Source organism: Cervus canadensis, chromosome 14 (genome assembly GCF_019320065.1).
Source record: "Cervus canadensis isolate Bull #8, Minnesota chromosome 14, ASM1932006v1, whole genome shotgun sequence".
NCBI classification, from domain to species: Eukaryota; Metazoa; Chordata; class Mammalia; order Artiodactyla; family Cervidae; genus Cervus; species Cervus canadensis.
Window position 1 is genome coordinate 50,418,950 of NC_057399.1, and position 72,089 is coordinate 50,491,038.

Consider the following 72,089-nt stretch of genomic DNA (forward strand, 5'->3'; position numbering starts at 1 on the left):
ATCTGGCATTTGCCTGACTGAGTTTTCTGAGAATTGGTTCCAAAGACAGCCTTCTCTTTAAAGACCAACAGATTGTTTTATATAGACACAGAGAATGCCAAAATGATAGGGCAACCAAGTGTTTGATAAAATGTAAGATACCATATATGTCTACACAATTTTGGGGAGGATTTTTGTTCATGTAAAGAGAGAGAGACACAGGTGAGAATTATCCCACATGGCTGCTCTGATGTGGGTTTTACTTACAGAAATGTTCTAAAGGTGAGACATGGCAGGGGAGTGAAGGTATAAAACCTAAATGCAAATGTGTGACCTCCTGCATAGCCAGCCAGAAGGAAACGCTCAGGGTGTTAGGACTGTGAATATTCACTTCTCTGACAGCAGACATGCACGAACATCCTATCCCAAAGGAAGCAAGGGTGGGCCCGAGGGCCTCGGGGAGACCAAGGAGCCGGTAAACCACAGCAAAGGGAAGTGAACCACAAAGTGGGACAGCAATCCCACAGGACCTGGGGGGCTGGCCACCCTTTCAACTACATCTTCACCAAAAGTTTTAATTGAGTCTTTTGAGGATTTTCTTTTTTCCTTGTGGGGATACATCCTTGATTCTATCATAGCAGTTAAGGAGGAAAATTGAGTTCATTTTAGAATCAAAAGCTGGAACACATCAGTTCCACAAAGCGAAAGTTGTCTTTACATTTTAAATCATCATGTAAGAGGTTCTGTCATGTCTGTTGGATTATGCCTATCCTGAACCAGCTCTCTTTCTTCCAGTTTTCCCTCTACCATAAATGTCATCTTTCCTAGCATCCAAACCTTAACCTGCCTTCCCTTTCTCCTTCATTTTCCTAAACCAAGCCCAAAGGTAAAACACTTGCCTTATAGACCACATCAGTAGCAGATCAGTTACCTGAAGAACTAGAAACAGTCAGAAAAGGATTACAACAGCATCAGTTAAAAGTCACTTGACCTTCACTATTTCCCTCTTCGCTGCCTTAAATGCCTGTGAAAAAGAAAAAAAGGGAAAAAAAGATTAAATAAATAGAACATGCTCTTCTTTACTTTCACATGGGCTTAGGCTTCTGGGTCTAAGATGAAGGGAGGGAAACAAATGAGACAACTTTTAGACTTAAAACTAGCTGGGTTTTGTCATAAAAAGGCCTAAAATGCAATGGAATCTTCTTAAAAGGTTAATAGAGGACAAAAATGGAATAAATAGGCACTGCATATTTAAGATAGTGACTGGAAAACAGTAAGGCCTTTTGGTTTATATGCCACTGAATTCAGACTGATCAACAGATTATATTATTATAATTTATGCAACCAACATGAAGCCTAGGCTAGTGCAGAAAACATGCTTTGGAATCACGTAAGTCTGGCTTCAAATTCCGTGTCACTTAATACCTGAGTGAACTGGATCACTTCACATCTCCTGACTGTTTTTTTACATCTATAAAATGAAATCCCATTTTCTAGTGCACAGTCATCATGAGAATTACTCGATGCAATGAGACACTGCATCGAAAGTAACTAGCACAGTGCTAGGCACAACAGGCGCTCAGTGAATCACTCTATTATCATCATATTTGATTACCTAAAAGGTGCACAAATCCAAATGCTGTGAATTTTCTTTAGGTGCCAGCCATCTCTTTATGAATCCATCCCTAACTACCACAGTGGATAATTTTACTCAGGGATTTGAAAGTGATTGATTGTCAGGAAAAGGAAAGGTGGACATTCAGTTCTGCTCCCACAGGGCAATTTTATATAGACATAAAGAGAAACAGATTTTGGTTCAGTATCTGAAATAGCTTTCCAACAATTTTAAGTCAATCAATAACAGATGAGACATAGTGAATTCATCTCCACTCTAAGGGACACTGCTGATATTGACACGGGATAGCACATTGAACCTTTGGTGCCTGAAAACAGGGTCAATACTGGTTCTTACACTTACCAGTGGCAAGACCTTGGCCAAGTTGCATAACCTGAGTCTGCCTGCTTAATGTGAAAACAACTGTTAACAGTACCTACCAGGTCAGTGTTGTTCTGAGGATTAAATGTTAAAAGAACCTTCCCCAGTCCACTACCAAAAAACAAAACAAAATACTGCCCTGACCTCTGGGGACCAAGTTAAGGGCAGAGGCCTATTGGGCTCATAAAGTCTCAGGAAAAAGTTCAGTTCAGTTGCTCAGTCCTGTCCGACTCTTTCCGAGACCATGGACTGCAGCACACCAGGCCTGCCTGTCCATCACCAACTCCTGGAATTTACTCAAACTCATGTCCATTGAGTTGGTGATGCCATCCAACCATCTCATTCTCTGTCGCCCTCTTCTCCTGCCTTCAATCTTTGCTTTTAAAGACAAAAAAAGAAAAAGAAAACCCTTCTCACACTTGGAACACACTCTCATGAAAACCTCCAATAGCAGACCACATTACCATACTATTCCACATCCAGTGACTGGAGAGCAGGGTCATTTTACAGAAGGAATGAGACAATAATATGCAAGTTAGACGATGTTTCCTTTCCAGAACTGTGTGCCTTTTGTTCTTCTGGGCTTTAGGTATCTTTTTATATAGTATAATCCATTAGGTATTATCAAAAGTTCCAGATATGTTCAGATGTTCTATACCAATTATTTGGAACAATAGTGTTCTCTGTAACATCTATTATCAATATGACAAAGTGACTACCAATATTACCAAGATCCTACATATTTTTCAGCTTTATTGAATGATAACATATAGAGTAGTGTGTAAGTTTAAGGTGTACAATATATTAAGTTTTTTATTATTTTGATTGCAAATTAATTAATCCCCACTGCCTTAGCTAACATCTGTACTACATCATCCAATTAGGATAGACTGTCCTAGCAACTTTATATAGGTATACAATAAGGTATTAATAACTATAATCACAATGCTGTACATTAGATTCCATACCTATTCATTTTATAACTGGAAATTATACACATCAACCAACATTTCCTGATCCTTTCCCCCAGCCCTAGCCCCTGGTAGCCACCATTCTAGCCTCTGTTTCTATAAGTTTGGCTTTTTCAGATCCTACATATAAGTTATATCACACAATATTTCTTTCTCTGTCTTATTTCACTTAGCATAATTCCCACAAGGACCATCCATGTTATCACAAATGGCATAATATCCTTCTTTCTCATGGCTGAATAGTAATCCATTGTACACCAAATCAAATCAATTTGATAGACTAAGTATACAAGTTTACCTTTCAAAAATTTTCATAAGAATTAACCCTTCATTCATCTGACAAATCACTACTGCTCTCTGGCTATGCTCTAGGTGCTACTGTGGTGAAGAGGTTAAGCAAGGTTCCTGATCTCAGGGAGATTACGTTCTGGTCAAGGTGGGGAGGGCAAGAGAAAAAATACAATAAACAGCAAATAAATATACAACATAACTGTAGCCAATGGTCTATACTACAAAAGTAATTAGAATAACTATGGTTGAGAGTGACTGGTAGGAGGGGTTTGGGGAACTGTTTCTCCTATAGCACACAAGAAATCCTTTTTAGTTCAGTTCACTCAGTCGTGTCCGACTCTGTGCGACTCCATGGACTGCAGCACGCCAGGCTTCCCTGTCCAAAACCAATACCTGGAATTTACTCAAACTCATGTCCATCGAGTCTGTGATGCCATCCAACCATCTCATCCTCTGTCAGCTCCTTCTCCTCCCACCCTTCAATCTTTTTGGAGGAGGTATATGTGGTTTAGTGGTACAGAATCTGCCTGCCAAAGGAGATGCAGGTTCCATCCCTGGGTTGGGAAGATCCCCTGGAGAAGGAAATGGCAACCCACTCCAGTATTCCTGCCTGGGAAATCCCATGGACAGAGGAGCCTGGGGGCTACAGACCATGGGGTTGCAAAGAGTTGGACACAACTTAGAGGCTAAACAACAACAAAAAATATGTGATCTGAGACCTGAATGATCTAAAGATACAGACTTCCAAAAATCTTAGAATATTCCCCATAGAGGAAGTAGTTCAAACGTCTAGAGTGGTCTGAGCTTGGTCTGTTCAAGGAACAGAAACCCCATTCTTAAGAGCGAAGTGACATCCATGAACCAGAAATTTTGAAGAATGTCTAGTTTAGAGAAAACAGAAAGGATTGGATTACCAAAGAGACAATTACAAATTTCCTAAAATACATCAGGTAATTCCCAGGTGATACTATCTGCAGTGAGGAAATAGGAAATACTAGACAAAAGTAACAGGCAAGATACAACACAATGTAGAGTGAATACCAGCTGAGGAAGTGCAAACTCATTTCATTCAAACGACTCACCTCTGAAGTTCCCCCGAAGAAACTGTACACTGTACTCACTCAAGTCCTTTCCATATTTCTCTCTTACAGAAAGGAGTTCTATAAGAGATTCTTCTAGACATTCCTTCCAGGTGCACAATTTCCAATATTCCAATGGTAATGTTATAAAATTTCAGCAACTCAATTAACTTAGGTAAGCTCTTTCCTGTCATAAGTTGAGGAACAATCAAATTTCATAAGGAAATAACTGGACTTTAAAATACAAAATATGTTTTACTAATATTTATGAACCTACTAAATATTCTGAAGGAGAAATTTCACAGAGGTTTCAATTCTAAATATTGTTTTTTTCTTTCATTTTTATTAATATATAATTGACATACAGCACTAAATTACTTTAAGGTATATGTAAGAGACACAGGTTTGATCCCTGGGTTGGGAAGATCCCCCGGAGGAGGAAATGGCAACCCACTCCAGTTATCTTTGCCCAAAGAATCCCATGGACAGAGGAGCCTAGCAGGCTATAGTTCATGGGGCATGACTTCAGTGACTCAGCACACAGAACACAATGAATATACAAAATATGTATATAGAATGAAAATGAAAGAAGTAGAAAAAAATTTTCCCTTGTGATGAGAACTCTTAGGATTTACTCTCAACAGTTTTCATATGTAATGTAGAGCAGTGTTAACTATATTTATCATGTCCCTAGTACTTATTTATCTTTATACCTGGAAGTTTGTAGCTTTTAACTGCCTTCATCCAATTCACCATTCCCCGCAACCCCCACACTGGTAACCACAAATCTGATTTTTCTATGAGTTTTGAAGTATAATTGACCAACACACTGTAGCTCCTGTAATACAACATAGTGATTCCATAATTTGAAATACCCATTTCAAAATGATCACCATGATAAGGTTAGTTACAATGTAACCATATAAAGATTTTGATTGTTATGGACTATATTCCCCACACTACACATTTTATACCTGTGATTTGTTTGTGTTGGAAGTTTGTACCCCTTAATCTATCTCACCTGTTTCTTTCCTTGCTGACCCCTCCTCACCTCTGGCAACCACCTGTTGGTTCTCTTTATCTACAACTATTTGTTCATTTGTTTTGTTTTTGAGATTCCACATATAAGTAAAATTATACAGTATCTAAATTTCTACCTCTTCACTTAGCATAATAGCCCCTAGGTCCATTCACGTTTTCACAAATGGCAAGATTTCATCCTTTTTAATGGTTAATATTCCTTTATATATATGCCACTTTTCATCTATTGATGGGCATTTAGGTTACTTCCGTATCTTGGCTATTGTCAATAATACTGGAATGAACATATGTAAGTATCTTTTCTAACTAGGGTTCTTCTTTTATTTGAATAAATCCTCAGGAGTGGAAGTTCTAAATCATATGATAGCTTTACTTTTAAATTTTTAAGAAAATTCCATAATTTTTTTCATGGTGGAAAAGAGTGGTATTGGTTGTAGCTTTTTAATTTTATTGACTTGGGCCCTCTTTTTTTGTTCTTTTCTTCCTATTTTAAGCTTCCTTCTACTTTATTCAACATATAATAATCTTATTTACTTACCTTAATGCTATACAGATTACATTAAGAAACCATGTATCTTTTCATTTGAATAAAAACTGATTTTAAGCATGGTTACAGTTCTTGCTACTAACTACTGCTACAGCAATATTTCATAGTTTACTAACTGTAATTTTTTATATTTTTTAAATTGGAGGACAACTGCTTTACAATGTTGTGTTAGCTTCTGCTATACACAGTGTGAATCAGCTCTAAGTATACACACATGCCCTCCATCTTGAGCCTCTGCCCACCTCTCCCGGGCATCGCAGCATGGAGCCGAGCTCCCTGGGTCAAACAGCGGCTTCCCACTGGCTCTCTGTATTACACACGCCAGTGTATATACGTCAGTGCTGCTCCCTCACTTTGCTCCATCCTCTGCTTTCCTTGCTGTGTCCACAAGTCTGCTCTCTATGTCTGCGTCTCTACCCTGTAGGTACTTTAGCACCATTTTTCTAGATTTCATATATATGCATTATTATTCATTTTAAAACTTGGTTTACCAATCTTTCATGCAGTGGTTTGCAGAAAACAGATCAGCTTCTGGGCTTAGTCATATTGCCAAATACCGATATGAATGTAGGCAATTCATAACCTCTCTTTACCATCAGATTCCTCATCAGAAAACTGGAAAAAATAATGTGTTCTGTGGTGTTTAGTCACTAAGTCATGTCTAACTCTTGTGACCCCAAGAGTCAGTAGCCCACCAAGCTCCTCTGTTCATGGGATTTTCCAGGCAAGAACACTGGAGTGGGTTGCCATTTCCTTCTCCAATGTGCTCTAGTTTATGCCCAAAAGTTATTCCGTACAGTCCTAAAAATGTTAAATTATAAAGTTTTTACAAATAATATGTATTATTGATAGTCATCCATCCATTCATCGGAAAGTTTAAAATTCTTACTACACACAAAACTCTGAGGCAGATATTGCAGCGTTTCCAGGATGGCAAACATAGTCTCTGTGCTCTGTACCATATAGAAAGGTAAGTAAGTAGTCAACGTTTCTGACCACCAAATAAGGATGTGTGGGAACCATTTCTGCTTTCCTAGATAAGAATGATGGCTGTTGTTAAATATGTTTAAGATATTTTGATTTTCTAAGATTCTACTTTTAGAATATCCCAACCCTTTGAGAGAATCTTCTAAGTGAGAAGTTATAAAGAGCATATAGGACATGAGCCAATCTGGGAGAGTTAACCACAGAAGACTTGTTCATTCCTGTAATTCATGTTGATTAGGTTATCCTGGTTCTAAAAAAGTTTAGAGCTAAAAATATTTTTCAGAGAGAGGCAAATTTACAGGTTCTTCTATGAGTTTTGTAATGGCATCGGGTGATAGAAATCATGAATTGGTGTGTGGGAGTAGGAAAAAGAAAAAGGTATGGCTGCCAGGGTGTTTTCAAGGAACAAATTTCTGTGAGTCATAGTGACTGATTACTATGTGTAATGAAAGATAGGGAACGTCAATAATGATGGAGTTTCCAAGCCTTCCTAAGTGGGGAAATGTTGGTGTTATTGATGAAGGAAAGGAATTTGGCATGCTGAGCCCAGTGTGGATGGAAGAAGGATGAGCTTAGTTTGGCAAGTGTTCATTTGAAGGAAGAAAATTGAACAGCTGAGTGTGAATGTTCGGCCGGAATTTCAAACAACACAGCTGGAACTCAGGTGAGAGAACAAGGTGGAAGGAATAGATTTGGGTATCATTTGTACAGACATTATCCAGGAAGCTGACAGAACTTTTGTAACAGGAGAAAGAGCCCAGCAATCAGGCTGAACTTTCAGAAATGCTCAGAGTTAAGGACACACAGAGAAGCAAAGCCACGGGTAGAGACAAAGATCAAGCAAGAAGGTAGAGTGACTTACCTTGGAAATGAATAGAAGGTATTTCAAGGTTTCGACATAGGTGATGAACATATCCTTGAGTTTCTTATTCAAGAACTGTGTCAGTAAAGACAAGACAGTATAATTTTGGAGTTTGCTCTAGACACCAAGATTTTCTTTCAAGGTGAAGGAGAAATACACAAGTTGTGCTGAAATGCCCTCTATGAAGACGGAGAGTTTGAAGGTGCCAGAGAGAGGGGGGAATAAATACAGTAACAGTATCGCTCAGATGGGGATCTGGCTTGAGAGCAAAATAAGGACACAGATTCTGCGGACTAGAGAGAAGAGGGATAAACATGAAGGTTGAAATTGATAAAAATGAAGGGAACTTCTGACATTGCTCATTAAAATGGAGTAAGGAGTCATTTATCAAGTCAAAATGCAGATTTCAAGAGAATTAAAGATTCTGGAGTAGACTGCTGTGTAGACATGTGGTAGGCCATCATCCACAAATAAGGGTCTTCAGCTAAGCCGTAAGGGCTGATTTTGGTATCAAATATTTGTTGAGTTCCTTCTACGTGGAAGGCAAATGTACTTGAAACCAGAATACAGGGTTTACACCTTTCAAATGTAATGCCCTGTGACTCAGGCTCAGGGATGCAGAGTCAAGAGAGAGGATTATTTAGAGTGGAATTGAGGACAGCATTGAAGAAAGTGCCAGGCAGGCGTCCAGAGGATTGTGCCTCTCATACAGCAATGTTTCAGATTCTAATTCTTTTTCTTAAACTGACAAAACTCACCCCCCTCAACGTTCCTCAAAAACTGCATTCAGATCTTAAATAACACTGTTGCTTTTAAAAGGGGCTGCTAAGAAGTGAGGCAATGAAGCGCTGAAGCTCCACATTTATCAATTTTAAATATTTTAGTTTGTATCATGTGTGTATACTCATAAGATTTGTTTCGATTATAACAGAGTACTAACCTGAACTAACTTAAACTAAGAAGGGATTTAATGGACCAAATAAGTACTTATAGGAAGATGTGGTAGGCCTCTGGGATAAATGAAGCCGGGGATACCCCCAGGGCGTTCTCTCCACACTGTTCCGCCATGTGGTAGCTACACCTCCTCCCCGTGCAGTGACACGCTCCTCAGCGGCCCCAGTCAGGTGCGAAGTCTCATAGGATGACTCGCCGTCTGATTCCAAGGTCAGGATTCTTAAAGGAGTGCTCTGATTGTGATGAGTCCTGGACACAGGGACTGTGGGCATGAGCACAGGGACTATGTACTCAAAACCACAAAAACAGAAATATAAATCAATGGAACAGGATGGAGAGTCTGGAGATAACGCCACATACCTATGGTCAATGGATCTACCAACAAAGCAGGCAAAGACTATACAATGAAGGAAAGATAGTCGCTTCAGTAAATGGTGCTGGGAAAAACTGGATAGCCACACGTAAATGAATGAAACTAGAACACTCCCTAACACCATACACAAAAATAAACTAAAAATGGATTAACGTAAGACATGAGTCTATAAAACCCTTAGAGGAAAACATAGGCAGAACACTCCTTGACATAAATCACAGCAATATCTTTTTCAAGCTATCTCCCACAGTAATGGAGATAAAAACAAAAATAAACAAATGGGACCTAATTAAACTCAAAAGCTTTTGCACAGCAAAAGAAACCATAGACAAAATGAAAAGACAACCTACAGCATGGAGAAAATATTTGCAAATGGTGCAAGTGACAAGGGATTAATCTCCAAAATCTACAAATGGCTCATGCAGCTCAAGATCCAAAAAACAAACAATCCAATCAAAAACTGGGTAGAAAACCTAAATAGAAATTTCTCCAAAGAAGGCATACAGATGGCCAAGAGGCATATGAAAAGATGCTCAACATCACTAATTATTAGAGAATGCAAATCAAAACTACAGTGAGGTATCACCACACACCGGTGAGAATGGCCATTACCAAACCTCTATAAACATACAAACAAATGCTGGACAGACTGTGAAGAAAACTGAATCCTCCTACACTGTTGGTTTGAATGTAAACTGGCACAGTCACTATGGAGAACAGTATGGAGGTTCCTTAAAAAATTAAAACTAGAGCTACCATATGATCCAACAATCCAGGATACATTCACCCGCAATGTCCACTGCAGCACTGTTTACAACAGCCAAGATAATCTAAATGGCCATTGAGGGAAGAATAGGTAAAGATGTGGTATTAATACATGTATACAATGGAATGTTACTGAGACATTAAAAAATGAAATAATGGATTTGAAGCAACATGGATGGACCTAGAGCCTGCCATATTGAGTGAAGTAAGTCAGAGAAGGATAAACATATGGTATCACCTATATGCAGAGTCTGAAAAAATGATATGATTAAACTAATTTAAAAAACAGAAACACACTCACAGACTTAGAAAACAAACTGATGGTTATCAAAGAGGAAAGGTGGGGAAGGGGATAAATTGGGAGTTTAGGGCTGACATATACACACTACTATATTTAAAATAGGTAACCCGCAAGGACTTACTACACAGCACAGGGAACTCTGCTAAATATTCCAGAATAACCTAAATGGGAAAAGAAATTGAAAAAGAATAGGTATATGTGTACGTATAACTGAATCACTTTACTATACACCTGAGACTAACACAACGTTAACCAACCATACTCCAATAGAAACACAAATTTTAAAAAATAGATAAACAAGGATCTATTGTATATAGCATATGGAACTATATTCAACATCTTATAATAACCTATAATGGAAAAAAATCTTCAAAATTATATATCAGGGTGAACAGCTGAAACATTGCAAATCAACTATACTAAAATTCAATAAAAATAAAAATATTCATAAATAGTAGAATGGATAATTACAGTCTGTTTACACAATGGAATACTACACAGCAAGGCAAATGGGGTTATAACAGCATGGATGAAGCCCACAAAGACAGTAAGAAAAAGCAAATAATATATGCTAAATTTTTCCATTTATCAGGAAGTCTATGATGTTGAAAGAGGAGCTTCTCATTGTCTAAGAAGGCACATACCAGAAAACTGCTAATACTTTGTTTCTTGATGCAGGTGGTGTCACATGGATGTGCTGACCCTGTGATAATTCAGTAAGCGGTATACTTCTCGTTTGTGTGCTTTCTGTAGTATGTTATACATAAATACAAAGTTTTTCCTACAAAAATGACTGTTAACAAGGGGATGGAAAAAAAAAAAAAAAGAACTCCACTTGAGTTTAGTTTAAAGGTAGGTTACCACTACTGAAAATCACTGACAGAATATCCTACCTCCTACTTTACAAACTAGCAAACAAATATTCACATGTATTCAATTCCTGATTCTGGGCTTCACAGATAATTTGTAACAGAGTCAGAACCGAAAGCTGTTCTTGAATGCAAACCAAAATCCAGAGCCTTCCACCAATCTGCCACGATATACATGTAATATACATAAATATATGCAGATCCCCTAGCTCTGGGACCAAAGACTGCATTCACTCAGTCATTCTTTCAACCTCTATTGGAAGGCAGCCCTTGGACTAGGCTTAGGGAGCTCTGTCTCCTCCCTGCAGCACAGCGAGTAATACGACAGAAATATAAACGGGGTGAGGGACACATGTAGGGAGCTATTAACTACCCCCTGGGTGGCTCAGGGTGTCTTCACAGAGGGATCTATTAACATATGTGTATTAGATCTTCCACGAAGCAGGTACTTAGTGGTTAGGTGAAATCATGCAATACTGCTGGATTAGGCAGTATGACCAAACCGCACATAAACTTAGGTTAGTCACACGATCTCTGTGCTTCAGTTCCCTCAGCTGTAAAATTTGGACAAATTATGGAAGTTAATATATATAAAAGCTTAGGAAGGTGCTGGGCGCACAGAGTGGGTACCAAGGATGAAGGGGGCTGAGAAGTCTGCCCCCGTGGTGAGGGGTGTTTTATTAGTGACGTTGTTTAGAACTGCCAAAATAGGTTGGTCAGAAAAAAGCAGAATCAGTTTTTTCCTTTTAATATGTTTTTTAATTCTCTGTAGGCAATGCAACTCCTTATCAGCAAGATCTGAAGCAGGTATTCCCACCGCCGCACAATTCAACCCTCTACACTACCAGATGCACAGTAAGTACTCTATAAAGGCTAGCTAGTATCACTGTTATTATTTAGGTAAGGAAAGCCACACGTAGGAAGTTCTCTAGAAGCGAGGTGTGGGTAGGGCTGGGGGATGAGGGGTAGGCTTTCCTCAGAGAGGAAACAGTGCATATGAAGGCAAGGAGGTAAAAAGATTATGTTCATTCAAACCATTAGTTAATACCTGTGCCAGGAAGCGAACTGGGCTTTCCTGAGGATAGCAGTTCCATCATTAGAAAGAAAAGTGAAGCACTGTGACTCTTCTTTGACAGCCATCATTGAAGGCCACTCACAATTTCACATGAGATCCTTCTACCTTCAGTTCAACATTTTTCCCACTCACAGCATTGTATGTGGTTGCCTTTCTGCTGGAGAGTTAAGGATGACTTGAAGATATCCGCCCTTGAGAGTGCAATTCTGCCAACAAGCTATTTCTATGCAGTACTTAGTGTGCTGATATGAGTACCTACTCTGATGATAAGAATAATCAACTGCTTTGTCTTTTAAAGGGTTCTTAATGCCAGCACTCCATAGTTCTTTCCAGTGAGTGCAATTAATAAAGGCAAGGACAAAGCCCAGCTAAGTAATTCATAAAAACACATCTACGGAAAGAAAACTTGAGCTTGGTTTTTCCATCAGTCAGTGACTGGGCTGCAACCAAGGTAAGGGACTGCCTTACAGTGAGGACTGTCACACCATTGCAGGGCCCACGGCAGATATGAGTCATCTTACTGAAGACCCACAGAGGACTGTGCCAAGTCAACTCAGGCTGCTATACAAAAATACCAAACACTGGGTGGCTTAAAGGGCACTGCTTTCTTGCTGTGTCCTCACATGGCAGAGAAAAGGAGAGTGAGCTCTAATCCCATCACAGAGCTTCCCCTCATGAACTCCCCTCATGAACTAAAGCTAATTATTTCCCAAAGGCCCCCACCTCCAAATACCATTGCATCAGAGATTGAGGCCTCAATATATGAATTCTGAGGACACATAGATTCCATCCATAGCAAGGATGAATGGTGGGATCATAACGATGCAGAATATCAGCATAGCATATAGGTGACTTCCCAAAAAATACCCAGAAAACATAAAACTTTATTTCGGTCAGTATTAAAAATAAGCAATAAATTTACTTTACCTTAGAAAATATCACCTATAACTATACTCCTATATGACTCCTCCTGAGGGTCCCCCCAAACTAAAAAGTGAAAAAAAAAAAAATAAGACACCAAATACAGTAAGATTATCTAGAATGAAATAATAGGCCAAATACAATTATTTAGAACCAAAATCCAGAATCATTCCCATTAGAGACCATAGATTAGACAGAAGAATTTTTAATCCATGAAAAAAAATTAGTCTGAGGTAAATACCATATGATATCCCTTATATGTGGAATCTAAAATATCACACAAATGAATTTACCTAAAAACAGACTAAGAGCAGACCTGTGGTTGCCAAGGGTGAAGGAGGCTGGGAGATGGGTGAATTAGGAGTTTGGGATTAGCAAATGGGAACTGTTATATATAGAACAGATAAACGAAAAGGTACCACTATAGCATGGGGAACTATATTCAGTATCCTATGAGAAATCATAATGAAAAAGATTATGTAAGATATGTAAGAGAATGTGTGTGTGTGTGTATATATAATATGTATATGTATAACTGAGTTACTTTGCTGTACAGAAATTTACATGTAAATCGACTATACTTCAATAAAATTTTTTTTAAAAAATTAGTCTTTGAATCTGCAAACCTCTGAAAACTATGTATTAATAAAATAATTTGGACCAAATAAGAATGATTTTTAAAAAACAAACAAAAAACCCTATTATAAAACACCCTCATGGACAAGACACAGAGGATTGCCTAGACCAAATGACATATCCTAGCATAAAGTTTAGGCCCTGGAACCCTCCACCTCCATTTGCATCCTGGCTTGACCACTCATTAGTTATTTGACCTTACACATGTTAGTTGACCTCCATGAGCTTCCCTGTCCTCACATATAAAATGGCCTTAATGGTACTACACACCTTTAGAGTTGTTGCTAAAATTGAACAGAAAGCATTTCCAGCAGTGCCTGAAAAAGAGTAACTAATTATTAGAGAAAGGGAAAACAAAACCATAGTAAAATACAACATCACACAGGTCAGAAGGGCCATCATTTAAAAAAAAACAAACCTATGAACAATTCAGTTCTAAGAGGAGAGTTGATAGCAATACAGTCCTACCGCAAGAAACAAGAAAAATCTCAAATAAACAACCTACCCTTACACTTAAGACAATTAGGGAAAACAACAACAACAACAAAAAAGTATGTAGAAGGAAAGAAACAATAAAGATCATGGCAGAAATAAAGAGAAATGAAGAAAACAATAGCAAAGATTAATGAAAATAAGGGCTGGTTTTGAGAAGATAAACAAAATTGACAAACCTTTAGCCAGACTTATCAATAGGCAAGTTTGGCCGTGGAGTAAATGAAGCAGGGCAAAGGATAACAGTTTTGCCAAGAGAATGCACTGGTCACAGCAAATACCCTCTTCCAACAACACAAGAGACAACTCTACACATGGACATCACCAGATGGTGATACTGAAATCAGATTGATTATATTCTTTGCAATCAAAGATGGAGAAGTTCTATATAGTCAGCAAAAACAAGACCAGGAGCTGACTGTGGCTCAGATCATGAACTCATTATTGCCAAATTCAGACTTAAATTTAAGAAAGTAGGGAAAATCACAGGGCCATTCAGGTATGACCTAGATCAAATCCCTTACTATTATACAGTGGAAGTGAAAAATAGATTCAAGGGATTAGATCTGATGGGGAGTGCCAGAACTATGGACAGAGGTTCATAACATATACAGGAGGAAGTAATCAAAACCATCCCCAAGAAAAAGAAAGGCAAAATGGTTGTCTGATGAGGCCTTACAAACAGCTGAGAAAAGAAGTGAAAGGCAGAGAAAAGGAAAGATAAACCCATCTGAAGGCACAGTTCCAAAGAACAGCAAGGAGAGATAAGAAAGCCTTCTTAAGTGAACAATTCAAAGAAATAGAGGAAAACAATAGAATGGGAAAGACGAGAGATCTCTTCAAGAAAATTAGAGATACCAAGGGAACATTTCATGCAAAGATGGGCACAATAAAGAACAGAAATGGTATGGCCCTAACCAGAAGCTGAAGCTATTAAGAAGAGGTGGCAAGAATACACAGAAGAACTATACAAAATAGATCTTCATGACCCAAGTAACCATGATGGTGTAATCACTCATCTAGAGCCAGACATCCTGGAATGTGAAGTCAAGTGGGCCTTATGAAATATCACTACGAACAAAGCTAGTGGAGGTAATGGAATTCCAGCTGAGATATTTCAAATCCTAAAAGATGATGCTGTTAAAGTGCTGCATGCAATATGTCAGCAATTTGGAAAACTCAGCAGTGGCCACAGGACTGGAAAAGGTCAGTTTTTATTCCAAACCCAAAGAAGGGCAATGCCAAAGAATGTGCAAACTACCAGGCAATAGCACTCATTTTATATGCTAGGAAGGTAATGCTCAAAATCCTTCAAGCTAGGCTTCGACAGTACATGAACCATAAACTTCCAGACATTCAAGCTGGATTTAGAAAAGGCAGAGGAACTAGACATCAAATTGCCAACATCTATTCGATCACAGAAAAAGAAAGGGTATTCCAGAAAAATATCTACTTCTGCTTCAATGACTATGCTAAAGCCTTTGGCTGTGTGGATCACCACAAACTGGAAAATTCTTAAAGAGATGGGAATACCAGATCACCTTACCTGCCTCCTGAGAAACCTGTATGCAGGCCAAAAAGCAACAGTTAACCAGACATGAACAACAGACTGTTTTCAAATTGGGAAAGGAGTACTTCAAGGCTGTATATTGTCACCCTGCTTATTTAACCTAAATGCAGAGCACATCATGAGAAATCCTGGGCTGGATTATTTTTTCCAGATGGAATCAAGATTGCCATGAGAAACATCAATATTTTCAGATATGCAGATGACACCACCTTAATGGCAGAAAACGAAGAGGAAAGAAAGAGCCTCTTGATGAAGGTGAAAGGAGAGAGTGAAAAAGTTGGCTTAAAACTCAACATTCAAATAACTAAGATCATAGCATCTGGTCCCATCACTTCATGGCAAATAGATGGGGAAACAATGAAAACAGTGACAGACTTTAAATTCCTGGGCTCCAAAATCATTGCAGATGGTGACTGAAGCCATGAAATTAAAAGATGCTTGCTCCTTGGAATAAAAGCTATGACCAACCCAGACAGCATATTAAAAAGCAAAGATATCATTTTGCTGACAAAGGTCCGTATGGTCAAAGCAATGGTTTTTCCAGTAGTCATGTACTGATGTGAGAGCTGGACCATAAAGAAGGCTGAGTGCCAAAGAATTGATGCTTTCCAACTGTGGAGCTGCAGAAGACTCTTGAGAGTCCCTTGGACAAAAAGGGAATCAAACCAGCCCATCCTAAAGGAAATCAGTCCTGAATATTCATTGGAAGGACTGATGCCGAAGCTGATGCTCCAATACTTTGGCCACCTGATGAGAAGAGCCGACTCACTGGAAAAGATCATGATGTTGGGAAAGACTGAAAGCAGGAGGAGAAGGGGATGACAAGAGGATGAGACAACAGAGATTGGCATTCATTGATGCCATCCACTGAATTTGTGGATGGCATCACATATTTAATGGACATGAGTTTGCTCAAACTGAGGGAGATAGTGAAGGACAGGGAAGAGGGGCATGCTGCAGTTCACGGGGCTGCAAAGAGACAGACACGACTGAACCACTGAACAACAAAAAATTCTCATCAAGAAAAAAAGGAAGAGGACTCAAATCAATAAAATTTGAAATGAAAAAAGGAGTAGTTACAGAAGACACCAAAGAAACACAAAGCATCATAAGAGACAAGCAACTATCTGCCAATTACATGGACAACCTGCTTGAAACGGACAAATTCTTAGAAAAGTACAACTTTCCAAGACTGAACCAGTAAGAAACAGAAAATATGAGCAGACCAATCACAAACACTGAAATTGAAACTGTGATTAAAATTTTCCAACAAACCAAAGTCCTGGACCAGATGGCTTCACAGGCAAATTTTACCAAACATTTACACAAGAGTTAACAACCACCCTTTGCCAAAACTACAGAGGAAGAAACACTTCCAAACTCATTCTATGAGGCCACAGTCTTCCTGACACCAAAACCAGACAAAGATAACACAAAAAAGAAAATTATAGGCCAATATCACTGATTAACATGGATATAAAAATCCTTAACAAAATAGTAGCAAACAGAATCTAACAACACATTAAACAGACCATACACCATGATCAAGTCAGGTTTATCCCAGAGATGCAAGGATTCTTCAATACAGGCAAATCAATGTGATACTCCATATTAACAAACTGAATGATAAAAACCATATGATAATCTCAACAGAAGCAAAGAAAGGATCTGACAAAATTCAACACAAATTTCTAATCAAAAAAAGAAAAATTCTCTAGAAAGAGGGCATAGAGGGAACATTCCTCAAAATAATAAAGGCCATATACAACAAAACCACGGCAAACATTATTCTCAATGGTGAAAAACTTAAAGCATTTCCTCTAAGATCAGGAACAAAACAAGGGTGCCCACTATTACCACTATTACACAAAATAGTTTTGGAAGTCCTAGCCATGACTATCACAGAAGAAAAAGAAATAAAAGGAATCCAAATTGGAAAAGAAGAAGTAAGACTGTCACTGTTTACAGATGACATGATACTATACATATAAAATCCTAAGCACATTACCAGAAAACTACCAGAGTTCAGTGATAAATTTGAGTAAACTTTCAGGATACAAAATTAATCCACAGATATCAAAAGAATAAAACACCTGGGAATATGCCTACCTAAGGAGACAAAAGATTTGTACTCCAAAACCTACAAGATGCTGATGAAAGAAATCTAAGACAACACAAACAGAAGGAAAAATATACCATGTTCTTGGATTGGAAAAATCAATATTGCAAAAATGACTATACTACCCAAGGCAATTTACAGATTCAATGTAATCCCCATCAAGTTACCAATGGCATTCTTCACAGAACTAGGACAAAAAATTTTACAATTTGGATGGAAACACTAAAGATCCAGAATAGCCAAAGCAATCTTGAGAAAGAAAAATGGAACTGGAGTTATCAGGCTCCCTGATTATACCACAAAGCTGGAGTCATCAAGACAGTATACTATTGACACAAAGACTGAAATACAGATCAATGGAACATGTTAAAAAGTCCAGAGATTAACCCACCCACCTATGGTCACCTAATCTATGACAAAGGAAGCAAGAATATACAAAGGAGAAAAAGGCTCTTCAATGGTGGTGCTAGGAAAACTGGACAGCTAGATGTAAAAGAATGAAATGAGAATACTCTCTAACATCATACACAAAAATAAACTCAAAATCAATTAAAGACCTAAATGTAAGGCCTGATACTATAGATCTCTTAGAGGAAAACACAGGCAGAGCACTGACATAAACCACAGCAACACTGTTCATGCCCCACCTCCTAGAGTAATGAAAATAAAAACAAAAATTGAAAATGGGACATAATTAAACTTAATTTTGCACAGCAAAGGAAACCACAAACAAAAAGACAACCCTCAAAATGGGCGGGGAAAAATTGAAAACAAAGCAACCAACAAGGGATTAATGTCCAAATGTGCAAACAGCTCAAGCAGCTCAATATTAAAAAAAAAAAAAAAAGAACCCCATCAAAAAACAGAGTATCTAAATAGACATTGCTACAAAGAAGACATACAGACGGCTAAAAACCAAATGAAAAGATGCTCAACATCACTAATTATTAGTGAAATGCAAATCAAAACTACAACATGGCATCACTTCATACCATAAGAATGGTGCTCACCAAAAAATTTACAAACAATAAATGCTGAAGAGGATATGGAGGAAAGGGAACCCTCCTACACTCTCGGGGGGAATGTCAGTTGGATATGGCCACTATGAAGAACATCACAGAGGTTCCTTAAAGAGTAAAAATAGAGCTACCATATAATCCAGCACTCCCAGTCCTAAGTATATACTGAGAGAAAACCATAATTCAAAAAGAAACATGCATTACAATGTTCATTGCAGTACTATTTACAGTAGCCACAATATGGAAGCAATCTTAATGCCCATAAACAGAGGAGTGGATATGGACTTCCCTGGTGGTTCAGTGGCTAAGGCGCTTTGCTCCCAATGCAGGGGGCCTGGTCAGGGAACAAGATCCTACATGTTGCAACTGAGAGTTCGCATGCCACAGCTGAAGATTCCACACACCATAACTAAACTACCCAGCATGCGATAAAGACTGAAGACCCCACAGGCCACAACTAAGACCTGGAACAACCAAATAATAAGGAAACATTTAAGAAACAAGGAAGGAAGGAATGGATAAAGATGTGGTGTGTACACATATACACACACGCACACACAATGGAGTATTACTCATCCCCACAAGAGGCTGAGCCAGACCTGCCTCTGAGTGTTTGAGTGTTTCCTGGGGAGACATGGGTCAGCAGTGCTCTGCCGTGGGGACAGGGGCTCTGGCTGCAGCAGACGTAGGAGGAACAGAGTGTGGCTTCAGTACTCTTGGAGGAGGTCGCCATTAGCTCCACTATGAAGCAAATGAGCAGAGGACCCCCAAGCCAGCGAACAATTACACCAAAAAAGTTCTCTTGCTGTTGTGGGAACTTTCCAGGGCCCACAACAAACTTCCCAGCCTGGGTATCTGGCAAAAGGACTGAGAACCTCCAGGGAAACAGACTCTCGGAGGGCACAACAAAACCTTGTGTGCACCTGGACCCAAGAGAAAGGAACAGTGACCCCCCGTGAGACTGAGCCAGACTTGCCTGTGAGTGTCTGGGAGTCTCCAGCGGAGCTGTGGGCCGACAGTGGCCTGCTGCAGGGTCGGGGGCACTGACTACAACAGTCCTGGGAGCCATGGCGTGCTGGCATTAAGTACTTTTGAAGGAAGTCACCTATATAACCATTACCCCACCATAGTCTGGCCTCTGACCAAACTACAGGGAGGGAACACAGCCCCACCCATCAGCAGAAAATTGGATTAAAGAATTACTGAGCATGGCTCTGCCCATCAGAGCAGAGCAAGACCCAGTTTTACCCACAGCCAGTCCCTTCTTTCAGGAAGCTTCCACAAGCCTTTTATCCTCATCCATCAGAGGGGAATAGAGAATGAAAACCACAATTAAAGAAAACAAACCAAACTGATCACATGGATCACAACCTTGTCTAACCCAATGAAACTGTGAGCCAGGTCGTGTAGGGCCACTCAAGACAGACGGGTTATGGAGAAGCATTCTGACAAAATGTGGTGCACTGGAGAAGGGAATGGCAAACTTCAGCATTCTTACCATAAGAACCCCATAAACAGTATGAAAAGGCAAAAAGATATGACAGTGAAAGATATACTTCCCAGGTTAGTAGGTGCCCAAAATGTTACTGGAGAAGAGTGGAGAAATAACTCCAGAAGGAATGAGGAGGCTGAGCCAAAGTGGAAACGACCTCTGTTTGGAAGTGTCTGGTGTTGGAAGGAAAAGTCCAATGCTGTAAAGAACAATATTGCATAGGAACCTGGAATGTTAGGTCCACAAATCAAAGTAAATTCAAAGTGGTCAAACATGAGATGGGCAAAGTGAATATTGACATTTTAGGAATCAATGAATGAAAATGGAACAGAATGGGAGATGACCATTATATCTACTACTGTGGGCAAGAATCCCATAGAAGAAATGGAGTAACCCTCACAATCAACAAAAGGGTCCAAAATGCATTACTTGGGTGCAATCTCAAAAATGACAGAATGATCTCTGTTCATTTCCAAGGCAAGCCATTCAATATCAATGTAATCCTAGTCTATATCCCAACCACTAATGCTGATGAAGCTGAAGTTGAACAGTTCTATGAAGACTGTAAGACCTTCTAGAAATAAATACCCAAAAAAGATACCCTTTTCATCATAGGGGACTGGGTTGCAAAAGCAGGAAACAAGAGATACCTGAAGTAACAGGCAAGTTTGGCATCAGAGTACAAAATCAAGCAGGGCAAAGGCTAACAGTTTTGCCAAAAGAACGCACTGGTCATAGCAAACACCCTCTTCCACCAACACAAGAGACAACTCTACACATGGTCATCACCAGATGGTCAATACTGAAATGAGCTTGATTATATTCTTTGCAGTCGAAGAGGGAGAAGCTCTGTACAGTCAGGAAATACAAGACCAGTAGCTGACTGGGGCTCAGATCATGAACTCCTTATTGCCAAATTGAGACTTAAACTGAAGAAAGTAGGGAAAAAAACTAGACCGTTCAGGCACTCTTATGACTATATAGTGGAAGTGACAGATTCAAGGGATTAGATCTGATAGACACAATGCCTGAAGAACTACAGACAGAGATTCACGACACTGTACAAGAGTTCAGTTCAGTCTCGAGTGTCTCAACTTTGCGCAGCACGCCAGGCTTCCCTGTCCATCACTAACTCCCAAAGCTGGCTCAAACTCATGTCCATCAAGTCAGTGATGCAATCCAACCATCTAATCCTCTGTTGTCCCCTTCTCCTCCTTCTTTCAATCTTTCCCAGCATCAGAGTCAGTTCTTTGCATCAGGTGGCCAAAATATTGGAGTTTCAGCTTCAGCATCAGTCCTTCTAATGAATATTTAGGACTGATTTCCTTTAGGATGGACTGGTTGGATCTCCTTGCAGTCCAAGGGACTCTCAAGAGTCTTCTCCAATACCACAGTTCAAAAGCATCAATTCTTCAGTGCACAGCTTTCTTTATATTCCAACTCACACATCCATACATAACTACTGGAAAAACCATAGCTTTGACAAGGCAGACCTTTGTTGGCAAAGTAATGTCTCTGCTTTTTAAAATGCTGTCTAGGTTGGTCATAGCTTTTCTTCCAAGGAGCAAGGGTCTTTTAATTTCCTGGCTGCAGTCACCATCTGCAGTGACTTTGGAGCCCAAGAAAATAGAGTCTCTTACTATTTTCCTTGTTTCCCCATCTATCTGCCATGAAGTGACAGGACCAGATGCCATGATCTTAGTTTTCTGAATGTTGAGTTTTAAGCCAGCCTTTTCACTCTCGTCTTTCACTTTCATCAACAGGCTCTTTAGTTCTTTTTTTCTGCCATTAAGGTGGTGTCATCTGCATATCTGAGGTTGGTATTTCTCCCAGCAATCTTGATTCCAGCTTGCTCTTCATCCAGCCTGGCATTTTGCATGATATACTCTGCATGTAAGTTAAATAATCAGGGTGACAAAATACAACCTTGATGTACTCCCTTCCCGGTTTGGAACCAGTCTGTTGTTTCATGTCCAATTCTAACTGTTGCTTCTCGACCTGCATACAGATTTCTCAGGAGATAGGTAAGGTGGTCTGGTGTTCCCATCTCTTTAAGAATTCTCCACAGTTTGTTGTGAACCACACAGTCAAAGGCTTTGGTGTAGGCAATCAAGCAGAAGTAGATGTTTTTCTGGAACTCTTGCTTTTACGATGTAAGATGTACAGGAGATAGTGATCAAAACCATACTCAAGAAAAAAAAAATGCAAAAAGGCAAAATGGTTGTCTGAGGAGGCCTTACAAACAGCTGAGAAACGAAGAGAAGTAAAAGGCAAAGGAGAAAAGGAAAGATATACCCATCTGAATGCACAGTTCCAAACAATAGCAAAGAGAGAGAAGAATGCTTTCCTAAGTGAACAGTGCTAGAAATAGGAAAACAATAGGTTGGCAAAGATTAGAGATCTCTTCAAGAAAATTAGAGATACCAAGGGAACATTTCATGCAAAGATGGGCACAATAAAGGACAGAAATTATATGGCCCTAACCAGAAGCTGAAGCTATTAAGAAGAGGTGGCAAGAATACACAGAAGAACTACACAAAATAGATCTTCATGACCTAGGTAACCATGATGGTGTAATCACTCATCTAGAGCCAGACATCTTAGAGTGTGAAGTCAAGTGGGCCTTAGGAAACATCACTACGAACAAAGCTAGTGGAAGTGATGGAATTCCAGATGAGATATTTCAAATCCTAAAAGATGATGCTGTTAAAGTGCTGCACTCAATATGTCAGCAAAGTTGGAAAAGTCAGCAGTGACTGGAAAAGGTCAGTTTTCATTCCAATCCCAAAGAAAGGCAATGCCAAAGAATGTTCAACCTACCACACAATAGCACTCATCTCACATGCTAGTAATGCTCAAAATTCTCTAAGCCAGGCTTCAACAGTACTTGAACAGTGAAATTCCAGAAGTTCAAGCTGGTTTTAGAAAAGGCAGAGGAACTAGACATCAAATTGCCAACATCCTTTGGATCACCAAAAAAGCAAGAGAATTCCAGTAAAACATCTACCTCTGCTTCAATGACTATGCTAAAGCCTTTCTATGGATCACAAAAAACTGTGGAACATTCTTAAAGAGATGGGAATACCAAACCTCTTTATCTGCCTCCTAAGAAACCTGAATGGACTTCAAAAGGTAACAGTTGGAATCAGACATGGAACAATGGACTGGTTCAAAATTAGGAAAGGAGTGTGTCAAGCTGTATATCATCACCCTGCTTATTTAACTTATATGCAGAGTACATCATGAGAAATGCTGGGCTGGCTGAAGCTCAAACTGGAATTGAGATCTCTGGGGGAAATATCAATAACCTCAGATACGCAGATGACACCACCTTAATAGCAGAAAACAAAGAGTAACTAAAGAGCCTCTTGATAAAGGTGAAAGAAGAGAGTGAAAAAGTTGGCTTAAAACTCAACATTCAAATAACTATGATCATGGCACCCAGTGTTATCACTCCATGGCAAATAGAAGGGGAAACAATGGAAACAGTGACAGACTTTATTTTGTTAGGCTCCAAAACCACTTCAGACAGTGACTACAGCCATGAAATTAAAAGATGTTTGCTCCTTGGAAAAAAAGCTATGACAAACCTAGACAGCATACTAAAAAGCAGAGACATCACTTTTTCGACCAAAGTCTGTGTAGTCAAAGCCATGGTTTTTCCAGTAGTCATGTATAGATGTAAGAGTTGAACCATAAAGAAGGCTGAACACAAAAAATTGATGGTTTTGAACTGTGGTGTTGGAGCAGACTCTTCAGAGTCCCTTGGACAGCAAGGAGATCCAACCAGTCCATCCTAAAGGAAATTAACCCTAAATGTTCACTGGATGGACTGATGCTGAAGCTCCAAAACTTTGTCCATCTGATGTGAAGAGCCAACTCATTAGAAAAGACCCTGATGTTGGGAAAGACTGAGGGCAGGAGAAGTGGTGACAGACAATGAGATGGTTGAGTGGCATCACTGACTCAATGGACATGAGTTTGAGGAAACTTGGGGAGATAGCAAAGGACAGGGAAGCCTGGCGTACTGCAGTTCATGGGGTCTCAAAGAGTCATACACAACTGAGTGACTGAACAGCAACAACAATATGTGGAATCTAAAAAAATGCGTACCAATGGACTTATGTACAAAACAGAAATAGACTTACAGATGTAGAAAATAAATTTAGAGTTATCAGGTGGTATGGGCGGATAAATTAAGAGAGATGGGATTGACACAAACACACGACTATATACAAAATAGACAGAAATAAGGACCTATCATGTAGCACAGGCAACTTCAATCAATATTCTGTAATGACCTATATGGCAAAAAAGTGAATATATGCACCAAAGAATTGATGCTTTCTAATTGTGGTGTTGCAGAAGACCCTTAGGAGTCCCTTGGATTGCAAAGAGATCAAATCAGTCAATCCTAAAGGAAATCAAACCTGAATATTCATTGCAAGGACTGATGCTGAAGCTCCAATACTTTTGCCACTTGACACCAAGAGCCAACTCACTGGAAGAGACCCTGATTCTGGGAAAGGTTGAAGGCAAAAGGAGAAGGGGGCGGTAGAGGATAAGATGGTTAGATAGCATCACTGACTCAACGAACATGAATTTGAGCAAACTCCAGGAGATAGTGAAGGACAGGGGAGCCTGGTGTGTTGCAGGCCATATAGTCACAAACAGCTGGACATGACTTAGTGACTGAACAATAACAAATGGCTGAATCACTTTGCTGTACATCTGAAACTAACACAACATTGTAAATAGCTATACAGCAATAAAATTTTTTTAAAAAAGAACATACAGTGGGAAAAGATCAGTCTCTACAACAAGTAATGTTGGGAAATTTGGACAGCCACATGTAAATCAATGAAGTTAGAACACACCCTTCTCAGTAACCTAAAAAAAAAACACAAAAATTGCAAAATGGCTAAAAGACTTAAACACAGACCTGACACCATAAAACTCCCAGAAGAGAACGTAGGTAAAACAGTCTCTGACATACATCATAGCAATGTTTTCTTAGGTCAGTCTCCCAAGGCAACACTTTACCCTAGCCAAAAAGTCTAGAAGCCATCCCATGGCAACAGAAACAAAGAAATGGGACCTACTCAGACTTAGAACTGTTTGCATCACAAAGGAAATATAAACAAAATGAAAAGACAACCTACAAAATAGGAGAAAATATTTGCAAATGATGTGACTGAAAGGGCTTAATTTGCAAAATATGCAAACAACTCATGCAACTCAAAAGCAGAAATCAAAAAACTCTCTCCAAAAATGGGCTGAAAATCTAAATAGACATTTCTGCAAAGAAGGCATACAGATGGCCAATAGACACATGAAAAGATGTTCAACAACACTGATTATTAGAGAAATGCAAATCAAAACTACAATAAGGTATCACCTCACACCAGTCAGAAAGGAAATCATTTAAAAATCTACAAATAATAAAAGTTGGAGTGCATGTGGAGAAAAGGGAACCCTCTTACACTGTTGGTGGGACTGTAAGTTGCTGCAGCCACTATGCAGAACAGTATGAAGTTCCTCAGAAAATTAAAACAGCATTCCATATGATCCAGCAATCCCACTCATGGGCATATATTCATATGAAAGCGTAATTCAAAAAGATACAGTTACCCTAACGTTCACAGCAGCACTATTTACAACAGCGAAGTCATGGAAACAATATAAATCCCATCAACTGATGAATGGATAAAGAAAGTGTGGTACATACATACAATGGAATACTACTCGGCCATCAAAAAGGATGAAACAACATGCATTGCAGCAGCATGGATGGACCTAGAGATTATCATACTAAGTGAAGTAAATCAAAAGAGAAAGATACTGTATGACATCACTTATATGTGGATTCTATAATATGACATTAAATGACATTCTATATGTCATTTTATATGACATTCTATAAAAATGAATCTGCCTGTGAAACAGAATCACAGACATAGAGAACAGACTTGTGGTTGCCAAGGAGGAGAAGGATGGGGGAGGGACGTGTTGGGAATTTGGAGTCAGCAGATGCGAAGTATTATACAGAGAATGGATAAACAACAAGGTCCTACTGTGTGTGTGTATATCATAAATATGCACATATAAATGAATCATTTTGTTGTATGTAAGAAATTAATACAATATTGTAAATCAACTATACCTTAAGAAATTTAAAACGAGGGGCTTCCCTGGTGGTCCAATCATTCAGAATCTGCCTTGCAATGCAGGGGACACCAGTTGGATCCCAGGTCTGAGAAGATCCCACATGCTTTGGAGCAACTGAGCCTGTGTGCCACAGCTACTGGGCATGCGCTCTAGAGCCCACAAGCTGCAACTAGTGAAGCCCATGTGCCTAGAGCCTGTGCTCTGCCACAAGAGAAAATACCACAATGAGAAGCCCGCTCAACACAATGAAGAGTAGCCCTGCTCACTGTGACTAGAGAAAGCCCTTGTGCAGCAACAAAGACCCACAGCAGTCAAATGATAGTAAAATAAATCATTAAAAAATTTTTTTAAAGTAGTAAGCACTCTATTTCTTCATTAAAAGTAGCTATTTAAAAAAAAAAAAAAAAAACGTATCCATTGCTTCAGCACAGGCACATGACCAATGTCCTCATGAAGGCAAGACACTGGTGAAACCAGAAAAGCAAAGTGTTGTTTGTGCTGTCAAGATCTGCCAACAAGGAAGGGTCTCATGAATCCCTGTGGTCCCAGTGAGAACGTAACAACTCGTGCTGCAGCAGAATCGACAGGCTCCCGGAAATCCGAGGAAATGGAAAGCCCTCACACACAGGGATGCAAGAAATTCCAAATTCAACTCATTATCTTCTCACCCCTCTCCCACCCCGTTTTCCACACCCTTGTCCTACTCCTGTTTTCTGTACTATACACCCAGCAGACAACTTCCCTGTCACCCTCATCCCTAGGCCCTCCAATCACGAGGACCTTTAAGACATCATTTTCATTCACTCCCAGCACACTGCTGCTCTCCTATACGCTCTCTCTTGGCTTAGTGGTTGTAACAGCCTTCTTACAAGTCTCTCTTCTTAGAAGTCTTCCACACTTTCTCCAGGCCAATCATTTTCTTCAAAATCTCCAGAGGAAACTTTCCAGCTTGCAAAACCAACCACGACACTTCTCCAAGGAAATCTCCAGCGTCTCTCAAGGCGCACCCCTCCTCCTCTCTCTGCTCTCAATTCCTTCCACCCCCACAGTCCTATTTTACACACACCATATGGAATCAAGACAGGTTCCTCAAGCTCCCACACTCTCTCCCACCTCTGTGCCTTGGGCACAGGCTCTTGCTTCTGTGTGGGATTCTTCATTGGTTTCTACCTAGAAAACTCCAGCTCATCCTACAAGGCCCCATTTCAAATGCTGCCACCTCTCTGGAGCCTTCAACACCTTCTGCAGGCCGACCCAGACGCTCTATCTCCTGCACATGTATGGTCTCAGATGCAGCTCCATAATCCATGTGCTCACCATTTTGTAGTGGTTTGTTCGCAGGAATATCCTCCAGCACTGAGCCTGAATATGTATGCCACGGTAACACTAATGAGAACAATGTAATAACAACAATAAGAAATCCTTTGCTTCTAAAAAATGCTATTAATGTTGAGTCTTTGGTAGATTCTAGGTACTTTGCTAAGCCATGACTAGCTTGAACGACATAAAATTGCTAGTTTTTAATTGGTCAAGATGGTCACACATTGATGATTTCATGTACTTCAACCCAAACATGGATCTTTTACATTTAATCTTCACAACAACCCTAAGAAGTAGATATGATATTTATTAAGAGATAAATATAATTCTATTTCCATTCTATGGATAAGAAAACTGAGGCACAGAGGTTTCAAGTAACTTTGTTCTAGGTTCCAGGACAACAAAGTGACAGAGTTAGGAAAGTGAAGAATAAAGTCAAAGTATGTCCAACTCTTCTGTGACCCCATGGACTACAGCCCACCAGGCTTCTCTTTCCATGGAATTCTCCAGGCAAGAATACTCAGCAGGTTGCCATTCCCTTCTCCAAGGGATTGTCCCTACCAGGGACTGAACCTAGGTCTCCTGCATTGCAGGCAGATTCTTTACCATCTGAGCCCCCAGGGAAACCCAATGAGAGTCAGGACTCTAATCCAAAACCACTGCCTCTCAATGCTCTTAGCCAGGGCTATATCCCAACTCCCAAATTGTTTAATTGTTTAATCACCTAATGAGGCAATGACATGAGGATCCTGGAGTTAGGATGATAGTCGCCTAACGCTGAGATACAAGTCTGCATTCGGTAAGCCCAGAAGGAACAAATTCTGATGTGCGTGTGGGAGTTAAAGCAGGTTTCTCAGCTGCCAGTAAAGGCTGTTAAATACTGAAATGAGTTAATAAAGAATGTTATAGAATCTCTTTCAAGGGAAGGATTTCTTCCCCCAATGGGGGATAGATTCTCATCTGTCTGAGATGGTTTAAATATAATCCTCTGTGAAGGTCAATAAATTGGGCTCACCAAGTCCTTTCCAGAGTCCATATGATACTCAGATACATGAGCTTAATGTGGCTCAGAGTGTAGCCTAAAATTGGGAGGGGGCTGATCCTCCAGCCGGACATAATCTCTTCCTCCTTTAAATGCTCTCAGCCTTCTGACTTGACCTTCTCTATGACATATGTAGTGATTTTTGTATGTTGTTGTGCTTTCTGAAAGAGAAATGCAGTTAAAGGATGAAATGTGTGTGGTTCATTTTCATATCTCCCACAGCGCCTAACAGAGTGTTCAGTGCTACATTTTAAAATGTTTCATTTTCTCTTCTTTCCTCTTCTGAAAGAATCATACAGTCCCAAACTGAAAATAAGCCCCTGATTTTCATCCAAAATTCATTATCAAAACTCAGCAACTCACACCATGGGGCAAAGTTTTCTAAAATATGCTTTTGGTCCAGACATTAACAGACACTTTTTTTTTTTTTTCCTTGCATCATTTTGAAATATGGTCCTTCAGATGTTAATTCCTTCCAGGTAAAATGTCTAATAAGAAAGCAATCTGGCTAAATTACTAAAAAAAGATAACACACTCACATATCTAAGTGTTCCACAATCCCCAGTGAGAGTCACCACCAACTCAAAATAATTACAATGGAAAAAAATTTTCCATAATTGTCACTCCACAGAAGTATAATTTTTTCATGATAATAAGTACAATAAAGAATTGCTCCGGCTGTACACCTGAAACTAACCCCAACACTGTAAATCAACTACACCCCAATAAAATTTTTTAAAAATTGCTCTAGACCCTTATTCTCAATAAAAATAACAATACCTGTACTGAATATTAAGATAAAAAACCTTTCAAATGATCTAGCTCATCTGATCCATGTAACAGTCCTTACCATTTATATCACCACTTTTGAAGATATTTAGAGGAAACTTGGATCAGAGAGATGAAGAAAATTGCTATGACTCACAAAGCCAGGAATAGCAGAGTCTAGACTGGAACCCAGGCATTGTCCTGATTCCAAATCTCATGATCTTTCTACCAAATCTTTCTGTCCACATGGCCAATCTTGGGAAAAAAAAAAAAGAGAGAAAAAAAATTTCTACTTCATCAGTATTAAAAAAAAATCAAGATCCAGAGATAAATGATTAACTTACTAGAGGGGGCATATTTTCTTAATTTTAGTAATTGAGCTTGAACATTAATTTCTCACATCTTTAAAAAATACCACCAGCTAACATTTTGAGTATTTACATCTTGCCACTGCACTCAGTAGGAAATGGCAACCCACTCCAGTAGTGTTGCCTGGAAAAATCCCATGGACGGAGAAGCCTGGTAGGCTACAGTCCATGGGGTCTCGAAGGACACGACTGAGCGACTTCATCTTCCCTTTTCCCTTTCACGCATTGGAGAAGGAAATGGCAACCCACTCCAGTGTTCTTGCCTGGAGAATCCCAGGGACTGGGGAGCCTGGTGGGCTGCCGTCTATGGGGTCGCACAGAGTCGGACACGACTGAAGTGACTTAGCAGCAGCAGCAGCAGCAATGCACGCAGGGCTTTATATGGATCAGCTCACCTCATACTTACAAGTTTAGAAGGTTACTTCTCTTTCCATTTTATAAAAGTGGAAACTGCAATTTACAAAGATTAAACTGTGAGGCCTTAGCTGTCTCAAGGTCACATGATTAAGAAAGTTAAGTGTCAGAACTGCGATCTGAACCTGTATCAGCAAAACCTAGAGCCTGGACTCTTAACCACCATGGTAATCAGCTATGCCAGGGGATCTCAAGGCTTGGTCCTGGCCAGGTACCATCAGCTTACCTGGAAGCTTGTTAGCCATGTGAATTCTCTGTCCACAACCAGATCTACTCTGGGAGAGGGGCCCAGAAAGCTATGTTTTAAAAAGCCCTCTACGTGCTTCTAAGTTACACCAAAATCTGAGAACTTCTGTGCTAGACTCAAATAAGTGTAAATAGTAACCATATATAGATAGACAGACAGGGATTCCGCATATGCTCTGTGCTATCAGGGAATGAAAAAAGGAAGTGAGAGGAGTTGGAGATAACTAATAAGGTTTTCAAAAATGAAAACCTTCAGGGGCTAGAAAAGCCAAAAAGGGAAGAAATAAGCTTAACTAGTGCACGCAGAAGCTGAAAACAGCAATGATGAGCAATTAGTCAGGCAATATATTACACTGTAATCAAGGATCAGAAAATTCCGGAAGGACTAAATGACACAGAGTTTATTACTAGAATGGTAAATGATCATTAATAAAATGTAGCTATTAAAAGAACTAAAGAGATGAGTAATCATAGAAAGGAAATGTCAGCTGTAGAAGGAAAAACTTGTGGTCTTAATCACTTGAAGGAATTACAGATCTGGACACAGAATCAAAAGAAAAGAATGAAAATTAGCAGTGTTATGAGAATACGGCACAAACCTGATTGCTTTCTTCATATACAAAAAAAAAAAAAAAAAAAAAAGCTAGTTACAAAGACACCATGCACTGGTGAATAAAAAGTCTGACTGGCTAACATCTCAACCACTAAAAATAAATTTACATAATTGTAGTTGCATATTGTTTAGCATCAATTCCCATCTCTGATGTAGAAATAAGAAATTATCTTGTTGGAACTGCTAATATATAGCGATTACCTGACTTGAATTTATCTAGCTCCACTGGTTATTCTTCAGATTTATCTGGCTGATGACCTCTGCTGACCTGTAAACTTCCTAAAGGACTAACTCTGCACAAGAGTTTCCAAAGAGAGAACCAGGAGCAGCTTCCAGGGCATGTCATTCCAATATCATTCATTGTATCTCTACAGAGAACTGCTTTTTCAAAGCATAATGTGGCCAGGACTGAAAAGTGATATCAAGAAGAAAAAAAAATCTGCAACAAAGTATAAAAAAGAAAAAGGATTCCAACAGAGACACCAAAAGTCATTACCCTACAAAACTGTGGGTTAGTCCTTTCATTTAAGGACTACTGGTTTGAGATCTTTAAAAAAAAAAAAAATTGTCAGTTAAGTAGAAGCAAAGAGAATATGGCAATTAAAGATGCCAAAGGAAATACTAACCAGTAAAATCATCTAACTGGAATTATGAGAAGATATCATAATCTCCATGGAGGAAAAAGTATGTTCTTCTCCAACTTGGTGTTTTGCAGGATTTTTCATTTTCTTATAGCAATGAAAATTAGTTAAATTAGTTAAAATGTATTGGGACTTCCCTGGTGGTCCAGTGGTTAAGACTTCATCTTTCAATGCATGGGCTGTGTGTTGGATCCCTGGTCATGCAACTAAGATCCCACATGCCTCCTGGCCAAAAAAAACAGAAGTAATATTGTAACAATTTTAAAGACTTTAAAAACAGTCCACATCAAAAAAATCTTTTTAAAAATGTATCAACCACTTGCTATGTGCCAGGAATGTGATTTTTATACCAATTCTGTGATGTATGTGCTATTTTTGCCCTCTCTCAATTTCATATTTTATAAAGAAATTTTATGGCAGAAAACTAAAGTTATTCTCCAAAGAGAGTCTCTAATAATTCTGCCCCTCCATATATGCACATGGTGTTTCCCCCATAAACAGGAGGTACTTACATTCCTTACCTTTGAATCTGCTGAATCTAAGACTAATTTGGCCAATAAAATGCAGAGAAAGAAATATTATGAATATTCAAAGCAAGGTATTAAGAACGCTCGGTAGTTTCCACATCTTGAAATCTAGCCACCGTGTTGTAAGAAAGCCCAAACAGCTCTTGTGAAATAAAATCCAAACCTCTGGCTGACAGTCTTCATTTGAGCTCCCGGTCAATAGCCAGTACCAACTTGCCAGTTACCTGAGTGCACCATCTTGAAAGTATATCCTCCAACCCCAGTTAAAACACCCAGCTGGTGACACATGGAACAGAGCTAAGCTCTACCAAATCCTATCCAAACTGCAAAATCATTGTTGTTTTAAGTCACCAAGCTTTGAGGAAGTGCATTACACAGCAACAGACAACTGAAACACTAAACTACCAACTTACATTGTGAGACAGTCCAACATCAGGTAGGCCATGCCTTTCTCTTTCATATAAATTAACAAGCTGCATCTGAGAATGTGCAAAGAAACGATTTCCAATCAGAGGCAAGGGTACCCAGGGGAAAAACGCTTATGTGGACAGTTTATGCAACAAATAGTCACTGAGAACCTGGGAGGTGCCAGGAACTGAGCCTAGATGCTTCAGATAGAAAGCTGAGTAGTCAGAGACCTGAACTCAAGAAATGCTCCATGCAAGGCCACTAAGCCAAAATTTCAATAGCACAGGAAACTGGGGGTCTGAGTTAAAAAGTTAATACTGCTGGGCTTCCCTGGTGATCCAGTGGTTAAGAATCCACCTTGCAATGCAAGGGACACCGGCTCGTTCCCAGGTTTGGGAGGATCCCACATTCCTTGCCACAACTAGGCCCCTGCGCCGCAACTACTGCATCGTGCTCTAGAGCTTGCCAGCGGCAACTACTGAGTCCACGTACTGCAACTACTGACGCCTGAGCACCTTAGGGCCTGTGCTCTGCAAGGAGGGAAGCCGCTGCAACCAGAGGCCCGAGTTCAGCAACTAGAGAGTAGCCCGCCCTCCACCCCCACCTACTCTCTAAAACTAGAGAAATCCAGCGCACAACAATGAAGACCAAGCACAGCCAAAAATAGAAACAATAAGTAAATAAGTAAAAGCTTGTTTTTAAAGTTAATACTCTTGGCACTGCAGCCAGATGGCCCACCAGTTCAGTCTCTGGTTTAAACAGTGTTTAGACGGAAGAGACCCAGAGCCGCCCTGGCTCCTGGCCTCCGACTCCACTCCAACCCCCTTTCCAAATGCAACCTTTGGAACCTTAGCTGAGTTTCGTATCCTCAATCAACCATGGCCTTCCCAGATTCTCCCAGAATTATTCCACCGAGGTGGAGGCCTCAGGCAACTGCCTGGTCCACATGTATCTGCAGGCCCCCTTCCACTTACCTCTCGCTGGGCTTCTATTTTGGCTACGACCATGTGACTCGGGAAGACATGGGCCACTTCATCGAACTGGCCGAGGAGAAAAGCGAGAATGCCAAGCCTGTGTAACACACAAACGACTGCAGCGGAGCCCTCTTCCAGAACTTGCCGTGGGGAAGCCATTCCAAGTGGTAAAAACCTTCGACGCTATGAAACCCACCGGCGCTATGGAGAAGAAGCTGAAGAAGGCCCTTTTGGATTAGAATGCCCCAGAATCAAGCGGCAGACCCCTAGCTCTCAAACTTCCGGGATGAAGGACTTCCGGGTTGAAAGGCGAAACTCACCAAGATGGCAACCACGTGACTAATCTCCGTCAGCTGGCAGCCCACGGGCTGGGTGAGTATCTGCTCAATAGGCTCAGCCTCAAGCACGTACAGAAGCCTCCCCGGCCCAGCAGGCCTTGAGGGGCCCCTCTTACATCCCCTTGGTGTCAGGGCTTCTGTCAGAAGCCTCCCTTTGCAGACACTAGGCAGCTTTTTAACCACCCTGGGGCCTTCTCCCGAGTGAAGAAGTGTTAGTAGCTCAGTCATATCTGACTGCAACCCCATGGACTATAGCTCGCCAGGCTCCTCCGTCCACGGGATTCTCCAGGCAAGAATACTGGAGTGAGTTGCCATTTTCTTCTCCAGGGGATCTTCTCGACCCATGGATTGAACCCCGGTCTCCCATATTCCGGGCAGATTTTTTACTGTCTGAGACATCAAGGAAGCCTTGGAACCTTCTCCCAAGCTGTGAACCAAAGGTAGACGATAAAGATTTTTCAGGAAGAAAGAAAAAAAAAAAAAGTTAATGCGATTGATTTTTCACATCCACCCTAAGGCAAGGAATTACTGGACAAGATTTGAAATAAACTGTAGTGGGGGTAGTAAAATAATGCAAGTAAGCTTGAAGGGTAGATCACCACCACCACAAAAGAAGTGTGTGTGTGTGTGTGTGTGTGTGTGTGTGTGTGTGTACGTGTGTAAGAAAGGAAGGCATAATATGTTAAATGGGTATTAGGGAAAGGAAAATTTAAACCATTCAAATTTGTCTTTGTACATGCAACCATGCACGCACATGCTAGCACATAGACACACACATACACACACAATACTCTAATGGCAAGGTCCATGGAAATATTCTTACCAAATAGCATGTCAAAGAATTATTTTAAAATATTTACTGAGACTTTTAGTTCCAATATTGGAGTAGCCTCATTTCCACCTCTTAGAGAGGCAGAGTTCCTCCCTCTTCAAACTAAGATTTCAAAGCCTCAAACCAGAAATCACCAACAAGCATGGACCAAAAAAAAATTGAAAAAACTGAATAAAAGCCTATTCCCAAGTCAAAATACTTGAAAAGAGGTGGCCTATCAACAGAAAGCCTTTTTGGTAATGCTGCCTTACTCCAGGCAAATTCCTGAAGAAAAACTGCATTTCTCTCACCCCATGGTTTAGTGGGGACTGAGTAGAAAACTGATCTGCCACCCTTCACCATTCTGGTAACCCTCAGATTCTTCCATCAGGATAGCATCCAGCAGCAAGCAGATCATCCCACCCCCATCAGGCAGCAATGAAACTCAATGAACAGTGAGGCACATCTAGTCGGCACATGGCTTTCCCCATCACTCATGTCACTAGAGCCCAGCAGATGGCTGAACCTCCATACCTACCTGGCAACAATGAGGTATGAGATGCAGTCAGTTGGCACTCAACCCCCTTCCTCTCCCTCATTATCAAGGATGCCTTGTTTAATTGCCTCCCTCCCCTGTAACAACAAAGCAGGTGAATCAGCCCTCTGCACCCCCATCCCTGATGTCAGCAAGACCTGGTCCTACACCACTTGGAGGCAAGGAGGTGGTACCAACTGATGTCCCACTCTCACTGGGAAGGTATCAGTAGGACCAAGTGGGGAGCATCCACTTGCAAGGAAACAGTGTAAGCCAGTCCTCTACTTCCTATATCAGCAGAGACCCTTTAGAAAACCTGACACATACACCCATCCAGTCCTTCCTTAAGCTACACGTTAACAGGGAGACTACCTCATAAAAGATGAAAAAGGATTCAATTCTCAAGAAAATGATATCCAAACTGTCCAGAATACAATCAAAAATCACTCATCATACCAAGAACCAGGAAAACCACAAGGTAAATGAGTAAAGATAAACCCCAAGAAAAAGAAATGCAAAAAGGCAAAATGATTGCCTGAGGAGGCCTTACAAACAGTTGTGAAAAGAATAGAAACTAAAGGCAAAGGAGAAAAGGAACTATATTCCCATCTGAATGCAGAGCTCCAAAGAATAAGCAAGCAGAGATAAGAAAGCCTTCCTCAGTGATCAATGCAAAGAAATAGAGGAAAACAAAAGAATGGGAAAGACTAGAGATCTCTTCAGAAAATTAGAGATACCAAGGGAACATTTCATGCAAAGATGAGCACAATAAAGGACAGAAATGGTATAGACCTAACAGAAGCAGAAGATATGAAGAAGAGGTGTCAAGAATATACAGAAGAACTATACAAAAAAGATCTTCATGACCCAGATAACCATGATGGTGTGATCACTCACCTGTCCAGCCAGTCATCCTGGAATGTGAAGTCAAGTGGGCCTGAGAAAGCATCCCTATGAACAAAGCTAGTGGAGGTGATGGAATTCCACTTGAGCTATTTCAAATCATAAAAGATGATGCTGTGAAAGTGCTGCACTCAGTATGTCAGCAAATTTGGAAAAGTCAGCAGTGGTCACAGGACTGGAAAAGGTCAGTTTTCATTCCAATCCCAAAGAAAGGCAATGCCAAAGAATGCTCAAACTACCGCATAATTGCACTCATCTCACATGCTAGTAAAGTAATGCTCAAAATTCTCCAAGCCAGGCTTCAGCAGTATGTGAACAGTGAACTTCCAGATGTTCAAGCTGGTTTTAGAAAAGGCAGAGGAACCAGAGATCAAATTGCCAACATCCACTTGATCATCGAGAAAGCAGGAGAGTTCCAGAAAAACATCTATATCTGCTTTATTGACTATTCCCAAGCCTTTGACTGTGTGGATCGCCACAAACTCTGGAAAATTCTTAAAGAGATGGGAATACCAGACCATGTGATCTGCCTCCTGAGAAATCTGTATGCAAGTCAGGAAGCAACAGTGAGAACTGGACGTGGAACAACAGACTGGTTCCAAATAGGGAAAGGAGTACATCAAGACTGTATATTGTTTAACCTATATCCTGAGTACATCAGGAGAAACGGACTGGAGGAAGCACAAGCTGGAATCAAGATTGCCAGGAGAAGTATCCATAACCTCAGATATGCAGGTGACATCACCCTTATGGCAGAAAGTGAAGAAGAACTAAAGAGCCTCTTGATGAAAGTGAAAGAGGAGAGTGAAAAAGTTGTCATAAAACTCAACATTCAGAAAACTAAGATCATGGCATCTGGTCCCATCACTTCCTGGCAAATAGATGAGGAAACAAGGGAAACAGGGACAGTGATTTTTGGGTTCCAAAATCACTGCAGATGATGACTGCAGCCATGAAATTAAAAGATGCTTGCTCCTTGGAAGAAAAGTTATGACCAAGGTAGACAGCATGTTAAAAAGCAGAGACATTACTTTGCCAACAAACATCTGTCTAGTCAAAGCTATGGTTTTTCCAGTAGTCATGTATGGATGTGAGAGTTGAACTATAAAGAAAGCTGAGGGCCGAAGAATTGATGCTTTTGAACTGTAGTGTTGGGGAAGACTCTTGAGAGTCCTTTGGACTGCAAGGATATCAAACCAGTCCATCCTAAAGGAAATCAGTCCTGAATATTCATTGGAAGGACTGATGCTGAAGCTGAAACTCCAGTACTTTGGCCACCTGATGTGAAGAACTGACTCATTTGAAAAGATCCCGATGCTGGGAAAGATTGAAGGCAGGAGGAGAAGGGGACGACAGAGAATGAGATGGTTGGATGGCATCACCAACTCAATGGACATGAGTTTGAGTAAATTCCGGGTGTTGGTTTTGGACAAGAGAGGCCTGGCGTGCTGCAGTCTATGGGGTTGCAAAGAGTCGGACACAACTGAGCAACCGAACTGAACTGAAAACTCTAGTCACCAACACTGGAAATTAATCAAATACTGGAATTATCTACAAGGATTTTAAAGCAACCATTTATAAAAATGCTTCCATAGAAATTACAAATTCTCTTTGGACAAATAAATAATTATTATCAACCACATCATCTCTTAATTTACTAAGTTAATGTAACTGGCACCTTCCCTTCTGGGAGATACACAAGTTGTTTGCTCCTTAACCATAATACTGTGTCCAATTGAAGTATTTATAGTTCTGGTCCTCATTTTCTAAAGAACCTACGACATTATTATGCAATTGAATCTTCTAAAGTACCCATAGCCAACATGATGCTGTTGTAGGAGGTCATCAAGGGGATGTGACCACCAGTTGAACCGCAAATTAGACGTGGGAAATTGGAGGTTCCTTACACCCTCCCATCCTCGGAATGTACACTCTGCCCACCATTCCCACACTAGGAGTTTCAAGGACACAGAGAGAGTGAGGTGTTCTTAAGACCATCTGGACTGAATAGTAACTGAAGTAGTTAAAGCCGCCATGTAAACTTTTAAGATTCTGGCAGGTGGATAAGATTACCCTGTCTTGTGGCTGCCCAAGGCAAGCCTTGTGTGTAAGTTGCTTTGCTTATTAAACCTCCACCTACCATTCTGTAGTGATCTGCCTTTCTCTTCTATCTCCTTGCCTTCTGTGTATAGGGGCCAGTTTTAGATTTGACCTGGGAAATTCCTCAGTTTTTGAAGCAGTAAATGCACAACATATGCCCAATAATGAATTCCATTGTCACATTAGCTGCTCACCAATTTCCTATAAATTTCATGCCCTGTATTTATTTGCTTAACATCGCTCTCGAAACTTAAAAACCTCTAATTAAAATGCTCTGTGCTGTGCCTAGTTGCTCAGACATATCCAACTCTTTGCAACCCCATGGACTGTAGCCTGCCAGGCTCCTCTGTCCATGGGGATTCTCCAGGCAAGGATACTGGAGTAGGTTGTCATGCCCTCCTCCAGGGGATCTTCCCCACTCAGGGATCAAACCCAGGTCTCCCGCATTGCAGGTGAATTCTTTACCATCTGAGCCACCAGGGAACTCAAAGAATACTGGAGTGGGTAGCCTATCCCTTCTCCAGGGGATCGTCCCAACCCAGGAATCGAACCGGGGTCTCCTGCATTGCAGGCAGATTCTTTACCAGCTGAGCTACTAGGGAAGCCCAGCAGCTCTAGAACATAGTAAATAAAAGAAATCCTGAGTATTTTGGCTTGGTACTGGCTTTTGTTTACCTCTGACACATAAAATTGTACTTCCTTTTTTCTGAATAAAAGTATTTGTCAAATGCTTACAATGGGATAAGACTTCAGAGGGAGAAATGCTTCTGATGATCTTACTTAAGATTTTGGTTTCCATGGTATAAACCAAGAGGTGCCACCAAAGTATACCTTTGGCTAATTGCTGCCATAAAACCTGAAATTACATAGTCAGAGTCTTTCTGCATTAAACGCCTTTCCATCATCAGGTATGTCTTCTCTCAATGTGAAACTGCTCAATGAGGAAATGCAGCTCTGTGATGAACACCCTGTTAGGACTCAGAAAACATCAGGTCCATCTGACACTACTGGTCACTGCCCAGTGTGACTCTGGGCAAGTCTTTTAACCCCTCCAACCCTGTATTATTAGTATTTGTAAAATGTGGATAACCTATCTGTTCCACTTGGCAGTTAACAAGAAAAATAAAACAGTGCATATGATGGTACTTAATATAATGAGTTACACAAATACAAGTGATTACTATCAGCAGATAATTTTTTGCAGAATTTTATAAAAGTTAACACATCAGAACAAAATGTTTGGTACTAAAACATACAAAGAGGATTTTAGGGGCTGTAAGAGGGCTCGTACCCACTCCAGTGTTCTTGCCTGGAGAATCCCAGGGATGGGGGAACCTGGCGGGCTGCCATCTATGGGGTCACAGAGTCGGACACAACTGAAGCGACTTAGCAGCAGCAGCAAGAGGGCTCGTACGTATATCAAAAGGAGTTAGAGGGCATGAGAGGGAAAGCGGGATGTTGACAGAGACACATTTTGCTCCATCTCAAGTTGCTCCTGCAGGTGTTTCATTGGAACAAATGGTCCTTGCGACACATCCATGGAGTATATGCTCAGATGCATGATACACGGATTCAAGGATGTGGGCAACCTCAAAATGGCTCAAAACTCTACAGTTAACACTATTCCTGGAGTGTCTTAAACACTTTTTCTTCCACCATTCATTTTGATTAAAAAGTTTTTCTCTCCCGATACCTGAAAAGCTGCAGAGGAAAAAGTAGAATCAGGAAAAAGTACTGGAATGAATGTCCAAAGGCTGGATATGATTCCATTACTAATTTACTGTGTGACTGACCTTGAGTATGTCTCAACCTTTTCAGAACACTGAACTAAATATTATATATGTTATACTTATTTATTCTCTGGGGTTGGGAGGCTTTTTTTTTCTTCACTCTTTTTTTTGGCATCTGTTTTTACACATCCCCTCCCCACAAAGGAGATGGCAACCCACTCCAGTACTCTTGCCTGGAAAATTCCATGGCCAGAGGAGTCTTGTAGGCTACAGTCCATGGGGTCGCAAAAAGTCAGACATGACTGAGCAACTTCACTTTCTTTCTTTCTTTCTTTCTTTCCCCCACAAAAGTTACTGGTCTTGGGAACTATTTCTTGACAGGGTTTAATTTTCTTGCAGCCAAACTATATGTAATATCACTCAAGAGTAGTGACTCGCACTACAGTTTCACAAGTATGTATATGTGTGGATTCTCATAATTTTGTACTCTGTAGGGAAGGAAGAAAAACACATCTCAAGTTGAGAAAAAAATGATCCTCAAGAATATTTCTTTATAAATGTTTTTAGAGACCTTTGTTAAGATTAGAGTTGGAGATAGTGCTACAGTGGTAAACGGGGCCAGAGGACAATGGAAAAAGGGCAGGCTCAGTGGCCAGAAAGACCCAGGTGGAATCCTTGGTTCTGCTACCCACCAGCTAATGACTTTTATACAGCTGTAAACTGGGTAACCTCTAGACTGCAGATCAGATTTTCAATAGTGATTAAAAATAATGCAAATAAAGTTGTTGCACATATAGGGAAGAAAGACAATGATACCTCTATTATGACAACAGCTGTGGGGAGCAGAGAGAGAGTACCGAAGGAGGAGGTAATCCTTGGTTCCTATAGCAGCAAAGTCAACCTCAGTGTTGTAGAGCCTTCCAAGAGGGACCTGGAAGCCTGCCACGCATTTTGAGAACTTCAATCCATGTCCTCTGGTTTCTTTTCAACAGACCACAGTATACCCTCTAAGATGCCAAACTGTCCTCTGTGAGTTTCCCTGTGAGCAGTAAAAGGCCCATCTTCTAACTTTTGTGATCATAGCTATAAGAATTATCATAATAATTATACTTAGCACTTATTCAATTATTGGGTCCTCTCTATATAGGCCAAGCATTGTACTAAGTCCTTTACATATATTATCTTATTTCATCTTTTCTTCAATTTTGTGAGATAGATATTATTACTCTATTAAAAGATAAAAATCTCAAGTCTGAAAGAGGTTAATAACCAAAATAGCCAGACTCAAACTCACTTGCTTATTCACTTCTCTACTCTGCCTTATGTAATGCACTAAAATACTCAGCCTTGTTTAATACTTAACCCAGACTCCCCAGCTGCTAAAATTTATGATAATTATATAATTAGAATTTCAAATTTAGGGCAGTGACTGAGAATTATTATACTTCATTATGTGACCTTACAAAAGTATTTACTATAAGTTTGTCTGCACTATCTTTTGCAGAAGTCTACAGTCTTCTTTAACAGAGTCACACATACTTAAACAGAAAAGGAGTATGAATGAGACTATATCCTCAACAAAGAAGATTCTCAAATTAATAACTGCAAATATTGTCAATGGAAATACATATGTGCAAACATTAAGTGCCAGGCACAATTATAAATATCTTACACATATCATTTGATTTAATCCTTACAATAATTTTATGAAGTAGATACTATTAAAATTCCCATTCTCCAGATGAGGAAACAAAGACAGAAGAAGTATAAATAAGTAATTTTAAAAGAGTTGTTTAACATCCAGGACAGGAAAAAGTCTTTAATTAGAACACAGAAAAAAATGCAAATCCAAGAATCACTCTTCATTTTTAACTGAGAACAACAAGAACATAGGAGTTGTGCATTGACCAAGGGACATTAACTATCAATTTACAAATAAATTGAGTTTGTGTATCGCAGATTTGTGGACACCACTGAGCCAAAGTCATCAAACCCTTTCATTTTGCTAAGATTGATTTCTCAGAAATTTTGACTGCACACCTATTATTAATATTTGGTATTAGACATCTACCACACTTTTCTGTACTTCTGGAATTGTTTTATAAGACCCATCACTTAGGTTTTGTAACCTTACTTCCTCAGTACTTGTTCTCATTTTTCTTATAAAAGTTAACAATGGGTTGTGATGCCTTCATTTACGGAATTAGTGATACACACTAAGGCATCTAGCTAATGCACAGTTAACTTCCCTCTTCTGTTTGTGTCCTGAGGCGCCCAGTTGTGTCCAACACCTTGCGACACATTGGACTGTAGCCCACCAGGCTCCTGTGTCCATGGAATTCTTCGGGCAAGAATACTGGAGTGAGTTACCATTTCCTCCTCCAGGGGATCTTTCTGACCCAGGGATCAAACCTGCGTGTCCCGTGTCTCTGGCACTGCAGGCAGATTACTTCTCTTCAAATAAATCAGTACCTGCTTGTGCTACTTTTAATGAGATGAAATGAACAGAAACCTGCCCCATCCTTTATTATAGGGAGTCAGTAATTTCAAATATCCCCAGAGTGACCTTGAATCTGTGAGATCCATTGCCAACCTCTGGTAATTTTTAACTGGAACACTTTATTCCAATAATGTGAGACATAGCCCGAGGGATGCGTAAGTTCACCATTTGAAAATGAAATTAAAAAGATTTTTAAAAATTAGCTGATTGCCCTTCTCTTTTTTCCTAGAATTTGTGCTGGCTTTAGTATACATATTCCAGAAATATAAATACTAAATACCTATTAAAAGCCAGGCCTTGTGCAAGGTACTGGAGATACAAAGATAATTAAGACATATCCTCAAGGAACTGAACCAGACAGGGCACCAGAGCCACTCAGCTAACCATCATTTTGAAATTCTGGATTCTGTGTCATAACTTATCACTCACATTCAGCCCTAGCCTTTCTCCTACTTGGCATGAATTTTTCTTTTTCTGGGCCCTGACCTCTCCTCTCCTATTCTCTTCTCCCATGGCTGCACAGGGAACAAAGGTCCCTTGGAATGGATGGAAAACTCAGCTGCAACCAAAGATGTAAAGATCAAAGTTGGCAGCGACACTGAAGTTCAGGATTAAGACGCTTCCTCTTTAAGATCAAAATTCCAGATGATCCAAATATAGGCAAATGAGCCCCAGCAGAACACTCAGTTTTCTGCGCTGATTCCAGGAAAGAAGCAGACATCACCACAGAAGCAACTCAGTTTCACTCTTTCCAACCCTGTGGGCTTGATGCTAATTGCCACCCCAACAGTGAGATCGCATTTCAAAATATGGTCAAACACAAAACAGCCAAGTCAATCAAGCATTAAGTATTCAAGCACAATTACCCCCACACATGCCCAAGCACCAGCGCTGAAGCTGCTTCGTTTGGGAGCAGCTCGGTAATCATCTCTCCGGGCAGCTGAGAGTCTAACCTCTCACCTCAGGGCCTTCTGCTGGGGATGCTGGGCTGGCTCCCAGGGTGTGAGCGATCACAGCGCCAGCAGCCGCTCCCCGCCCCCTCCCCGGCCTCATTTAAATGAGTGCTCCCGCTGGGGGAGGGGAGGGGCAGAAGGTCCGCACGAGTCCCCATTGTTGGGGAGCGACGTGTGGAAGCAGATGGTGAGGCTGGTCACTCAGTCTGTCTGCAGACGCCTTCTGCCCAGCTCCCGGGGGGCTGCGGAGCTTTCCTTCCAGACTCCACTCCGGCCGTGTTTTCGCAGTGTGAGCAAGGGCGCTCTTTCTTTATCGCCCCTCACATTTCAAGGAGGCCGAGTTGCCGCCTCCTTCCCCCGTTTCTTCCCTCTGCTTCCTCTTGCTTTTTCTGGACTCGCTAGTTCCGAGCCTCCGAGGGCCCACTCGATGCAGAGAAAAGCGAGCGGTTCCCTTTGTCTCTAATTGATGCCGCGCTCTCATCCGGCGGGCTTCCGAGTGGCATGCTCACTCGGTTATTTAACAAATTACTCCACAGTCCTTGTTAGGACTATTGACATTTACAGCTAACCAACCCCTACGGTTAGGGGCGACGTGGTAACTGACTTGCACGGTCTTCTTTCCTTTTATTTCAGTCCTGCGATGGGGTGAGTCAAACTTTGGTTTGACCTGATGCTCTCCTTTCATAGTAATGTCAGCGGCTAAAAAAGTAAATAAATAAAGCCTGGGTTACAGATGCAACTCTTATTTGCATCTGTAAAGGCCAAACAGGGCCCTCTGTATATACAACTCTTGTCTCTAAAGTATTAGCTGTTGAACATAAACCTTGGCCTCAAAACCTACTCCAATTCAAGATACCACACAGCGAATGCCAAGGCAGCTCTCCCTAGCAGTTCTCAGTTCAGATTTCCTGCAGCTCAGGGTGTTAAATATGTTTTAGTTTTTAAACCATACTGGCAGCCTGGTGCTTTGCTAATGTTGTCTCTGGGAGCTGGACAAAGTCAACATAAGCCTAGAAGACTGCTGTCTGGGGTTGAATGGCAAAAATAAAGTCAGAAATACCATCTATTCCCCCTCATCTGCTTGGGATTAATCTTTTCCTCGCCAGTACTATTCTCTAGGCTTAAATGCTTCAATGTTTCATTTTGCACTCACCAACAGAACTTCCCTTTCATATGTCTCCCCTTCTCCCTAAAATTGTGAAAGCTGTGAAGACCAGGCTTGTAGTAGTCATATTCATCAGTTCAGGATTCAATATTAATTCCCTGGTACAACCAAGCAGTGCAGTAAATGTTGAATGAATAAATGAAATTAACAAATGATAGAAATTAGCAAAAGGGAATATACTGAAATAGGAAAGAAGAGTTTGTCTAAGTGTCACATATTTCCTCCATATCCCAACTACTTCAGGTACTCTTGTAGCAAAAACTACATTTTACCTCTAAGTAAAATAGCAGTGAGGAATTAGAACACCTGAAATCACTGGAATATTCATGGCCCAAACTAAGAACTCATGTGTCCAAGGAGACCAGATACTTGCTAATGTCCCAAGGAGACTGGCCCCGCAACTAGCAATCTGTACAAGCAGTGTTGCAAGAAGCACCAGGGATATACCTGGGGGAGATGGAATGGGAGCTTAGTGTGGCTTCGAGACCCCACCTAGTCTGCCATGTGAGCCCTCTGCAGACAGGGGCTGCAGTGCAGAAGTTGTGGATTCACTACGTGAAATGCTGCTGCCTTAGTGCCCAGAATGCAAAATGTGTCCATCCCCCCACTGAATAGCAACTGTCATAGCCCGCAAAGATTTATGGTTTCAGAGCATCTGTAGATGGCATCCTTGGCACTGACCTCAAACTTTTCCCATGGGTACCTGGAGCAGCACAGACACCATCCAGTGGCTTCCCAGACATCAGCGTAGATGATGGTCAGGAAAGGAAAGGGGGAAATGGGTGTGTCCCACTATGGGAGAGAATACTGTTGCAAACACCCCCCAAGGAAAGTAAAAACTTGATTGAAAACTTGAAGCCTATAAACCCTAACTTTAGCAGACAGAGGTAAAAGCTAGGACACTGATTATGCACACTTAAACACACAATTTTTCCTTTTCATTGCATGTAGACATAAGCACCAAGAAAATCCATCTTGCACACATAACAATGAATCCTCCAATCTGAAATCCTAAAACACTCTGCTTAGGTAGGGATGAGTATCTCTTTAGTTTGTTTTATCACTTTTCTAAGAAAAGCTCCTCTAATCCATTCAGTCTGCTATTTTGTACCTTAAAAAAAGGTTATTGTTTGCACAAGAATAAAAAAGACTGTAAAATAGGATTGGCAAGTGCATTATGGGCACACTGCCATCATCGCTTCCCATATCCATTACAGACATTGCTAATCAATCAAGGCATGGATTGTAGCCTTAGAATCCTGATAAAGCACAATAAAGCAGCAGCCTCTCTATCAAGCAATCTGTGCTGGTATGTGAGGTTGCTCCTATTTGTCACATTCACTTTAAAGATAATAATCATATACTTCAAAGATTAAAGAGGCTTCCCTGGTGGCTCAGTGGTAAAGAATCCACCTGCAATGCATGAGCCACAGGAAAGTGGGTTATATCTCTGGGTCAGGAAGATCCCCTGGAGGAGGGCATGGCAATCTACTCCAGTATTCTTGCCTGGAGAATCCCATGGATAGGGGAGCCTGGGGACTACTGTCCATAGGGTTGCAAAGAGTCAGAGATAACTGAAGCAACTTAGCACACCAACGATTAAAACACAGAAAATGAGCTTCATTGCTCAACAGGTACTGAGAATAACCTGTGACGCAGCCTTTACTGTTAAAAGGGCATTGTCTACCATTGCTGGTTCCCACAGTCCATACAATACAGCCTGGGGGATGGGGATAGGAGTCAACGTTCAAGGAAGAGCTTGCTCAGGTGGCAACTTGGTAAACTTGCACTAGCCTTAGTACATGTCCCCGTGGCACTGTTGAATATTCAGTTGCATTGAGGAAACCAAGGAAGCCTAGAACAATTTCCAAGGAGATCATTTCTCAGGACTAGCAGACCACAGGATAGGAACAGGAGGTCCATTCTCTCCCTGGCCATCTCTTTCTAGAAGTGACAAGGCAAAACATTGGGTCTCATTTCCTTTCTCCTGGGACATGACCTTTCCAACATGTGAAGGCCCTCAGTCCATACACTCATACATTAAAAAGGCCATCACAGAAACAGACAACGCAACACAAAGAGTGCCCCACGTCAGGATCATCTTCCCAGTCTTCTCTTCACATTGCCTAGAAGAAAAAAAGCTGAAGAGCAAATTGCTTGTTTTGCGGGGTTTGTTTCAGTTATAAATTGAGTGTTATGTATTTTGCATACACACATTACCTCATTTGACCCACACACCACGCTATGAATGCTCCCCATTCTGAAATGAGTACATGCAATCCAATGGGACTAAAGTGCCCACAGTCACAGAACCTGAAGTGGCCAGATCAGTACTGGGGGCAGGTCCATCACAACAAAGCCAAAGTTCTCTCCCCACAAACTGGAAGTCCACCTCGGGGGAAAATCCTCTGAGCACCCAGAAGACTTTGAGGACCAAGTATGTCCTTTCCTTTTCTCTCTGTGGCCTGAAGTTTTGAGGGTCGTCTTTATCCCTGGCCCATGGTGACTGCTCTGCGTGCCATGTTGGGGTCTGGTAACAGAACCAGAGAGATGACCCACCCCTACAGTTTCCCTCTCTGCAACACCAAAGAATCCAAGGGACTCTTATCTGAGGTTTTATTCCCTGATCCAGGTAGTATCTAAACAGGCTTTTAATAAGCCTCTTGTGGAGTCTGTCTCTGGTTGTTTTCAACCAGCAGTAGATATGATTTCATGAAACATATGTTATTGATAGGCTGTTCGTTGGTGGGAGTAGGAGACAGTGAAAAGAAAATTAGATTATTGTCTGAGATTTCAGCTCCTCAATTGCAACAGGAAACAGGTGTCAACCAATGAGATCCTGGAAGCTCCCATGCTGTGGCAGACATCATGAAACTACAGATTGCTGAATTGTGGAGAAATGTGGCAGGATGGTGGGGTGCAATGGGAGAACTCAGGACAGTGACTGGACCCACGAGTAAGAAAGTTTTTCAATATTTTAGAAACTGGTAGGGCCATGAAGGTGGTACGGCAGCGGGATATCAGCCCTGGAGATGTTCCCAATAACGTGACTGGACTGAACATTTTAACACCCAACAAGAGTATATTGACCAGATGAGGGAGGAGGTTAGTCACAGAGTCAAAAGCCAGTATCCATGCCCATTCTGATGCTGATTTAATTTCTCTAATCTAAAGAGATTTTGGTCCATTCAGCAAGACTAATCAACGGTGGAAACTGACCCAGCTTGCTCTCTACACCTGCATCTATTAAACATTCAAGCTACATAGCATTCTATTTCCACATCTGTTTTAAAATTTGTTTTGTTTGAACTTCTCTGCTGCTTTTGCTCTGTGAAACAGCTAAGATGAAAATATCTTTATACAGTCAAGTGCATGTTGAGCTAACGTGAAGGAAGTGTGAATACCATCACTGCTTTCAGCACCCTCCCCCTATCAAGTTTAAGTCCAATAATTGACACAGATATTGGGCGAGGGGATATTCCCAGGAAAAGTTGATTTTGTCATGCCTCATATGTTTAATCTGGTGAGTCTTGAAAGAACTGTTAAGAGTGACACCAGCCAAGTCTTACATTAAATTTGAGTTATAAGGAAAAATAAAAGAAGACAAGTGGAATTATTTCTTATGCTGAAAATGTTAACAGGTTCAAGGAGGGTTTGATGAGGCCAAGGATGTCAAATTTGAGCAGATTAGTGTCTTCTCGAGTCCTTTGACATTTACGTGATAGGGAGATACTGTCTTTCAGAAAGATGGTGCTATCAAGGGGGATTACTGGGCTGGCTGAAGAATGAGATGCCAAATCTGAACCTCCAGGCCACCAGGGCGCACATTAAAGGAGGAAATTGGACCCATCTGATGACATCCTATGGGCCCATGGAAGCTGTAGTCAAACTAGCTAACAGAACCGAGCCTGCACCCCAGTGTCTTAAACGTCCGACCTTTAAGTGTTCCAGACATGAAGGGTTTGAAACCAGAGATTCAGAGGCTTGCGCTGTCACTGAAAGGGCTCATACCAAGCGGGACCCCTGTGGAGCTCCAGGACACAGAAGTGCTTCTGTGTCCCCCCACTTGTTGATTACAGGAAATAGGCTTCATTTAGCCCCAAGACCTTCCCTGTGTTCCAAGAGCAAGTTCAAACAGTTGCTAATTAGGGAAAGGGAGGGGAGGTGGAGGAACTGTCCAAAGAAACAATAGTGTAGCCTTGGGGACAGTTCCCCCTCAGGGGATATAACAATAACTGTGAGCTGTTCTGCAGATATTGAAGCTCCCCGACCAGGTGCTGCCCACAGAGAGATCCCGGACAGGTTGAAACCAGAAGGCTGATGATGCTGACTCCCACTTACCTCACCACCAACTAATCAAAAGAATGTCCATGAGCTGACCACATCTTCTCTGAACCATTACTATAACACTTCTCACTACTCCCTCCAAGATGGGACATTTGTTTTCTGGTCATTAGCCTGCTGGGTCCCCTTTGTCTGGCAAAGCAACACAGCTATTCTTTACTGTGTGTGTATGTGTTATTCGTTCAGTAGTGTCCAACTCTTTGGACCCCTATGGACTATAGTCCGCTAGGCTCCTCTGTCCATAGGATTCTCCAGGCAAGAATACTGGAGTGGGTAGCCATTCCCTTCTCCAGGGGATCTTCCCAACCCAGGGATCGAACCCGGGTCTCCTGCATTGCAGGCAGATTCTTTACCATCTGAGCCACCAAGGAAGCCCTGGTAGCTATTCTTTTCGACTTCACCCAAAACTCTGTCCCTGAGATTTCATTTGGTGTCAGGGTATAGAGGCCAGATTTGGCTTCAGGGCTAGGGCAGCAAAGAATACAGAAGCCAGCAATGAAGACCTCCACCTGTTGCAGGAAAAGAAGAAGCTGCTGCAAGCACCAAGAAGCTGCTGCAAGCACCAAGAACCTAGAGGAAGCTCCGTAGAAGAAGACACCACTGTCTAGGCTGGTGACAAGGAATCAAGGACTCAGAAACAGCCACACTGATCATCCCCACTGCCTAGAGCACAAAGCAGGTAATTCACGGGTGCTTGCCAGAAGATTCTGCAAGCCTTGAGTCTGCTAGCTGTTCACACATCTGCCTAAACTGCCTCTGAAGTGTAATGGCCTTTTGTTTTTCTATCCATTTTCTAAATCTCATGTGAGTGGCTCTTATTGGCAGACTCTAGCTAGGAATCACTTAGGGAAGGGGCTCCTGGGAAATATGACTCCCAGCTTCTCCTCTGTAAGACCTTAGATGTGGAAGGATGTTGATTTCAAGCTGACAACAGAAATAACTCAGCACAACACAGTAGGTCATGTTTGCTGAATAAATTAGTACAAGAACTTGAAACTTCCACCCTGAATACCCTAAGTGGTCACATCTTCACACAGCCTTTTAAAAACTAGTCAGACATACAGATGGCCAAAAAAAAAAAAAAAATGTTGAACACAACTAATTATTAGAGAAATACAAATCAAAACTACAATAAGGTTATCATCTCACACCAGTCAGAATGGCCATGATCAATAAATCTACAAACAATAAATGCTGGAGAGGGTGTGGAGAAAAGGGAACCCTCCTACACTGTTGGTGGGAATGTAAACTGATGCAGCCATTATAGAGAACAGTGTGGAGATTCCTTAAAAAACTAGGAATAAATCTACCATATGATCCAGCAACCCCACCACTAGGCATATACCCTAAGAAAACCACAATTCCAAAAGACACATGCACTCCAGTGTTCATAGTAACTCTGTTTACAATAGCCAGGACATGAGAGCAACCTAGATGCCCACTGACAGATGACTAGATAAAGAAGTTGTGGTACGTATATACATATTACTCGGCCATTGAAAAGAACAAGTTGGAGTCAGTTCTAGTGAGGTGGATGAACGTAGAGCCTGTTACACAAAGTGTAATCAGTCGGAAAGAGAAAAACAAATATAGTATATTAACACACACACATATATACATGGAATCTATAAAAATGGTACTGATGAACCTATTTGCAGGGAAGGAATGGAGATGCAGATGTAGCGCATGGACTTGTGGATACAGTGGGGGACACAGTGAGTAGGATGAATGGAGAAAGTTGCATCAACATATATACATTATCATATGCAAAATGGACAGCTGGTGAGAAGCTGCTGCATGACACAGGGAGCCCAGTCTGGAGTTCTGCGATGACCCAGAGGGATGGTTTGGGGGGAAGGGAGGGAGGCTCAAGAGGGAGTAGATATGTATATAATTATGGCTGATTTGTGTTGTTGTATGGAAGAAACCAACAAAACATTGTAAAAATTAAAAAACAAACAAGAACTAGTCAGAAACAGTCTAAGGTTCTGGTAACTGAGAGAAACTTATTGCAGACTTTCTAAGAGAAAGACTTCAGCTGACCCTTAAAACTCAATGGTTCCCAAATTATGAAAAGAAGAATCTGGAAGAAATGATGCTCTTTTTAAAAAATTACCAGCGTGAACTCCACCAGGTGAAATACCAATAATTTTACTAGGAGAAAAATTCTATATGTAGAACTGGGAAACCACATGTCCACAAAGAAAGAAGCTGTCAAACCAAGCATTATCAACTGTTTCAGAATTTTTCCATTAATATTCATTTGCTGCTTGTTCATTTCTTTGGTTGTCTGCTATTGCTTGCTACCAGACAAGTGGTAGCAGGCATCAGAGTTTAAGAATAAATTTTGGGATAAATTTGAGAAAATTATCTTCTTTAAAATGACAGGGTATCTTCCCCCTGCAAATTTTGAAAGGATTCCCACTATCCTGGACTAACCCCAGGCCACTCCAGTTCAGCGTTCCCCTGGGCCACTTGTTACAATGCAATGGATTTGGGTCAACCACCTGAAAGAGTATTAAAGTGCTGGCCTAAAAATATCTTACAGGCAAAGCAATGGTAGTAACTTGCCATGCAATTACCCCAATAGACTGTTCCTAAAGAAGTAACATTTAAAGGTAGCAATCTTTACGGATTTTTCCAAGCCTAATAAGATTCCATGAACTGCACATCTCTACAAGTCCCATGCCAGAAAGCTCTTGTAAGTGGCTCAAAATCATGGAAATCTTCTGAACTAGCAGACAAATGTCACCAACCCTACGTAAGAAACCCACAATGAGGGAAGTTAAAAAAGGGTTTCTACCAGAAAAGCAGAATAAGCATAGACACTGAGAGCTCAGAGAGGGAGAGAGAGACAGAGAATGTGAACTCAGGCATGCAGTTCAAGGGCACGGCCTGGAGTTTAGACTTTGATCTATCATTAGCTTCCTTGACTTAACTATTGGTTTTAAGGGAGAAATGAAGTGGAGCCCTCTCCTGTGTGCTACGCAAGTCACTTCAGTTGTGTCCAACTCTGTGAGACTCTGTGGACTGTAGCCCACCAGGCTCCTCTGTCCATGGGATTCTCCAGGCAAGAATACCGGAGTGAGTTGCCATGTCCTCCTCCAGGGGATCTTCTTGACCCAGGGATCAAACCCACATTTGCTCCATCTCCTGCACTGGTAGATGAGTTCTTTACCACTAGCAAGCCCTCTCCTAAGAATCTAGAAACACATGCAGGGGGTAAGGAAGTCCTCTGAAAAATATGGGAATGGGACCTTGACTCTTCCCAATGTTGAATATATTTATTTGGAAACTTTTGTGATGAACTGTCCTGCTATAAGCAAAATCAGATGATAGAAAAGGACATCACATACCCTCAGAAAGGAAATTCTCCAGGGAACAGATTCTGGACTATGTGACTCAGACTCAACAGCCAAGGTCCAGTTCAGTGGAGTTATAGGCAAAGTATATACAGTGGATTCGGAAACCTGGGCTACCAGGCCCCTGCTGGCTGGGTTCCACGGAAAATGTTTCCATAGTCTTACAATGAAACCCAAGTTCCATACCATGGAACCACAAGAGATAAGTGATTAGACTTCCACCTGCCACTCCAGGCTCCTTTCCTACTCTCTAAGCTCCAGCCACTCTGGATTTCTCAGTGTAGCCTCAGAGACCTGCCACCTGCTCTTTTCTCAGTGCTTCACTTGCCCACGTCTTTTGAACAGACTGACTTCTCCGAATACTCCATGTAAAAGAATTTCCATCACCCCAACCCAGACACTCTCTTGCCTGCCTCTTGCCTTTATTTTCTTCAGAGCACTTACCAACATCTGAAATTAAAGTATGTACAAACCATCTGCCTCTACCACTAGAACATAAACTCCATGAAAATGAGGATCTTTCTCAGAGATGACATGAATGAAAGTATGTACCAACTAAAGAGAAAACTCCTGAAGTCATACATGCCTCCTTGACTACTTGTTCATTTATTGTTTCACTTATTTGAAACAAATCTGCCCTGTGTCAGGCACCACTCTAGGTGCTGGGGATAAAGCAATGAATAAAATCCCTGTTCCCCTGGAGCTGACATTCAGTATGCAGAGATAGCAAGTACATAAATATAACAATGTCAGGTATACCATGAAGAAAAATAAAGCTGGGCATGGAAAAAAAGAGGTTTCAGTTGGTATTTCATACGCGGTGTTCAGGAAAGACTTTTCTAGGGAAGTGACACTTAATCAGCGACCTAAAACAAACGAGGAAGAGAATGTGTGATGCCAGACAAGAGTCAATATTCTCCATGCAGAATGAATAGGAAGTGCTCAGGCCCTGTGGTGGGAGCACAGTCAAGGAGCAGCGAGGCTGGACTGTGTGTGGGTGAGGCAGGGCACTGAGGGTGTCAGAGCAGGCAGGTAGCTAGGTACCAAGCAGAGAAATGCAAGGAGGGGCCAGATGGCAGGAAATCACGCATCTTGTAAACAGAGCGGGTCCATAGGCAGATGAAGAAAAGCAGGAACCTCCAGACTGACAGGAAACCACACATACTGGGTGATAAGGTTGTGGGTAGCAGACAAAGAAAGGTGAGAACCTCTTGCTTCTGAATGTAACCTGTTGCTCATTACACTCTCATTACAAGAAAAATAGCCTTGTGGATAAGAAGTACCCATGATGAACTGATGCCATGACGTTTCTGATCTAAGTTAAGTAAGGACAAAAATCCCTCCTCTCCTTGGGAAATTGGAACTGGGGTGAAAAATCACAGAACGTGATGCCCAAATGCCTCTTTCCCCAATGAATATTCCACTCCTTCATTATGAGGGGAAAGCCCCCTCATAAGTGGGCTTTCAGGTAGCTCAGCTGGTAAAGAATCCACCTGTAATGCAGGAGACCCTGGTTTAATTTCTGGGTTGGGAAGACCCCCTGGAGAAGCTATAGCGTACCCACTCCAGTATTTTTTATCTTCCCTGGGACTCAGACAGTAAAGAACCCACCTGCAATGCAGGAGGCCTGGGTTTGACCCCTGGGTTGGAAGGAGGGCATGGCAATCCACTCCAGTCTTCTTGCCTGGAGAATCCCCATGGACAGAGGAGTCTGGCGGGCTACAGTCCATGGGGTGCAGAGAGTTGGACACGACTAAATTGCTAATATTTTTACTTTTCTTCATAACCGGCTTGCTAAATGGACGCAGGGCAGCTTCTCACCTGCCTGCCCACTCTCCCTCTGAGAGTGAGCTTGTGGTTTAGTTGCTAAATCATGTCTAACTCTTGCAACCATTTCCTTCTCCAGGGGATATTGCTGACCCAGGGATTGAACCCAGGTCACCTGAATTGCAGGCAGATTCTTTATCGATTGAGTCAGCAGGGAAGCCCTCTGAGACTGTATTCTTGCTTAAATAAACTCTCACTTTACTTTCTTAACCTCTCTGCTTCATCTCCAAATTCTTTCGTGATGAAGAAACAACCTTAAATTTACCGGCGACAAGGGGGCAGAGGTAGAAAATGATGCTAGATGATTCGTAGGGTCAGGTCATCTGAGAGGAGCCACGGAGGCTCACACTCAGGTCTTCAGGGAATCAAGCAAGTCCCTGGAAGGCAGGGCTTTGAGGCCTGGTCAATCTCTTTGGGACTTCCAGAGTTTCAGCATGACTCTCATTACTTGATCAGACGTCCACATTTATGGCAAGCAGCCTTGAAGGCTGTAGTAGATTTCTATCCTTCTGGAAAGAGGTGGCAAATAAGCAAGGCGAAGTCCTCTGTAGAAAGGTGGCAATCCTGATGGGTCACAGAGAAGTTTGGGGAGGGAATCAGCTAGAGGTAAAAGCCTGTGGTTCAGCTATTAAAGGAATTTAGGGCTTACCCTGACCTCGTTTAGGGAATCACAGATAACTGACAATGGGTTATTCGTGAAACATGCAACTGAATAGGTCTGTGTGTTCACTGTGGTAAGAGTCTATGTGAATACATGCTATGAAGTCTTACAGATGCTATGATGGTCTCAATTGGGACAAATGCGCATGCTCAGTCACTTCAGTCCTGTCTGACTCTTTGAGATCCCATGTAGCCCCCACTGTAGCCCTCCAGGCTTTTCTGTTCACGGGATCCTCTTGGCAAGAATACTGGAGTGGGCTGCCATGTCCACCTCCAGGGGATCTTCCCAACCCAGGGATCAAACTCGGGTCTCTTATGTCTCCTGCATTGGCAAGTGGGTTCTTTACTACTAGTGCCACCTGGAAAGCCCGGAGACAGACATGGCATCACACTAAGTCCTTCCTTTGCATGGAGGAAACTAAGGCCCGGAGAATGATGTCACTGAGCTAAGTGCCCACAGCGCTCAGGAATCCAAGTCTAATTGATTCCTGCCTCTGTGTTCCCTTGAAAGAGCTCCTCCAGGTCACAGCCCTGACCCCTGATTATCACACTCAGTCCACACGGTGTGGCACAGGGCACAGACAGCCAAGGAAGGGAGCAACATGTGAGCACCAGGGAGAATTCCCTGAACTGCCGCCTGGGTGCCACCGAACCTAAGGTGAGGGGGGTGGGGGGTGCCGATGCAAGGCCTTTTCTTGCTCTGCTCTGCACCACGCTGCTACTTCCTTCCACGCTCTAAGGCTATTCTGGAACTCACTGACAACACAGAATCCCAGAGAACAGAGATCTCCTCAGTAGGCAGAGTTAAATACTTGCTTAAAATTTTCTCTTCCAAATCTACCCTTCAAAGCAGAGTCCAGACCATTTGGCCCAAACCAGCTGACTGTGTGGCTGAGGGGTGCTCTGTGTGTGCATGTACACGCGTGTGCACGCACACAAGCCTGCTGACATCCAATTTTCACTTAGCATCAGCAGGTCTTCTGTAACAGTTTTAGTATGGCCACGCCTGGATGAGATGACTGATCTAAGTACCGTGATCCTGCTCTTCTCCCTCTTCTGACAAAGGTTTAGTCATCTTAAATCTGGCTGTCTTCAAGGATATGCTTCAAACGGCGGGGACGCAACTCAAGACTTATTAACAGCTCTCCCCTTCCTCACACACCCTTTAAACATCACTAAGCTTCAGTGTTTCTTCCTCTTCATTTTTTACTCTCCCATCCATTCTCTCTCCTTTCATGGTGTATTAGGACACTCCAGAGGAACAGCAGAACCAAAGGAGATATACAGAAATATATAAATATATGCACACACATATAAACATACACATATATATGTGTGAGTGTATTTATCTCTATCTCCACACATAGAACCAGAGATATATATAAAATGCAAATACTTATATATAAATATATTAATACACATATGTATGTGTATCACTCTCTCTATATATGTATATACACATATGGGCTTCCCTAGCAGCTCAGCTGGTAAAGAATCCACCTATAATGCAGGAGACCTGGGTCGACCCCTGGGTTGGGAAGTTCCCCTGGAGAAGGGATAAGCTACCCCACTCCAGTATCCTTGGGCTTCCCTGGTGGTTCAGATGGAAGGAATCCACCTGCAATGCAGAAGACCTGGGTTCGATCCCTGGGTTGGGAAGATTCCCTTGGAGGAGGGCACGGCAACCCACTCCAGTATTCTTGCCTGGAGAATCTTGCCTGGAGACAGGGGAGCCTGGCTACAGCACATGCGGTCACAGAGAGGCAGACATGACTGAGCAACGAAGCACATATACACATAAACATAGGAGAGAGAGATTTCCTGTAGGGATTGGCTCATGGAACTGTGAGGCCAAGAAGTCCCTAGCTCTGCTGTCTTCAGGATGAAGACTGAGCAGAGACAATGGTAAGATTCAGTCCAAGTCTGAAGACTTCAGAACTGGGGCTGCTGATGACATAACACCCGGTCTGAGGCCAAAGCCCTGCGAACCTGGATGGGGGAATGGGAGGGGAGTGGACAGGCTGCTGGCATAAATCAGAGTCGGGAGGCCGAGGGAGTTTCCCCCGGAAACTCCTTTACAAGATGAACCCAGAAATAATGCTTTACCAGCTGACTGGGCATCCCTTAGCCCAGTCAGATTAACACATAAAATTAACCATCACACTCGGTTCCTCAGATCACTCATCTACCACCAGCTCCCAACTCTTGGACAGCTGTTCTGAACGCCCTCCTAACTTCAAATGCCAGTGCAGCATGCCTTAGGTCTTGACGGGAGCACGCATCCTGCCCACTCCCACCGCTCCTCCCAGCTCTCAAGGAAATCGTGCCTATTCCTCCCACATCCAGTCAGGAAGCCGTGGTAGCAGCGTCAACACGCTTTCCCAAGCTGGAAACGCTTCTCCCCTCCCCTCTCCCATCAGATCAGTCACCGTGTGCTTTCAACCCTCTCCCATGTCTGCTCTCGACCTCAGCTCATCTGCTGCCTAGACTTTGACAATGAAATCCTAAGCATGCCTTCGACCGCTCGTCAAACCCACCTGGCAAGTGGCAGTCACTCACTGTTAGTGACCCTCTTCACGAGAACGAAGGAAACTCCCAACAGGGATCCAGTGAAGTGTGAACAGGGACACTGCTTGTGGAACAGGGCCTGCCAGGGTTTCCTCGTTGAAGATGACAATCACATATGTAAGCGCTGATATGCTTGTTGAGGAAAGAAAAGCCACTGTTGTTAAACCACCGTTGTTTTAATAGGGGCTACATTTCCAGTTACTGCTTACTTTTAAAAATGCTCATCCTTGTAGTGAGCATATCTTTATTATACTATACCTTCTATCGTTTTAAAAATGAGTGAAGCTTGAGAATTTAACACAATCTCCTTCAGTTTTTTCCTATGATCCAATGGATGCTGGCAATTTGACCTCTGGTTCCTCTGCCTTTTCTAAATCCAGCTTGTATATCTGGAAGTTCTCTGTTCACGTACTGCTGAAACCTAGCTTGAAGGATTCTGAGCATTACCATGATAGCATGTGAGATGAGGGCAACTCTATGGGAGTTTAAACATCTTTGGCATTGCCTTTCTTGAGGATTAGAATGAAAACTGACTTTTTCCAGTCCTGTGACCACTGCTGTGTTTTCCAAATTTGCTGGCATATTGAGTGCAGCCCTTTAAGAGCATCCTCTCTTAGGACTTGAAAGAGCTCAGCTGGAACTCTATCACTTCCGCTTTTTGGTAATTTATCAATCTTGTGCTATATTTAGTAAAAGATAAATGCCAAGAAACTCTTCTGAAAGTGAAAATTACGAGAAAAATATGCTCTGGGAACTTCCCTATCGTTCTTATTCTCTTTTTCGTAAAGGACATCATAGTGTCAACCATAGCATTTTTTTTTTAAGCACATGCCCTATGGAAGGGAAGGAGCATTGATACACCTCAGATTCTGAGTGATCTTTGAATGAGCCTCTGATTTTGATTTTTCAAGTCACAAGGCCTCTTTGAGCTTTGATTATCCCATCTGCAAATTCAGATGCTAACACTGCCCAGCTGGCAGGGCTGTCATCAAGAGTGTGATAGTACGTGCAGGGGACACCTCTGTTTGTCTGACTCAGAGCAAAAGACACGAGATTCCGCTTTCTCCTCACACTGCCTGGTTACTTCCTCCTCAACCACACTCACGCTGCTCCTCGCCAACATCTGCCCGGAGCACGAGAGGCTGGACAACCTTGCCGATGTGCTAACCTTGAGGGGATTTACAGGTAAGCAGCCTTTGCTTCCACGTCCCTAGCCTGGGCGTCAGGCAAATGCTCCCACCGGCTGGCTGACATATGTGGCCACTGCAGACTAATTCCTCCTGACATGCTGTCTTGAATGCACAGTCACAGAGTATGTGCTGAAGTGCTAAACACCCCCAAACTGTGCACTTTCCAATCTGTGAAAGCTTTTCGTGTGTCCAGGCTTTTTTTCCTCGACCCGAGGCATCATAAGGAGAAGCACATGGACACTCCAGGCAGGCATATGGCGCCCTGCACACGCTCCGGAGCAGCAGCCCTACCTGGGTGCCCCCTCGGCCAGCCAGAGCCCCCCCACACCCCCAGACAGCTGCTCTTCTGCGGGCGCTGTGGCCACAGTAATGAACTTGCACACAAATAAATGACTACGCTTTAGGTGGCTCGAGGTCCTCATGCAGGCTACAGCAGAGCAGAGAGTCAAAGTTACACTCCAAAACCCTATTACCTCATGTACAGAAAATTCTTTGGAACCCAGAGAGCGAACAGGTTCCCTAAGACTTCAGATTTAGAAAGGGCTGGACCATCCCTCTGCTGTCTTGGACCATCCCTCCCTCCGCTGCCTTGGACCATCCCTCCCTCCGCTGCCTTGGACCATCCCTCCCTCCGCTGTCTTGGACCATCCCTCCCTCTGCTGTCTTGGACCATCAGGAAAGCCAGCTAACAGTTATCTGGCATGGAGTTTACAGAGCATCCTTACACTTTTGAACCTCACCAAAACCCTCTGAAGGGTATTATTTTACAGATGAGGAAACCGAGTCCTTGAAAGGTTCAACGACATGCACAAGTTCAGGTGGCTAATAAAAGGCAGGGCAGTGCGCCAAGCGAGATCTGTGTGACTCTAATTCATGCCTTTCTGAAGAATCAGCACCAAACTTACTCTCCGCTCCTCCATCTATTGAGATGTCACTGCAACAGCTAAAAGGAAGCCTCTGAGAGCAGGAGCTTCCAAGGGACTCAGCTTCTCTGTGAAGATGTTAAGCCCCTTATCTGCCAGCAAGTTGAGGGGAAACACGAGGGCATCATAGAGTTTTTCAAATTCTCACCATCACACCATAAAGGAAGTGACTCTTCTGACTTGCCTTTGTGGACACTGCGGGGACACTGCACAAGGAATACTCATGTGACACTCTCTGCTACCAACACCCAAGAGTAACCACGGAAAACTACAGAGTATGCAAAACGGATCGTGAAATCAAACCCCAAACAACTTCCATTACTACTACTGCTGCTGCTGCTACTAAGATCTCTAAAATATTAATACAAGTAAAGCAGCAGTAACAGAAATACTAGTACTAATAGGTAGCATCTCCTTAGCCTCTGCCATGTGGTAGCGCTTGGTATTCACGTTCACTGAAACGAGAGAGGACACAGAGCTTGTATGCAGCAGAATGAGGCCAGATGCTCAGGCCTCCTGATCCCAGGGCTGTGCAATTCGCACCAGCCCATTTCTGCCCCCACTCTAAAGAGGACAGGCAGTCACTGGATCAGTGACTAGTGTCCAGGTTAGCAGCTGTTCCTTCCAACCATCCCACGGTAACCATTATTCCTAGATGTTCAGAAAATGGGTTTTCATCACGTTTCACCTCCTGACCGGTTGCCAAGAAATAATGGATAAAAGGATGGGTTCTTAAAAAAAAAAAAAAAAAGAGTCTGGCTTTAGGTGTGAATTCAGTCAAATCCTCTGACAGCTGTTTTAAAATAAGTGTGCACACACACCCACATCCGTGTCACACGGGTGGAGGATGCGAGCAGACAACGTTAGGCTGATTACGTGTCCTTTTCTGCCTCCTGCCAGCTATGAAACTACAAGTGGGTAGATTATAGTTGAAGATAAAAATAGGCATCATACTGCCGCTTTCTCTTCCCAGCTTTTGAGTTGCTCCAGCTTGAAAGCATATTGCAGCATTTTATTGTAGTCTGCGCTCTTGTAGCTTCTCGTGTTTGTGATTCCTTTTTGGAAAACTAGAAACATTCCCTCTCCATGGAGAAATGAACTCCAGTGAGAGTGAGAGAGAGGCGGCTGTGTGTGTGTGTGTGTGCGCGCACACGCACTTGTATCCCTCCCAGCACCTCTAAGAGAAGAGGGGAGGCTGTGAACTGAATGGAACGGAAATTGGGAATTGACACAGCTGTTTTTGTTTAAGTGTAACCATTTTTAGAATTTCAGGATGCACTAAGCTTCCAAATTAGGCAGCCCAGGCAACCTTAGCTGGGGATGGATAGGGATTTGAATGTGTAGGACATATCATCCCAAGGTCTGTAGACCTTTCTTCCCGGCATGGTAGGTCCCTGGGTAAACTACACATTTAGCACCCTTTATGGTAATTAAACAGAAGTCTACAAGGAGTTGCTCACCAGGTCTCATCTCAAACTCCTTTCACTTCCACTTGCCATCTCCATTCTTTCTCCTGAATTTTTATCTTGGGGTCACTTCAGACACAGCCAAGTAATTCAGTGCTTCTCAAAGAAGGTTCCCTGAACCACGGCACTCCCCAAGCCCTGTGGGAGTGTTTTATAATACACTGCCCTGCACCCCCACAGGTCTACTGGATTCAAATCTATCTATCAGGAATATGAATTTTAACAAGCTCCCCCAGGTTATTCTCACAAACACTACATTTTTCAGATTCCTGGTAAAGTGGCAAGGAAAAAGAACTCTAGCATTACACTGAGTCTTTTTTTTTTTTTTTTTAATTTTATTTTATTTTCCAGTGGGTTTTGTCATACATTGATATGAATCAGCCATGGATTTACATGTATTCCCCATCCCGGTCCCCCCTCCCACCTCCCTCTCCACCCGATTCCTCTGGGTCTTAACATAGGCTCCACCGCCTTAGAAACCTAGAAAGAAAAAACAAGAGAGAGATGCTGTGTATTCCCAATTGATTTACAAGCTGTATGACGTGGATCAACTTAACAGTTTTTCTAGGTTCTGTATATTTATCTTCAAAAGGGAAATGATGATAGACCTGGTGTATGGGGTTGTTGTGAGAATTGAGAAAACTTAAGTTTTATTGTGGGCTTCCCAGGCGGCACTAGTGGTAAAGAACCTGACTGCCAATGGAGGAGACACAAGAGACGCGGGTTTAATCCCAGGGTCGAGAGGGCAAGGCGAACCCACTCCGGTATTTTTGTCTGGAGAATCCATGGACAGAGGAGCCCAGCAGGCTACAGTCCATAGCGTTGCAAAGAGACAGACACAACTGAAGCGACTTAGCATGCATGAACGTGTGCATGTATTATTGTATGCATGAACATACACATGTATTATTCTAAGACAGTGGTTCTCAACTGGGATTGGAAGGGTTTTGTCTGCCAGGGGGCATTTTTGGTTATTTCAAGCGGGTCTTTTTTTGGGGGGTGGGGGGTACTATTATCATCTAGAATAAAAACCAAGGACACTGCTAGAATGTCTACAAGCACAGGGCAGCCCCAAACAACAAAGAACTATCATCCATCAATGTCAGCAGTTGACATTTTGAAAAACCCAGGTATGGAGCCCAGCACATCAGGCCTGGCTTTGAATCTGGGGTGCCACCAATCCAGCTGTGCAAGCTGGGATAGGTTGCTCAGTCATTTGTAATTTTGATATGTCCATCTATAAATCAAGGATAAAAATACCCACCTCACAAGGTTAGTGAGGGTTCAATGAAGTAACATAGAAAAAACACGTCTGGTATATTTGCAGTAGAGTTCTTTCTCTTAGTTCCTCATGCTGGCCTGACTCTAAGGGGACTGATTCCCACATTCTTCTTAAGAAGCAAGAGAGCCTAAGGCTTCCTCACCTTTCATTTGTCAAGTGAGGTGCTCTGTGAGTTGGTGCCAGGCAAGGCACAGATGGCCCATCATCTGAGCATGCATGCATGGCCAGGCCCTGTTACAGAGGTGAGGAATCACGGGCCCCCTGCTGGGCCATGGCTCCAGGACAACCCCACAGACAGCCCCAGGCTGTAACGCTTGCCCGGATGCACTATTAACCCCATGATGCTATTTTAAAATAAGAGTGAATCAGTTACACTGGGAAAGGATAGTACAAAATCTCAAACTAAATCCAGCTAACGAGATGAAGTTTCCCAACTGGAAAGAACAGAAGGGCTGCCCTCTAACATTAAGGCCTTTGGATCTAGGATCCCCCCAAATTACCCTCAACTGCTTAATTATCTGGGCTTCCTTCATGGCTCAGTGGTAAAGAAGCCTGCAATGTCGGAGACACAGGAGACGTGGGTTCCATCCTTGGGTTGGAAAGATCCCCTGGAGGAGGAAATGGCAACCCACTCCAGTATTCTTGCCTGGGAAATCCTATGGATAGTGGAGCCTGGTGGGCTGCAATCCACGGGGTCAAAAAGAGTTGGACATGACTGAGTAACTGAGCATGTATGCACTCAATTACCAAGATGAATGGAAGAGAGCTGAGGTTTGCAATGATTTAGACTTTACACATGACCTCGGTGTAAAGGCTGTGCAAGATTTAGATGTATACTTCTGACTCCGCTGGTGATTTTGGATGCCCCACCCCAGACACTCCCACATCAAGCTAGACTCTACTGTCAGTGGGTAGGAGAGGCTTGGAATTTCACTACTCTGGATACAACTTCAACACACAATGATCACAAACACAGGACAAGGCTAAGTCATTACATTAACTTGCATGAGTACAGAGACCCCATCTCACTCCATTTCTCTGCAGGTCTCAAGGTCACTCAAGTCGTCTTCATCTTCCTTCTTCTCTTTTCAGCAAAATAAATCCTAACTGATCCTTGGTCAATTGAATACACATTTTTCTGTCCACCTAAGATGTTCAAATCACAAAGTAACCACAGGCATAGTTCAGGCCCTCCAGGAGTGGTAACGGAGGCTCAGACAGTAAAGAATCTGCCTGCAGCACAGGAGAACCAGCTTCGTTCCCTGGAGAGGAGATGACAACCCACACCAGTATCCTTGCCTGGGGAATCCCATGGACAGAGAAGCCTGGAGGGCTACTCTGGGGTCACAAAGAGTTGGACATGACTGTGAACTTCCAGATGTTCAAGATGGTTTTAGAAAAGGCAGAGGAACCAGAGATCAAATTGCCAACATCCCCTGTATCATCGAAAAAGCAAGAGAGTTCCAGAAAAACATCTATTTCTGCTTTACTGACTACGCCAAAGCCTTTGACTGTGTGGATCACAATAAACTGTGGAAAATTATGAAAGAGATGGGCATATCAGACCACCTGACCTGCCTCTTGAGAAACCTGTATGCAGATCAGGAAGCAACAGTTAGAACTGGACATGGAACAACAGACTGGTTCCCAATAGGAAATGGAGTACGTCAAGGCTGTATATTGTCACCCTGCTTATTTAACTTATATGCAGAGTACATCATGAGAAAAGCTGGGCTGGAAGAAGCACAAGCTGGAATCAAGATTGCCAGGAGAAATATCAATAACCTCAGATATGCAGATGACACCACCCTTATGGCAGAAAGTGAAGAGGAACTAAAAGCCTCTTGATGAAAGTGAAAGAGGAGAGTGAAAAAGTTGGCTTAAAGCTCAACATTCAGAAAACTAAGATCATGGCATCTGGTCCCATCACCTCATGGGAAACAGATGGGGAGACAGTGGAAGCAGTGTCAGACTTTAATTTTTTGGCTCCAAAATCACTGCAGATGGTGATTGAAGCCATGAAATTAAAAAACGCTTACTCCTTGGAAGGTAAGTTATGACCAACCATATAAAAGCAGAGACGTTACTTTGCCAACCAAAGGCCATGTCAAGGCTATGGTTTTCCAGTGGTCATGTATGGATGTGAGAGTTTGGCTGTGAAGAAGCTGAGCACTGAAGAATTGATGCTTTTGAAACTATGGTGTTGGAGAAGACTCTGAGGTCCCTTGGACTGCAAGGAGATCCACCAGTCCATCCTAAAGGAGATCAGTCCTGGGTGTTCTTTGGAAGTACTGATGCTGAAGCTGAAACTCCAATACTTTGGCCACCTCATGCGAAGAGTTGACTCACTGAAAAAGACCCTGATGCTGGGAGGGGTTGGGCACAGGAGGAGAAGGGGACGACAGAGAATGGGATGGTTGGATGGCATCGCCAACTCGTTGGACATGGGTTTGAATAGGCTCCGGGAGTTGGTGATGGACAGGGAGGCCTGGCGTGCTGCGATTCATGGGGTCGCAAAGAGTCAGACACGACTGAGTGACTGAAGGGACTGACTGGCTGACTGAGCAATTAACACTTTCTACTTTCAAGATGTTCAAGCACAAAATGGCCACGGGCGTGGTTCAGGCTCTCTAGGGGCGGTAAAGGTAGAGAAGAAAGATCACCGCTCCCTACCCCAGAAAACCAAGGACTGCCGTGCCACCCCCTAAGATCCAAAGCAGAATCTGGCTGCTCATTCTGTGGCTTGAACCTGGTCATCGGCCTCCCTCCTGGGATGGGATGGGAAGGGAAGAGGTGAAGGGCTCCATGGTAGGAGTTTTCCTCCAGATTGAGACGAACACAAGCAAACACCACAGCATGCAGCCCGAGATGAAGTCAGCACACACACACAGCTGCGTCAGCCTGCACTTCTCATTGCCCTCAAACCAACTCTAGCTGGATCCCGTGCACCAGGAGGTCTCTGGCTAAAGGAAGGAGGCAGAGCTTTTTGATGCTGGCAAAGCATCAAGGCCAGAGAAGCTCTGGACCCCCGGCTAGCACTGGGCCCTGGGGATTCAGCCCCAAGTTCAGTCATTGATTCTAGGGGATTCTGTCATGTCAATGGAAAGCTGTTTGTATGAAGGGGCTCCTGCCTGGGCTTTCTTTCTGTCACTGCCTACTCCCCATCTGCTCCTTACAGCAGCCTTTGAGGGATGGAAGTCGTGTCTTCACTTCAGAGTGGGACAAACGGAGCCTCAGAGAACAGGAAAGGACCTCTTTCCCCAAAAGGCTCATCAGCCATAAGCTTCACTTTCCATTGAAATACTGGTGAAGAAAGAATCTTATCTTGCTCCTCCTTTGCTTAAAACCTTCTAAGAGCTTCCCCATGGCCCGAGGCTGTACTTCTCAACGTTGGCTACACACTAGAAATACCTGGGAAATATCAGAAATGCCAGTGTCCTGGCTCCAACTCAAACCAATTAAGCCAGAATCTATGGGGGGTGGAATTCAGGCTCTGCATTGGTGTTTTTTTGTTGTTTTTTTTTTTCAAAAGCTGTTGAGTGATTCTCAAAGGCAGTCAAGAAGAGGGATTGATGCCCTAACGGATTTGTGTCAAGCTCCTTAACATCTCTGGCCAGGTTCTCTGCGGCCAGGCCCTTGCCTATCTCTTCAACCTCATCTCTAACCCTCTCTCCCATCTCACCCTTAGTGCTTCCTCTTTCCTGGCTGACAGGGGCTTTTGCAGAGGAACACACACACGCACACACACCTATTTTGCTTTGGTGCCCCGCTATCTCCCTAGAATGCCCTTCTCTCTCCTCTTCACCTAAGTTCTATTTTTTCTTTCAGACTGACTTCAGCATCACCTCCTCCAGGAAGGAGGCCTTCCCTGACCCCACCTGGTGATCCTTCTAGGTACTTTACGTGAGCATGCCCTGTCACTCCAAGAGATCACGACTGATCTTCATTTGTCTCCTCCCTCACCCAAGTGAGTGCCACAACTGGCTCAGATCCCACACACCACCTCATCCTCAGGATGGACACAGCACCAGAGCACTTACAGAGTCTGCTGGCCCAGAAAAATTAAAAGTCCAGACTCACAGGCCTACTTGTGTACCCATATTCATAACAGCATTATTCACAATAGCCAAAACGGGGAAATGACCCAATTTCCATCACTGGATGAGTGAATAAAGAAAAAATGCAATGAAACATTATTCAACATTAAAGAGGGAGAAAATACTGACACACGCATAACCTGCTGGGCTTCGTTGCTCAGTCATGTCCGACTCTTCACGACCCCATGGACTATAGCCCGCCAGGCTCCTCCATCCACAGGGTTCTCCAGGCAAGAATACTGGAGTGGATTGCCATGCCCTCCTCCAGGGGATCTTCCCAACCCAGGGATCGAACCCAGGTTTCCTGTATTGCAGGCAGATTGTTTACCATCTGAGCCACCAGGGAAATGGATTGGATGAACCTTGAAAACATTAATGCTAAGTGAAATAAGCCAGTCAAAAAAGAGCCAATATTATGATTCTACTTACATGAAGTACCGAGAATAGTCAAATTCAGAGTGAGAGAAAATATAACAGAGATTACCAGGGGCTAGGAAGGAGAGGGGAATGGGGACTTACTGTCTAATGGATACAGAGTTTCTCTTTGGGATGATAAAAAGGTTCTGGAAATGTATAGTGGTGATGGATGCACAACACCCTGAATGTACTTCATGTCATTAAATTGTACATTTAAAAATGGTTAGAATGATGAGTTTTATGTTATATACTTAACCAGAGGCAGCAGAGCATGAGATGGTTGGATAGCATCACTGATTCAATGGACATGAACTTGGGCAAACTCCAGAAGATAGTGAGGGGCAGAGAGGCCTGGCGTGCTGCAATCCCTGGGGTCACATAGAATCAGACACAACTTAGCAACTACAACAGTACTTGACCACAGTAAAAAACATTATACACAAAAAATCTGTTTAACATGTAAGTCGTATTACACTTAGAGAGGGTCACTGAAGAAGCCCCAGTCCTGCCATCTTGGGCCCTATGTGATCAGCCTTGGCTTTCCACTCTGATCTCTCCCGCTCTTTCTCTACCATCATTCCAGTATGACCATGCTGATCTCCTTTTTTATGCAACCAGACTTGTTTCCTTAAGTTCACTGCAATTGCTTTCCATCACTTAAAATGATCTGCCTATATCTTCAGGTGGCTCCCTCCTTCCCTCAATTAAAATGGCACACCCCAGAACAGCTTTCCATGACCATGCCATTTCAAGTTGCTAACCCCACCCCCCCCACTCAAATTACTCTCTGTATTAACTAAAAATAATACCAACTGATGTAACAGATAAAACCCAGATAGCAGGGCTCACCCCTCCAAGCTTCTGATCTAGTATGTCTAGGGTAGGGCCCAACAATTTGCATTTATAACACCATCCCAAGGGATGCTGATGCTGTTGGTCAAAGGACCCTATACTCTGAGAATCACTGGGTTTAACATGACAGCTGATGTCTCATCAGCCTAACCACAAGATGCAGGCACTCCTAGAAGGACTGCTTTCTTCCATGCAGTGATGGACTTGTGGTTCCACTATTTTTAACACAGGATGCCCATGGTTGTCCTGGGAGTTGTCTCCATTCAGGCCAGCCAAAGTGGAGAAGAACCCACAGGCCGGCAAGTGGGATGTCTTCAGGGGTCAGGTCCGGAAGTGGCATACATCACTTTCCCCCACATTTCAATGGCCAGAACTCAGTCAAATGGTCACAGCTGAACTTCAAGAAAAAGTTGGGAAATATAGTCTGTCTTTGTGTTCCTGTGGAAGAGTAAATGGGACTGGGGATCAACCTCATCCAGTGACCCCTTATGCTATCGTATTTGTCTTCCTAGGCTTATCTCCACCTGATATGACATCACATATTTATTTGCTCATCTTTTCATTGCCTTCCAGCATAAGCTGCAGGCAGGCCTTCCATCTTGTCCACCACTGTGTCTTCAGTACTAGTACAGTGTTTGGCACAAAGAAGGCACCAGTAATTATTTTTTGAATCACTAGATGCATTTTTCACAGAATACTCTGATGATCTCTTATCTCCTGTGAGATGTTTCTGAAGCCCTGTTCCTTTGCTTGCTTATGCCGCTGGGCCCCTGTCGTCACAGCAAGCCATGTTGATGTCAACAGTTAGGACCCGTTTTTCCAACCACATCAGGGATGTCATGAGGCCTTCTCACCTGCTCTGTCCTTGGCATGGTGGTCATGTTGTCTTCTACCCTTGGTGTCCCTTTCTAGTTTATCCCGGTGGCTTTCTTTGTGAAGGAAAAGAAAAATCCCAAAGGATGTTCATTTCCAGCCTAACTGAAGACCCGTGAGCTGGTCTAGCACAAAACACATTCTAAATGTGGTTGATGGGAACTAAGACAGACAACCACCCTGTGCGATTTGGACTAGAGAAGTTTGATGGGTCACTGGCAAGAAATAAAAGAGTAAATAGACAAGAAATAAAGTAAATAGACAAGAAATAAAATAGTAAAGAGAGAGAAGCCAGCCCACCATGACAGTGAAGTGGGCAGAGTCCAGAGGCACAGAGTAACTGTCTTGGAGCCTTACAATCTTCCTGTTTCATTTGCAAAATATCCTTAAAATAAACTCATTTTTCAAGAAGGTCTAAATGACTCCCTGTTCCCCATTTGGTTATGAGCCTGACTAACCCAAGCCAGCACTTGCTGGCAAATCAGCCAACAGCTCAGTAAAGGGGCGGAGGCGGGTGCTCACTGAGTGGATGCCACATTCATACACCACTTACATAGTTGGACAAAGTGACCCAGCCCATCCAGAGGTGGCATCTCAGACTGTAACTATAAACAAGATCAGGCCTCTTCCCCTCACATTAAGAACCCTGAAGAAGTTTTTTTACTCTCTTCCTCAGCTCTACTGCATCAGGCCACCAGATGCAACTTTCACAAAGCACCACTTTCATCCTGTCACTTTCCTGCTCCAAATTCTCCACTGTTGTTCACAGACTACAGAACCGACATTTGAGTCACATGCCTGTGATAGAAATTCTCACAGGGGCTGCATGTCCATTGTCTCAGTTAATCCTCAGAACCACTGTGCATTTAGGACCTACCATTTTTATTCTGTAGCTCTGGTGACTGGGTCATGTAAAGATTAAATACATTACCCACCAAACTGAAGCTAGGAACCAGCCGAGGCAAAGTAGAACTGCAGCTGTACCTGTTTCTAGAACCTCTCCTATTTACACTACACTTCCATTCACTCATTCCTTCAAACATGAGTGTCAACCATGCACTGGGCACCGCGCTAGCTTCCAGGATGGATCCATGACAACAGATCATTCACTGGAAAACAGTTTTAAGAGCATATGAGCAGAGTTCCCTGTGCTATACAGTAGGGAACTCAGCTCAATTCTCTGTAATGACCCCAAAGAGAAAAGAATTTGAAAAAGAATATATATATGTAAATGGATAACTGAATCACTCTGCTGCATGCTTGAAACTAACACAGCATCATCAAATCAGCTATACTCCGATATAAAACAAAAATTAAAAATAAGAGTGCCATGAGACAACGAAGCATGTTCCATGTTGCATGGAGAACATGGGGGCTGAGGAAGTGGGGTACAGGAGTTCCAAGCCCAGCCTCATTGGTCAGAGAAGCCCTCCCCAAGGCAGAGTCATCTGAGTTGATACCTGAAGGATGAACAGGAGTTTAATGACCTGCGTTTCTTTAAGGAAAGTTATCCTGGTGACAAGGGCTTCCCTGGAGGCTCAGTGGCAAAGAACCCACCTACCAAGGCAGGAGACGTGGGTTCCATCCTTGGGTTGGGTCAGGAATATCCTCTGGAGAAAGAAATGGCAACCCACTCCAGTTTTCTTGCCTGAGAAATCCCATGGACAGAGGAGCCTGGAGGGCTACAGTGCATGGGGTCGCAAAAGAAGCAGGCACAACTTACTGACTAAACAACAACAATTCTGGTGGCCAAAGGAGCCACCCAGCACCTCATGTCTCACTGTGATTCTCCTAAACTGATGAGCAGAGGCGAGGAGAGAGGGATGATGGAAGAGATGAAAAGAGAAAACCGAAAAACCCTGTTATCAAACGATATTGCCAAATACATTTCATATTTTAACAATTCCTATCCTTTGGGTTTGTAACAGTCCCTGCGTAATTTGAAACTAAAATCTATTTCCTTACCCAGAAGCATCTCTTTGTTTTTCCACACACACACAGAGATGCAATCTCATTGCTGGTCCATTGGCAGTGCTAATTATGTTCTGCATAACACATTCCTGATTGCATAGATTAAATAAAGAGGTGTGGAGGTGACAGAACAAAACAAAATATGTGACTTATTTGACAGACTTATCTGTTCGTTGGGCACAGGGAGAGAACAGCAAATGTTATATATGAAGATTAGGATAAAAGGCACAACAAAGTCATGTTTATAAACACAATCAAATTGAAATGATTTCTCCAGTTCCTTCTATTATAAATGCAATCTGAACACAGTATCTTCCTGTTTTTCAGCCTTTCACGGGCTTCTGATTTACCTTCTATTTAGGATTCCACTAAAGTAATAGAGAAAACTATTTTTGACAGACTATTGCATGTTGCATTTGCAATTTGAAGGTTGCTTCACAATCCTCACTTTTACAAGAGTGAAAGAAGAAGGTAGAAACACTTTCACTCTATAAGAGCTTTATTAAATAGGGAAGGGACAAAGATGAAAAAACAAATTCTGCATAAGGAGCAGATATAGAAAATCTAAGCAAATAAGCCCAACTATGAGCCCAAACTGAATCAGTTAAATTTCATAAAGGAATAAATAGTTGTGATAACACGATGTCCCAGAACCAGAAAGCCCAACTTGTGGCTGGGTGACACCTCTCTCAGAGGCGAATGTCGTGGATTACTATAGTCACGAGCATGTGCGCTCCAGCCAGGTGTTCCCCACACTTCACTTGCTTTTATCCTGGCACACACCTTCCCTCCTCACATTTCCAGCTCCCCCTGGATCAAGTGCAGAACTTGCAGCTGAGTTCTGGCCATTGCAATGTGAGTGGAATTCCTAGGGGAGTCTGGGACCAGGAATGACTGCAAGGAGCACAGTCATCGCAACCCTCCACACACGTCTGCCCTGACCTGCATTAGACTCAATGGGAGGGAGCAAATGCACAAAGTGACTGAGCTTGGGAGCTGTTTTTACAGCAGTGGGCCAGCCTTGAGGGATACCTCCTAGAGGGAGAAAGGAAACAGGGTACTCCAGAGTAGACTACAATTCTATAGGCCACGAATGAGTCAGCAGCAGGTGACCTAAACTGTTTCACTAGACACTGATGAGTCTACAAAAGAGAGCCCCAGACCTCTCAAACTGGCACCTCACTCTCCCTGGTGTCATTCCCACCGACCTCAACTTCATCCTCAACCATGATCCATCCTCTGTTTGAACCATCCAGCACTGCATGGCCATCCTTCACAAATCCCACCTCTATGCCTTTATATACAATCTCCCTTCTTAAGGCATGCCCTTCCCCCGTTATCTGCCTCCAAAACTCATAATCATCCTTTCAAGAGAAGTCTGAAACCTGGTCTCC